This window comes from Poecilia latipinna, unplaced genomic scaffold (genome assembly GCF_001443285.1).
Source record: "Poecilia latipinna isolate Pla-1442-1.1 unplaced genomic scaffold, P_latipinna-1.0 Scaffold651, whole genome shotgun sequence".
NCBI classification, from domain to species: Eukaryota; Metazoa; Chordata; class Actinopteri; order Cyprinodontiformes; family Poeciliidae; genus Poecilia; species Poecilia latipinna.
In genome coordinates, this window is record NW_015113267.1 from 1 (window position 1) to 63,009 (window position 63,009).

At 40.9% G+C, this 63,009-nt stretch overlaps 1 protein-coding gene across 1 annotated transcript; it reads left to right on the forward strand.

Annotated features, from left to right (window-relative positions):
* The first annotated feature begins 19,542 nt into the window (after window positions 1-19,542).
* Window positions 19,543-45,064, forward strand: LOC106954382 (leucine-rich repeat and fibronectin type-III domain-containing protein 4-like). The gene is made up of 7 exons (XM_015043851.1): window positions 19,543-19,698; window positions 19,980-20,594; window positions 20,691-20,853; window positions 24,419-24,589; window positions 25,705-25,866; window positions 26,805-27,539; window positions 42,469-45,064. The coding sequence occupies exons 2-7, from the start codon at window positions 20,006-20,008 to the stop codon at window positions 43,766-43,768; spliced, it is 3,120 nt and encodes a 1,039-aa protein (XP_014899337.1). The 5' UTR covers window positions 19,543-19,698; window positions 19,980-20,005; the 3' UTR covers window positions 43,769-45,064.
* The last annotated feature ends 17,945 nt before the right edge of the window (window positions 45,065-63,009 follow it).

A 63,009-nucleotide genomic window follows, 5' to 3' on the forward strand; every position in this document is an offset into this window, starting at 1 on the left:
AACCAACAACAGTTAGAAACCAATGACAACAGTTAGAAACCAACAACAGTTAGAAACCAATGACAACAGTTAGAAACCAACAACAGTTAGAAACCAAACAGTTAGAAACCAACAACAGTTAGAAACCAACAACAACAGTTAGAAACCAACAACAACAGTTAGAAACCAACAACAGTCTCAGGTTATTAGGAACCAACAGTATGCGGCAGAGAACGTCTGAGCGTCAACTGATAGAAACTGTCTGGAAGGACGGATTGGTGGATGGATGGACGGTCGAATGGATGGATGGATGATAAATGAATGGATGGATGGATGGATGGATGGATGGATGTATGATAAATGGATGGACAGATGGAGGAATGGATGGATGGATGGCAGGACGGATGGATGGACGGTAGGACAGCTTGATGGACGGTAGGACAGCTTGATGGACGGTAGGACAGCTTGATGGATGGCCATTACAAAAATCAAAAGACAGATGAATACAGGATGAAGGGCAGCAGGATGGATGGAGTTTTCTTTCTCATATTTGTCCAGACCTGGTAAATACGCTCCATCTTTCTCCATCTTTCTCCTCGCTTAGAAACCCAGAACCATTCACTCCATCTGACTCTTGCTTCAAACCCGAGTCTCTGCAGAAGGACTAGCTGAATCTTTTGAAGTGTGGCAAAGAGGCCCCTTTGATTTCCGTTTACCCAAATCATAATCTTAAAACTGCTCTGTGCTCCTGTGCTAATGAGAGCAGCAAGAAAAGAGAGCAGCAGAGAGACTCCTCTGGTTCAAACAGTGAAATAAAAGCTCCATAAAAGAACCATTCCCTCAATTATGTTGCAGATACACCGTGTGGCTCGTTGTTACCAGGGGTGCCCGCCTTTCATGGGCTACAGTTGGGGGAGAGCAGCAGATGGGGTGCACACTGTGCAAAGCAGGAGGCCTGCCAACAGGAACAGACTGGAAAGTAAAAGGGGAGATGGGCGAAGAAGCAGACCTTATGGGGATAGACAGGATCTGCTGGAGAAAAGACTAAGACGAAACCTGCAATTTCTTTTAGCCTGCAAAGTAAAAAGTTTGGGTCCCTGCCACAGGAAATTGAGGCCAATATTCTGCAGACTCATAAACCCCTCTAGCTCAGAACGCTTCCCACTCTCATGCACAATGCTTCACAGCACATTAGGAAGCCTAATTATTGTTAATTTATGACTAAAAAGCGAAAAAGAAAGGAGGGACAGTCTGATTAAGCGATCAAAAAAGTGTGGCTGAGCACGATGGCAGCGGACATTCGTGGATAATTACACAAAACCGACTATGGCAGACGGGTGATTAGATGTCGGGGATGATGGACGAGGGTTGTGAAGTGTCAGACACCTTCATGAGTTAAGCAGCTTTCAATCAAGGAGGGAAATGGAGGATATTTGAAGCAATGATATGGGGATGCCTGGCTGGAAGCAAATGGTGGGATGAGAAGGAGCTGGACTCTTGATGGCCGCATTTAAAGACAACAAGAAGAGGAAACAAAGGATGGGAAAGGTCAAAAGAAAAAGACAAGACTGGAGATGACACCTTCGTGGAGGAATGACAGATGGAAGTAAGGGAACAGAGGAAGTGTACTGATAGTACAGCAAATGAGAGAAGATGGCGACATGGATCAATGTTAAATGATGAGTTGAACCTTAAAATCCATCTGGAATGAGTGAAGGCATAGCAGAAAACAAAGGACAAGGCCAAAGATTAAAGGAACTGGAAGGGGCAACCAGGAAGCTCCCTGTAAACGGCAGGAAGCAACTAGGATGTGTGTTATCAGAAAGCAAGGGAAAAAAGGATGAAAGGATGAGTAATTAAACTGTTGACAGACTGTTTATGCACAGCGGGCGCTTGATGAGCAGAACAAACCGTAACTACGCAACCGCTGGAGACAGACGGCAGATTGGTTTTAGGGCGGAAGGAGACGAAGAGAAATGGGAGGAGAGCCAAGTGTGAAAGTGAGAGCGAAGCAGCAGGGGGTGTTAGAGGAAGGAAGAGTGGCACAAGAGGAGACAATGGGATGGAGGACAACAGGGGGCGGAAAAAAAAAAATCTGTTATATCTGGAGATTTCTGAAAAGTCCAGATTAGCAAGAGAATCCCTCCTACATGGCTGACCAGAATGCAGGTCAGTTAAAATCTTAAAATAAGAGAAAACTTGAGTGACTTCATTCAGTCTTCTTCAGAATGAAAAACTGAGCTGAATGACTTCAAAAACTCAAGAGAGACTTGATTCTTTTGATGACCTGTTCTCTAAAAGCTCGTGAAATGATGAGGTCTTCTCCTCTAAGGATGTAAAACTTGAATTTGATTTGTCCTCTGAAAGATCAGAAACTTGGCTCTTCAAAGACTAGATTCCTAATTCAGGCATTTAAGGTCTATAAAATAAACTTTATGCTACTTTTAAATACTCAAAACCTGGATCTGTCTCAATGTTGAGACAATAAAATTTACTTGACCCCCCAAGAGAAACTCCAGACACTTTAAGACTTGAACTTGATTCAGACTCGTCTGTTAAAGCTAAAATCTTGACTTGGACTCACCCTTTGAATGGGGAGTCTGACTCAAGTTTTTAAACTTTAGAAACTGGAAACTTGACTCCAACTTGATCTTTAAAAGATCTGGAGAAACATGAGCTCAATACTTGGATCAATGTCAACATTTAAAGACTCCAAACACATTTGACTCAAAGAAAGGTCTAAAACTTGATTCAGACTCAGGTTTTAAAGACAAAGCGTGACTCAGACTCGCCCTTTAATGACTAGTATATCGACTAAGACTCGCCCTTTAAAAAACTTGAGTGAGACTTGACAGACGTGACTTTTAAAGGCAAAACTTGACTCAGGCTCACATGAAACACCCAAGAGACGCGACAAGATGTCCCAGATAATTGGCAGCACAAAAACTGAGACCTAAACAAAGGAGGGGAGAGTTAATAGCCAAGCGTAAGGAGCCAAATGTGAAGTCATATGCATGTAAATCCTGCACCATACGTCTGGAAGCACATGTGTTCTCCTGCATTATCAGCGTCAACAGATGTGGGCTGAAGATGCTCGAGTGAATCACGGCGCTGAATGCAGCGTGGGTGACGACTGTCGGAGCAAACCAGCTTGTACTTCGTTTGCCACACTTACAGTCTGAGTCTCCGTGTTTTCTGCTTGCATCAGCAATGCTCAGCATTTGCATTTTGACGTGCAAAAGTCAACAAGCCCACGGGAAGCAAACAACACCGCGGGCTGGATGAACCGCCGCATTGTTTCGCTGTTATTATTGTCACAAATCAAGGAGAGAGCAGCAAGAAAGCGCTTTGTGTCGAGTTGCAGTAAAACTTGTGATTCATTACGGTGGAGGACGGAACTCCGATCAAACGCGCCCGACGCTAACAAGCCTCAGCCGAGAAATCATTTAGCATGTTCTCGATACAGGCGCCACAGGCATCCATTTTCCTCAAAGGATGTTTGTGTTATTCCCAGCTCTTATCTCTGATGTTCTGTGTCTCTATACACCCCTTTGTTTCACAGGGGGATGAAAGCAAATGGATGAGAGCAATATAGGGGGAAAAAAGCAAGAAAAAAGAAGAAAACATTAATGAAAGGAGGTATATGTGCACAAGTGTTGTTTGCCCATCTGTAGCATCAATCAATACATCCATCACTATGATTCAAAGGCCTGGCTGGTATGTCATTGACCTACTGTGCTAGATGCAGACTGCTGATTGGGTGTTTGTTCTCATGCTCAGGACTTCCCCTCAGAAAGCCAGGATCCCTGCTGAATCATCAACCTGCGCCTACATACACAAGCGAGGCTGTTGTCAAACGGCGTCCTATTGCGTAAGCCAATCAGGGTCCAATATGATGGGCGCCGCAGGGTTTCTGAACAGGAGGAAAATGTTGCGCAGAGGTGGCCAGTTTGAGTGTTGCCTCTCGACTCGTGTTTGTTGTTTTTGTCCTCGCCTTGGCCAATGCAAACATTCACAGGTGCACACGAGAAACACATCAACAATCACCCGCTGAAAAGGTGGCAGCAAAAGCTGTTAGGAAAGAGTGAGAAGTGACTAGATAGATTTCAGCGCTAAGATAAAGAAGAGAAAACTGAAAATGAAGAAAGAAATTAGAAAAAGTACCAGATTATTTTCCAGTAACGTTTTCTGCTTTGCGTCTCGTCCACTAATGCAGACTGAAAACATTTCCCAAAGTTGTGCATCTTATTAGTTTCCACTGGTTTTGCAACTTTCATTTTCCTCAAAATGCCACTAAAAGCTCCAGTATTGACAGATGTTAAAACAAATCTACAGTTGTTTGCTCGGTTTTGGCAATGTGAACATTATCACTTAGAAAATGGGATTTATGCAGAATTACCATCTGGATAGATGAGTTTTCATCCCAATCAGAGAAAAACACCAAGCTAGTGTAGACGAGGCCTTCATGTTTGTGCTGCAGAGATACAGCAGAAGAAAGTGTATTTAAAGTTGGTCTATGTGCAGATTTTAATACTTTTGAACTCTCAGGAGCTTCTTTGGTTACATCTGGTATGTGGAAGGAGCAAACAACCTCAGGAAGACATCAGAAAAAAGACTGAAGGATTGATTCACTGTTGTAATCAGATCCAACTGAGCACCATTGTCTTTTTTTCCCCCAGATATGGCTGCATGTCAGACAGAAAAATCCTCATTAAAATTAAACGGTCTTTAAGTCTGATGTATTTTCTTTATCTTGAGGAATTCCTTTGCAAACACATAAGAATCATCTTAGGATAAAATGTATTAAATACATTCTTTGTAGTTTTATGCAGGTAATATTCAATTACACTTTAACTGCAGCTCAAACAACGCTGATCTTCAATGGAAAGAGGCTTTTGAGCACCAATATTCACAATGAAGCAAAAACAAAGAAAAACCTCGCTGATAATCACAGCTCTGAACTTCTAGGGATGCCACAGATTTGAAAATATCCGATAATGCCCTGTCAGTTCGGTGTGCACATGTACCGGACAAATACAGCCTTGTTTTATACCTGAACAAATTAAATATCCAGTCCGTTAAATAGTGGTAAATTTGTTTCGCTTGATTGGAAAAAAACTAAAACTGGGATTTTCATGTACCCGCACATCTACACAACACAGTAAATCCACTGCTGCGGATATTAATGTTGCACCACTACTGAATCAAATAATCATTTGTCTACAATTTCCTTGCTGTGCAATCTTTGAACTGCAGTAAAAATGCAGGTTTGAGCTGATTTGAATGGAGAAAAACACCCTCCTCTGATGGCTCGAGCGGCTGTTCAACCATCATCCTAATTGTAGCACACAATGAGTGAGACTACTTGAAATCTGAAAAAGTGAACATTCATCTGTAATAAACTACATATTTCAAACTAATGGCTGACTCATGTTCACTCGAAGCCCTAGAAAATGCCACAAGTATGCAGATGGCAATTCTGAACAGCATTCAATCAACTTGTTCCATACAGTTTTAGCTGATAACGGCTTTATTCTGGGGAGTTAAAGTAAATTTATCTGGATCTCGGCTGCATCAGCTCAGATGTTAAAGTCTAAGGCAAAAATATATGTAAATGACAGCAGTAACGGCAAAAAAAATAGTTTAACAAAATAAGGCTTACACACATCGAAATGACAATCTCTGCAGACACACGATGCAAATTCAAAATTAATCCCCCCCCCTCTATCCATTTCACGAAATACGGCGTCTTCATTAAGAGATGAGCATGTGGCAATAACGAAGACTGTCAGCAATTAATTACAGCCTTTTATTGGCTCCCATCTTAAACCACTGTGCAATTTAATCAGATACAACTATGAGAATGCCATCTGGAGTGAGGAATAAACAAAGCCCAACATTGCTGAGAAGCCTCTCAATTTGACAGCCATCAACCAATGAAAAATGACTCCACTACAAGGAGAAAAGGAGGAATCCAGGGTGCAGCAGTGTGACTGAGCCATTTAACACTCTGGTCTGCCATTTTCTCTCCTGAATGGAGGGGAAAGCTGCATATACTGGTCAAACTTTACTCCATTATGTGCTGTAGTATCACATTCATTAGTAATTTCTGTTACAGATCAACACAAAGGATGATGCATGGTTTCAGTATGAATGATTAGCTGCGTTTCCATTGCAAATGTGCACAAATCTTAGTCGATATTTTACTAATGTCGAAAAAACACAATTTTGCAATTGCAGTGTTTCCATTAAAGAAGAAATGAATTGATTGCATGACTTCTGTGATGTGAAAAACGTGTTTCCATTGCAGTTTTGCTAAACGCATCTATTTTGATATGGCCAAAAAGCCTCCTCATCCTAGATTAATAAATGATCAAAATACAAGTTTATTTGAAGTTGCCATGTTTGCATTCTGCAAATTTTATTTTGTAGTTTCAATTTCAGCAGAGTGGTGCGTTTTGGACACATTTCTACCAGTTTCCTGGTAGAAATGCCAACTATCCTTTGTAAAATATTTCAAGCTCAGTCAGATTGGACGGAAAGCTTCTAACACTAAAATTCTCAATCGTATTCTGACCTGGACTTTGACTGGACCAGTTTGCTTTAAACTACTGTGGCTCTGGCTGCATGTTTAGGGTCGACGTTCTGGTTTAGTTTAAACTAATAAGTCTCTAACATGTCTCCGTTCAGGATTGTCCTCCATTTTCCGTAAAGACAAAAAAAAAAAAAACATTCCAATCAGTCTTTCGCTCCCACTCGGTTTTCCCCCGTGTTACTAAAAAAAGACAGTCACAGTCACCACAGCTGCCAATTCAATTTACCTCCCGGAAAATAGGATCCCCAAAGCTTTGCAGCTTGTGTTCGCTCTCTTCCAACGGGGGGGAAATTACAGCGACTCATGAAGGGCGGAGTATTGGCTGCCACCCTCATGGAGGTGTTAATAACGTTAATAACAGTGTTCAGGAGCTGATTTACCTTAGACTGCGACGAGGTGAACCGTGAAGACGACGCAAACTTTAAATGCATTTCGCAACTTGATTGGGGGGGAAGCGCCTGAAACGCGGAGCCACTTGAGGGGTTTAAGCTGCTTACCAGCAGACTGATGAATGCCTGGAGCATTCGAACTAACAAATATGAAGCAGCGAGGGAAATCCATCTGAGCTTTTATTATTTTGCTGCAGCTAATTGCTTTGTTGTAGCTGCTAAAGATACCAATTGTAGGAAAATTAGATCTTGATTTGCCTTTTGTTTACATTAACAAGACTTGCTGAATCATTTGAGATGATGTGGAATCAAGAAAGGGCAAAGATGTGTTTTGATTTCAAGTACAAATTTCTACACAGCGCATAGAGGGGGAAGAAAAAAAAAAAGACACACATGGCTGAGTGCTCAGGAATGTCTTCAGTTTTTCCCTCATGGTTCACAGATTCTCGGATAAATCGGAGAACAGGGGTCAACGCTGCCTTCTGCTTTCCAGTCCAACGTTTCATACAGATATAAAAGAGCTGATGTACTCTCGCCCAGGAAAAAAGAAACTTCAGGTAGAAACCAACTTTCATGACTTCACAGTTTGTAACACAGCGTTCCAGGTTAATTAAAGACTGCCTTTCTTATCTACGCAAACCTTAAAAAGGGAAGCAAACTTCAAAGCCTCCACCGGTATTAGGTTTTTACTCCAAACGCAGTATGAAGAGGAAACAAGCTCTTCTTTTAAGAGTTGCCAAGTTCACAGATTTAAGTCAGAACTTCACTTTAGATAAAGCGCCAGAGACAGAAGTGCCCTAATATCCCACAAACCGACTGATGAAACGCTCTTGTCCTCTCATTTTATGCACATCAGTGGCAAATAGTTTCTTCCAGCTGAAGGAAAATCAGCCAAAAACAAAGCTGTCATGGTTTTTAAGTGGAGAGGGGGAAAAATGAGCAGCAGCTTCAGAAAATTAGGTCTTTCTGAGCCTTTTTAATGTCTGAAGTGAATCAGGGCTGGAAGAAGCAAGAAAAACAAAAACAGTTTAATAATCTGACTGTGCCATGCTCCAAGAATAGAGACAATTATCGAAATCTTCCAAGTAGGATGGGCTCCAACAGGATTTAGTGAGACAGATTCACACTTGCTCATCGTACACAAACAGAAACAAGCTGGTTGTTGTTTTTGTCTCTTTCTCCTCTCATAAACGGCGAGGGAGGAATTAGCCGAGGATATCAGAATAAAACTGTTTTTGTGGAGTCCAGCTGTGGTGACACAGCAGTTTTCACATTCACAAATCAAAGTTTCTTTCCCCCCTCAATGACCGACTTTGTCCATTTTTGTGAAAGATGTCAAGGTACAGGCAAGTGAGACAAACAGGAAGGCAATTACATTCTCTGCAGCTGTCAAAAAAAAACTAAATAAACGCTGCACTCATGCTGTATGACTGTTTACGACTGCATCCAGTAATAACTTATGTTTCCTCCCCTCCTTGAGCTACATTCCCCAGAAACCAAGCATAATTCATTTTCGATGCAGAAATCTGAAGTCATGAATTTGTTATGGTTTATACATAATCAGGAGGAAGACAGACAGCGACACGATAAAACGGTCAAACATATTCACATATTCATTAGGAATGGACGACACACCTGGATTCAAATCGTCATTCTTTAACTATTTACCCCATAAAGTTAAAAAAATTAAAATTAAAAAGCCGAGGTCTATTTTCATGTTGTTGCAGTTTGTTTGTGTATCAGGAGGGAAAATGGCTGGTCATGTGCTATCAGTTTAGATATCTGACGATCAGGAATGGACGGTTGTTTTTTTAGTGCTCAAAGGGAAGGAAGTATAAAATATTGGACCAAATTTTCACATTTGTGCTTCCCCAATATTAATGGAAAATAATCAAGTTGAAGGAAAAAAGTATCATAAGGAGTGAGGTCCACTTTTTTTAAACCTTCATCTTCACATGTACCTCTGGAAAAAAATCAAGACACCACTGCAAAATGATCAGGTTCTTTGATTTTACTCTTTATAGGTAAATTTGAGTGAAATGAACATTGTTTTATTCAATGAATTACTGACAACATGTCTCTGAAATTACAAGCAAAAATTTAGTATTTGCAGAAAATGAGAAACGGTCAAAATAACAGAAAAGATGCAGAAGTTTCAGACCTAAAATAATGCAAAGAAAATAAGTTTATATTCATTTAGAAACAACAATATTAATGTTTTAACTCAGGAAGAGTTCAGAATCAATATTTAGTGGAATAACCAGGTGGTTTTCAATGGGGTTCTGCGCAGTGGGCTCTTCATTATATTAGAAATCACCAAAATAACCAAGCAGGTTGTGTAGTTTTCTGAATAAATAATCCCATCCCTCAGTATCAAAGGCTATCAGGGTATTCTAGGCATAGATCTGCTGTGAGAAAGGTCAACAATCAGACAGAAAACCCAGAAAGATTTTCCTCAGAGATCTAAATCTCCCAAACAAACGATTGGCATGTTTCCAGGCTTTCGGTGAGGTAAAGCCGGGGCTACAAAGACCTTCAGAATAATTAGACGGATAAGTTGAGCAGAGATCCGTCACCCAGGGGAGCGAGCATCAACTCCCGTCATCACTGACCTATTTTAAGTCAGGTGGAAACAAAACCAGATGCAGCCTTGCTTCTCCACCAGGAGAGTTTGGTTCAAAAGGCCAAAAACTTGAAAGAGGACCTTATTTTCCTGCCTCCCTCTTATTTTCCTCCATCAGGATGGCAACACCTCACAAAGTCATTTTTTAACACAGCGCTAATCAAATCCACTCTTCCCTCTCACATCCCTCTCTCCCTGACAGTGACGGATGGCGGCCTTCACCCGTTTATCGCCTTTACATATTTCTCTGCCCATCCGCTTAACGACACACATTCATACCTGCTGACTCTTCATCCCTCACTCCTTCCCCGTCTTCCTCAGACTCCTGCATTTCACTCTTCCTCTGCTCTTTACACTAATGTTTTTTTATTTTCCTCCATCTTATGCAATCCCCCACCATTTTCTTTGTGTCCCCCTACTCCTTCTCTCCATTTCACGCCGCTAAGCTCTCCTGCGCTCGCGCTGCGCTTCTATATGAAATTTTTACCCCTTCCTGCTCCTGATACACTCCAGCTGACTAAAGAGGACAATACGGCTAAAGAGCAATAGTATCAAAAGGATGAGTGGGCTTACAGTACACACGACAGCTGCAAGAAGAGGCTGCGTGGGCGTTCTTTTGTTTCTTGCCTGCAGGGAAGTGTGTGTGTGTGTCTATGCATTGGCCTCCCTATAATTACGATTGTGTGGGAAGACTGTTTTGGTATGCTCCTGGTTGTTTCAGTATGCAAGTGCTCACCTTATATCCAGGCCCTGCAATATGAGTGTTTCTAGAAACCTTGGTGCAGCTGAAACGCTGCCTCAGTACTCAGACTGTATCTGTGCAAGCGGAGCGTTTTATTTCAGAATAAAACAACCTGACGCTTAAACACATCTCAGCTGAAACACAAAACGGTTTTGCTTCGTCGTAACTTTCTAAAAGTAGTTGGATCAGTTCTTTGTGGTTTCTGGAAGGTATTTCAAAGTTTTATGTTTGACTTTGGACATTTCCTTGGATAAATCTTTTGTCATCCATCAAAAGGACAAAACAATAACTGTTAGGCATGACAGGCCAATCATGCAGCAGCAAGTTGGTGTGTGACTGAAGACATCTTGCTAAAGTTTTAACATCAAAACAAGAAATTAACTTTAAACATTGCGTTTATGTACAACATGCTGGTCTGAGTGTTTCAAAAACTGCTGATCATCTGGGACTCTGCAAAAAATAGAAACTATCCAGCGAGCAGCAGTTTTGCAGACATCAGAAGAGAACAGGCAGGCGGCTAATTTGAGAGGATGAAATGTAACAGTGGCTCAAATAACCACTTGTTTCCACCAAGGTGTGAGGAACACAATCTGAACACAATGACATTTGAAGACGATGAGCCGCAGCTAGACCAGACCACTTACCACTTTCCTCTGCTACAGACCACTAACTGAGGCTGAAATTCACACAAGGTCACCAGGTCACAGCGAAAATGTTGCGATATTCAGACAGCAGGGTCAGAGTTTGCAATAAACCGCATTAAAAGCATAGATGCACTGGGAAATGTTTCCTTTCATTGTGGTTGGTTTATGATGGGCATGCTCCCATATTCTGGTTATTATGCACCATGTCACAAACTCGAATCATCTCACAGTTCAGCAAATAAATGTGTTTTAAGGAAACTATTCAAATCAGAAAAAGAAGAAGTCTCCCTGACAGGCAAGGGCAAATCATTCCACAACTTCGACACGAGTACAGTCCGATCTCCAAGTTTCTGTTTGGATTTACTTACATTAGGAGTCTGCTGGTTGCAGATCAAGCTGCAGTCTACACAAATCGCTCCTCCAGACTAGCGGCAGCAGCAATTAGCAAACAGCTGGTGGAACTGCGAGTCTGCTGAGCTCGTCATACTAACTACTTCTCAGTCTGATGCTCCTAAGAACGGCATAAACAGAGTAGCATCGTTCTGGTGACGTGCTGAAGGCAGAGAGTTAGGAAGAGCAGGAACTTCTTATATAGACAGAAGCTCATATCAAGACGCAAAACTGCTAAATTATGTGTATTTCTCTAGTGGTAAATACTGACCTGTCTATTCTGTTTTATAGTTACATAAAAATACAATATTTTGGTTGCCCTAATCTTGCCTGATGCATTAAAAAAATGTTAATATCTTGAGATTAGGAACCTTTTATGATGATTCATCCAAATTCTGATGAAAATCTTTAAACATCCAGAGTCCAAACAAAAACGTTGATTCAGAAAGCCAAGAGAAAATGAGACTTCTTTAAAATGTTGCATGAAAATCTATAAGCACAAGGGATGATTTCAGATTTCCGTGCAGTACTTTATGAAATTGAATTGACCAAAACGCAGTGAAAGATTAACTTATTCAGGATGTTTTGACGTCGGGTGTTTCGCTGGTTTCTTGCGGTGCAGCAACCCACAGCCCAATCAGATCTGTGGATTACTGTGCTCATGATAAGTGGGTTTTGAGAGCTAATACAAATCCCCTTGTTTATAAACACCACAACATTCACTAAGTCGATTTAAGTCGATTACGGGCTAATGGCATTTGCGGATGGGAGAGTAACTGCACACACAAGCACACATGCAGTTTATTAGCGTCATTAATTGTGCTCAGCATATTTTGAGGGACTGACATTTATAATGTTCCACGGAGAATTAAAGGCCAACAAGGAAATTAAAGCTACATTAGGCCTTAAATGTGAAATCCAATGAAACTTTCAGGCAATTTAGAGCTTTTAAGTCATGCACGAAGCATCTCTTAATTGCTCCGGTTTGGAATGAGCGTGAAAGAATCCCTGAAAAACACACAGTGGACATTTATCTTTCTGAACCTATTAGCTGCTACATATTTAGCTGGATTTGGCTTCACAATCAGAGGCCACGCCTTCCAAACGTTACCCAAACCCAACGTTTCAGTAACGTTAGGCGGAGTTGTGCTCCAAATCCTGGGGGGCAGTGAAGAGGGCTTTTTTTTTTTCCTTTCTCTCCTCCAAACCCTTTTACAGCACATATTTTTACATCAGGCACCCCTCTCTGCTCTCCATTCGTCTGTTTCTGGCTCTCTGGAGGCTCAAAGCCTCATGCCTGGTGGAGTACCAAGAGATTTCTAAAAATAGAAGAGCAAAAAGGAAAAAAAAACTGAGGTAGATACAGATGTATTGCACAGCTTGAGGAGGTCAAAGCAACTCAGAACGCAACAGAAATTCCCCTTTTTATGGTCGTCTTTGTTCCATTTCTGCTCTCTAACTTCTGATGTGCATCTTAGTCTTACATTAGTTGTTTCATTTTAATCTTTTTCTGTGAAAATTGAGTTTCTAGATTTTCTCTAGAGGGCTTCTTGAGAGCAAGACTGATAATTTCTCTAACATCTAGGTGTTTGAAGATCATTGCAAATTCCTCAAAACACACAGAGGAATTTTACTTTCTTAATGATGGATTCATTCAGGAAAAAATAACTGTTCAGACTAGTAGCAAATTGGTTAGTCAACTAACCAACTGGATTAATGCTCCAGATGCTGTTCTGGCAAATTTTCGCAGCTGTGCGCTCACAGAAACACGGATCCCTGCATCTCCATGCAGTACAGTGTGTAAGATGAGATTTTATTGATCTCAAGAGGGGAAATTCTTACTGCTGCAGCAGAACAACGGACACAGAGGCAGCCGAAGATAAGGGAGAAAAGAAAAGATAAAATCGGAATTAAAAGTTTTATATAACAACCAAGAGCAGCACAGAGGATAGAAAACTGCCAGGAGGAAAAAGGATTTTCAGTGATGTTTCAGATGTGCTGGAAAACTGAGACAGATAACCCCAGATTTGCAGAAGTGTTCAGACAGTGATAAGTTGGAGTCAGTTTATGTGAAATCTGATAGCAGGGTTCCAAAATGATGAATGTAGAGAACTACAAGTCTTTGAAAAGTTGCTATAAAATTAAATTATCATGCTTGCATAATAAGTTGGGTGAAATTTTAAAGTTCTTTGGCAATTGTTTAAACTGTGATCTTATTTAACTTGGATTAAATTTACTGTTACATTTAGATTTAACAGAATAAACGTTAGCATTTTCGCAAAATTGCAACAGCATAGTTCAGTGTAATTTACTGGAGTTGTATGTGACTTTGTGTTTACTACAACACAAAGTAGTAAACAGAAAATGATTCAAATCACGTATTTCCACAGCAGAATGCTGTCACCACCAAGTGTTACCATGGTTACGGTGTGTTCAGGGTGCAGAGCGCATAGCATTTTGCATGTCGCTCATGAATTAAACTTTGATCTCATACGTTTGTTGTGTCCCCTGCATTGCTTAAAATATCTCAAACTATAAACTAAAATGATTTTATTGCCAAACAGAAACTAAATTAAGAACTTACAATAGATGCAATATCGGTAATCAGTATGACAGATATCGAGCATCACATTGGAATAACATCTCTGCTAGCAGGCGGACTGAGTTATGCATATTAAGCCTATTTTTTGCTATGTGTAGAATATGCATCAACCAGCTTTAGTGGCGTAAACACTTCATGTAGCTCCATTACAGCTAAAAGCGCTAATTTTGTGACTGTAGTTGAACTTAGGATGCATCTACACACTCCTTCATAAAAATCATGTTTGCAGTTGCATAGTTGTCCTGGGAACTCATTGTACCTGAGCTGTGGATTTCTGCAGCTCCTCCAGATATCATGATAGCTTCTCTGATTAATGCTCTAAGTGCTTCCCCAGTCGGTTTAGATGGTAGGTTTGGAGCTGTGCCATTCTGCTTATATAGGGATGTTGTTTTAACTTCATCCCTGATTTATCTGCTGTTCCTTAATGATGCTGTTTTTTGGTTCCCTAACAAACCTCTGAGGCCTTCATAGAAAAGCTGGATTTATACTAAGGTTCAGTTTCACACAGGAGGAATCTATTTACTAATTAAGTCCTCTGAAGGCAACTCTCGGATGCATCCCTGGTCCAACACACCTGACTCAAATTTAGTAATTTGACTCAGGTGTGTCAAATTTGTTATGCAGTCGGGGACTACAGAATCCTTCTAATGATCCGATTATTTGATTCAGTTGTGTTGAAGGAAAACTTTGCAGGACACTGACCCTTGAGAAACAAATAAGGATCATCATAATTCAGAGAAACATTGACCCTCCAAACAGTTTATACAACAGAAAAGATCAATTGCAACAACAGTTATGAAGAAAATATAAGATAAAGCGGAGTGAGAACAAAGCGAAGTGAGAATGAAAGGGAAAGAAAGATCAAATGAAATGAATTGGACAGGTTGTGATCCATCTCTTAGGGTCACATCGATCAGCGAGTGAAGGGATCCCTTACATCCAACTTTGAGTGCACACCCATCAGAAAGCCTCAACGCTGCACTCCCGGGCTGCAAATGAGATCCGAGAGCAATATACGAAGGAGGGAGAGAGATGCAGAGGTGCAAAATGAAACAAAAAAAAGTCTGCAGGGGTGGAGAAGAGATAAGGGAGAAAAATGACTGTACAGGATAATCAAGTGATGAGGCAGATGGGGAGAGGAAGTAGATAAATGAAAGGGGAAGTGAGAAAGGATCGCAGGCACGGCGCAGAAGGGAATACAACAAGAACCTGAGGTGGTGCAAGAAGTCGTGCGAGCGCACATCGACTAAAAAGTAGGTGCAAGACTCGGCAAGGAGACGTGGAGGTCAGCAGCCGAGTCAGCAAGCGACACAGAGACAAAAAGACGAGGGGTGGAGGAGGAAGAAGAGGTGGGAAAAGATGGCGAGGAAGAGCTGTGACTGATAACATTGTCGTATTCAGGTTGCCTCAAGGGCAGACACGAGTGAGGAAAAGAAAAAGGGATGAGACAAAGAAATGAAAAAGTGGAAATTTACAGAGGAGCCAGGGGCGGAAACGGTTCTGAGATGGAAGGTGAATAAGGATGAAGAGACAGGTGAAAGGAACTGCAGGTAGATGGAGGGAAGGGAAGGAAACGATCCACGGCTGTACACTAATGGAGTCGGAGAGGTATGGAGGTTAAAGCCGGGCATGCCCGGGGCAGATGGATGAGAGGGCTTCCACAAGGAGGCAGAAATTACAGACACTATGGATGAATGTACAGCAGGAAGGTTTCTATACGAGTGATGGGAAAGTGGAGACATGACTTGATCTCCCCAGTACTGAAAACACTTCTGATGGAGCTTTTCAGGGACAAGCATCAACCTGACGTGATCTCATTTATCCACGTTACAACATGTTGCATAATTCTTAGTAGATTCTTTGAGAGCCACTTCTACTACAGCTATTTGGAGTACGTCTCCACCGGTTTAGCACACCTAAAGACAAAGCTTTACCCGTTTTTCTTTGTAACTTTGCTCAGTCTTACCCAGACGAGATGGAGAGTGAAGCGTAATTTTAAGCTTTGTGTTGCTTTTCAGTTGGTTTTATGTTCCTTTACCAGCTTGAAGATGACGGCCTGCCTCAACCTAGCTGTTTTTATGACCGTCTCTGTTTCTCCTCCGGAGTTTATTTTGGCCTCCTGCATACTTCTCTGATTTTTACTACACTTCCCTGGACTCTCAACCAAGGGAACGGCCTCATCTCGTTAGGTCAACATGACACTTTTTGGTCACTTTGACCATTAAACAGTCCCTCCATGATTTTGCAAATACTATATATTTGTTTGCAATCAAAATCCCTGATTTTGTGATGCAATTTTGCAAGGAATTCCTCATCAAATCCTTTTAAAATCTATGTGTTTATATAAAAAGGCGAAAAAAAGAAAAAGCGGAAAATCAGACAAACATTATTATTCTTTAAAGAAGTAAAATATATCTATTTTGTTACTTGCAATATCACGATGGGTGTTAGTCACTCAAACCCAATGGTTTTGACCATTTTTGCAGAAAATCTGCAATAAATTCACAATTATGCAATACTGCAAAAACAATGCAGGGATCTATTGATTTTGTGCAGATTTCTGGAATTGCAGAAAACTTAAGGTACTGAAGTGTTTTCTAACAAATGTCTGAGGCTTTCACACACACGCTGTGTTTAATCTGTGAATTAATTACAGTCAGACGGACTCTTTTCAAAGTAATTTCAAAATAGTCATTTCTTAGAGGTATCAAATTAAAGCGGCCCAAATTTGTACATATTACATGCTTCTTGTGTTTTTACTTCTTAAAATATTATGAAACCTTATTTCCTGCCAAAATTATAATTTTTTGTGTGTTGGTCTTTCACATAAAATTTCAATGAAACCATTTAATGTTTGTTTAATGTGACAAAATAAGAAATTTAAAAAACTACGTGCACACATGAATAACACATTTCTGTTTGAGTCCAACATGGACTGCCCACAGGACCAGCTGTCACTGCAGGCATTCGTAACTTTGTCCCACGCACACGTCCCCACTGTCTCCTGCTGCAGGCGTTTCCTTCCCCTCCTAAAAGACTAATGTCACCAAGCATAAGGAAATGACTGTTGCCCTAAAAACCTTACACACTTCTTGGCATTCTGTACAGTTTCCAGGAATACAAGAGACACTAAATCTTTTAGAGCCAACTAGTGAAAAGCAAAAAGAGCCACGCGTTGTCACACACTTGAGTCAGCGAGCCATTCATGTTCTGCTCAGCGGATATAAACAGAGCTCTTTAACGACTACAATCAAGCCAGAATCCATTTTTTTACTCCTCAGTAACTAATGTCCCAGCGGTTAGAAGTTCTGCTGAAATGTTCTGTTTCAAAGGGAAACGCATCCCCATTAGCAGGACTATTCATGATCGCTCAAATTAATGGAATCTATTCCCATCACCACACTGCAGCAATGCTTGCTTTTATTCGCTCACTCTGCTTTAAGTGAGAACATTTAAGAGCGTGAGATAAAATTTATAATCGTTTCCGGCAGAGAGCGTCTTATCACTTTCTTCCTCTTATCTCATTATGAGACGAGTCCAAAAATGGGACGGCTTTATACGGAGCTCACATTTGGAGAACAGAGCGAAGCATGGGAAGCATGTGGAGTGGGGGTGGAGACTTTCACAGCGGCACCGCCTTGCTATCAGAGATGGATTGTAAACCCGCATAGCTTCACATGGATAGAGCAAAGCTTTGGAAACTATTAAGTAGCAATTTGCGTCAGCCTGTAACAGTCAGGATGATGCATGGCTCAGCCTGGTCGTTGCTCAAAGTCTCAGAGCTTGCATGTATTATACTGTACATCAATATGTAATCGCCAAGGTCTACGCTGCGTGCAGCACCACCCCGGAGACGCGCCATCCTTCTCCAGAGAAACCTCTTTGTCTTTCCTACTCGAAAATGTCATCCCCTCTTTCACCAGAAGTGAGACTGTTACTGTCAACCACTGTCAAACTCTCTGTATCTAGGTTACAGTTGCTATAACAACTGTTGTGCATGCCAATGAGTTTCAGTGAGTCACTCTTGTACCTTATCAAAGCCACAAAACGTGTGTTTACGGGCAGGTTTTCCACAAGTCTTGCATGTACAACAGGGGTTCTTTGTGTTGGTTTTTACAGCGTCGCCCCTTACAGAAACCTACAGTGTGACCTGATTCAGCTGTCAGGCCCACGGTTTTGAGAGAGAGTGGCTTCCAATCCCTTCTTGAAAATTTCTCTGAGCTGAATGACCATTTTTTCAGTCTTCTGGGGGGTTTACGTTCAGCCACAAAGGCTGTGTTCACTCACACACTCTCTCAGGAGATCTACACAACAGGTGTTTTTGTATTTTGAACAGTACTGGAGTGCTTCATAATCATGTGTCAAGTATCCTCAGTTTTGTGTCTAAATTAGCACCAGCAGGATACACAGGAAAGCAGGCCTAAATTGGATGAGATAGACAGCATGATTTTGTTATTTTTGGCTAACAACAATTTAATTACCATATCTCATCTTCAAAACCTTCTTGTGGGAGCAAATCTACATTTAACCAATAAACATTTTCACTGAAGAGGATAAATTTACATGCATAGACTACTACGTCATTGCAATAACACCAACTTAAATCATTATTTAAAAAATCAGATTCTTTGTAGGATAGGGTAGTTTTTAGATGTAGCCTGTCACAATAAATAATTCATAGAGAAACCATTCGAAATTCTGCTTAAATATATCTTCAACATGTTTATTATTCTGACTAAACATTGATTTTAACCTTTTTAGCCAATATAAATAAGCCATTTCAGGTCTCCAGATAAACTGGCAGCTAAACTGTGTAGATGTTTAAGAAATTCCACTTCAGCAATATTTAGTGAAAGCTATTTTCAGCTATTTTAAAGTAATGATGGAGACTCAAAGATGAAAGTCTGATTTTCTAAATTTCCATTTGAAAATACAACAAGCACGCCTAAAGTAAGAATTTATGAGCAGCAGTATTTTCTGTTTCTTCATGTTGACACACTAATATTAGCAAAAGTCCGGACATTTTAGGTGTTTTCTTGCTATGTATTTGACATTAGCATGCTAAAAGCTGGCTCAGCCTGGTCGTTGCGAGCCTGGTGTGATATAGTCGGCTCAGGCAGCAGAGGTATGTAACAGGGTTTTATTTTAATATTACAGATGTGAAGTTTGTCAAAATTTATTTACTCTTTGACTTTATTTTGTTAGTTAACAAGATGTTTCTCCAGACTTTTGTTGGGCGTATTAAGTTCTGTTATGCTGCTCCTGGCAGTTGGTGGTTGCCGTAGTAACCAGTAAGCGACAGCTCCTCCCCCTTTTTCTGTTGCCGTCGGTAACTGTGGCACAGAAGCTTCTGGACTAAAGTTGACCATCTTATTTTCCTCTTTTGTTGGGATAAATACAGTGAACCTGAGTGTGTCTGTCGTGAAGTCAACCTGCTGGACCTGAGACGATCATAGAAGGGCTACATATATAGAGTTTTACCTTAGCAGGGTACAAAAAATGTAATCACTGCCTAGCGGACTACGTAGCGACTGGTATGTAATGTGAACATGCAGTTTGAAAACGACGCATGCCTTCAAGTACACAATTTACAGCAATCATTGTAGTACCATTTGAAAATATGGGATATTTCTGCTACTCCGTGAGGAACAAAGTGGATACAACTTCAGAGTGGCAATTACAACAGCATGTAAATATGCAAAACAAGCCTTCTTTCCAGTCCTGTTGAGTCAGAGTAAGTGGAAGAAAGCAATCCAGAATAGAAAACTTGGCGAATGTATGAAATGTGTGGGAAAATATGTCAACATGATGGTACGGCTTTCTCTGATTATTATCTTGTGAAACAAAAATCATTTATGCTTATGTGCATTTTAAAAGGATAAATAATAATAAGAAAAAAAGCACTGAACAAATGCTAATATTTTGTCATAAAATCACATTTAAGAGTTATTAAAAAAAAATCAACGTGATCCTAAAATGTATGTCTCCTTTCTCTGCTCTTCTCCGTTTCTGCAGGTCTGTGGAAAGCCAGGCGATCTACCATGCTTGTCCCCCCACCCCTCCATCCATGCAGACAATTGCACCTGCCCCGCACACAACTCCACCCAAAACAAAAAGCAGAGGGATCAACACTTCCCTCTCTGTTCCCTTCATCCATCCTCTCCCTCTCATTTCTCCCCCCTCTATTCATCTCATCACTGTCCTCCTCATCCCACCTCCTCCACTGTGCCTGCCCCAGGACTTCTACCAAGCGAACCCTTCCAGAATCCGTCACTTTCCCGGTGTTTCACTGGCTCACGCTGGTCACATGCTGCCTGCTGCCCTCTCTGATCGGAGCAGGGGAGACGTGGGGCGTCGTTTCGGCCTGCCCGTTCCACTGTGTGTGTCGAAACTTATCGGAATCGCTCAGCACGCTCTGCGCCGATAAGGGCCTGCTCTTCGTGCCGCCGCATGTCGACCGGCGAACGGTGGAGCTGCGGCTCGCAGACAACTTTATAACAGAGGTGGGCGGGAATGACTTTGTCAACATGACCGGACTGGTTGATCTGACACTGTCGAGGAACACGATACACCTGATTCGACCTATGGCCTTTGCTGACCTGGAAAGTCTGCGCTCTTTGCACCTGGATGGTAAGCCATGATCAGTTTTCCCCCCAAGTTCTCCAGTAAAGAATATTAATTTAGTACGTTTTTACAGGAGAACTATTCTGGCATTGTGTTATTTAGGTAACCGCTTGACAACGATTGGACCCAAGGACCTTGCAGGTTTGACTAACCTGCAACACCTGATAGTCAACAACAACCAGCTGGTGAAAGTCTCCGTCGAGGCTTTTGATGACTTCCTGCTCACTCTAGAGGACCTCGACATGTCCTACAATAATCTTCGGAGGCAAGTTTTTCTTTTTTTTTATTAATCAAAATATATTCCCTAACATCAGGCTTGTCGATAGTTGGCTCTTTCCAGAAATACTCATGCTACATCTGATAACACCATCTAAACTAAGACAGATTTCACCTTCCACACACAAGAACTTCTTTCCTTAAGCTTACTCTCTTAAAATGGCCTTGATCTCGTCTAACTTCTTATGCCTTAGTCTCTAAAATGTGTCATGGACAAAACAAATTTGTTGCTTGTCGATGTGTGGCAAAGTTCACTTCATGAATTATCCTGTTCAAGCTTTTGAAATAACCCATAAAGTAAAACTTTAAGATGTTAAACTCTGATTAATGAATAGAATGATTAGACATTTGAAAACTTTAAAGAAATGTCAGCTTCAACCATGAAATGGTTTTACCTGCAAAGACTGATATTTTTAACAAAATCTCATTTGAGTTTCTTTTTTGTTCTCTTCTATGTCAGAAGTAAATAAACATGTTTGTCATTGATGGTAAATAAATCTTTGATTAATTTACTTGCTTCTCTACATGTGGAATGTAATCCCCTCAAAGGTAAAGAGAATTTAAGCTTTAGCTGATAAAGCTTATTAATGCACATTAGTTTGATGTAACACAGTCTGTCAATGTTACACAATCGACAGGACTAACAATATCTTTTTTCCTCAACTGGGTCTCAATATGGATCCAAACTAACAATAAAAAAGGTTCCAGAATCCAAAGGCACAATAGCAACAGCCAGTAACATCTGAGTCAGTGAAGACTGTTATGAACGCAACGTTAAAACTGCTGAGGCCAGAAGATGACTGAGAGCTCAGAAAACTAAATCAATTTTGATGAGGTTATAATTTTCTTTCACTTCGATTCAGTTATGGCTCCAATGAAGGCATTGTGAAGCTCACTCCTCTGAATGACTATACATTACTATGGATACTGTATACGGTTCATACTTGAGTGCACAATGTAATACTTTGCTAAGGTCATTATAGAACAATGGATGATTTTTACAGCTTCGCTATTCTTCTGGGCTAAATAGTTTGGCTGAATAATCACAGTCCTCTCCTCTTTCCAAAAGCAGCACACAATGCAGATCATTTTAGCAGCAGTCGGCTGTCGGTCGTCATTAAAATGTTTCAATTGTCTCTCCAAGATGAGCACTGCAGCCTTTCTGAGGCCTCTACCAAACCTTGAAAGTGCAGAGTTGCAGTTCTGAACAGAAAAGCAGCTGCTGCTTGAATCACTCGGTGGCTATTAAGGAGTCTATTCTGAGCGTTGAAGAATCCGTGTCACACTCTCCCACAATGGGTAAAAATACTCTGGAAACGGGTTAAGTCACGCAAGAAACTCTTCAGATCCGACTTATCAAGGTAGAAGTTTCACCCTGTGACCCTATTACGCGCAAACTGAATTTTCATGTTCTTGATGAATTCACTTTCAAATGAACAAGCCTTGTAAAAAAAAAAAAAAAAAAAAAAAATCCATTGACAATTTACAGCTTGGGTTTATATGATGGTAATTTGCAATGATATTAGGTTGCTACGTGATGGAAATGACTGCAAAAAGTTGATAAAAACCAACTCATCTGCACTGCGTTTCTGCACTACTCCAAAATGAACTACAAGCATCAATTCAGTGATCTTATTGTTAGCTCAGAGGAAAGTGCTAATGAGGAGAGAGCAGCTGATATCACTCTGTCATTCTGATTGAATTAGAAGAGCAGAATAGTGGCTGTAAAAGGAAGCAGTGGAAGAAAACATGTTTGCATTTGCGTTAAAACTGCTTCACTGGGAGTAGCACTGCTGCTAATAATATGAGCGCCTATTAAACACTCAGAAATGCAAAAGAGAAAGGTGCAGTTGGTTTAAAGAAAGGAAGGCAGCGGCTTTTAGATGCTAGCTAGGTGTCAAAAAAGAAGCCAAATCTGTCCAAGAAAATCATCAAGTGAATGGAGTACAGAGGACTGAAGCGAGGTTATTTTTTTTCTTTTAACGCCCCTCCAATTTGTTTGGGACATCTGGAAAGTGATTTTCTCAGAGGAGAGAAGGCGAACACCGCTATTAGTCGTTTGTAGTGGTGACACTGAAGCATCTATAGACGTTGCTACGAAAAGAAAAAAACTGGGATCAAAAAATTCCTCTAGAGAAATTGGATTCATTCCCTTGATATAAATTGCAGCTCTGATATCCAAGGTGAACTGCCAAAGTCTTAAAAAAGATTGGTAAAATGTACTCTTTGAATAAACTATATGTACACTCACTTGACAGTTTATCAAGTATACATTTGTAGGACTGGGTTTGACAGACTTACAACTTCAGAAATTATACTTTGTTAAAAACATTTCTCAGTAATTTTAGTCCATTTTGAAAAGATGATGCAATTGAAGCAGATTTGTCGCCTGCACATCCATAATAATCACCTGGAAGTGCTCAACTGGACTGAGATCAGGTGACCATAGAGGATTAGAGTGATTAGCATGAACTCACTCAAGATGGCTACACCAAAGGGTCCCAATGCGGTGGACATGAAGGACAACCACTCACAAAAGGAAGCTCTGCTCGAGTGTGATAAACAAGCAGTTTCTGAAATACTCAGACCAATTCCTCTGGCACAAACAAGTAGATCATGTTAAAAGTCACTTAAATTTCCACTCTGATGTTTAGATTGAAGTTTATCAGGTCATTTTCATCAAGTCCATATGTCTAAATGCATGAAGTTGGGTCCATGAGACTGGCTATTTGTACTCTGACGTAATTGATCAAGAGCATCTCTCACAAAGTATTTGATACCAGTTATGTTTTATTTCAAAAGCAGAACAGCTTTACAGTCTCAAAGGTTGTACTGACAAATGTATGATCGGCTAAATTTAACAAGATCAAAAGGTTTTGGGAGAAAAATACCAGAGCTAATGGATTCCTGAACTCGAAGCTAAAAGCACAATGCACACTTTTCTCCAAGCTACCCGTTGCCTCTCGTATGTGAACAATGTGGAAACATTCACAACTGCAGAACGATGGTGATGATATGCTGGAGACACGGAGTTAGTGAAAACAACCAAAACTGGCTTTGGTCTTTGCCAAAAGCAGTCCTGTTCATTATCCTTTAACTTTACCATTCTTTGTCATCAAATGATGCCCAGCTGAACAAAAACAGTTACAGAAAAAACTCTGAGAAAGGAGCAAAATGTGACACCAACACGCCACGAACAGCTACCTTCATGTTTTGCTGTCTGATTTCTCAGTTGTAAGTTGAAAACATTGAACAGTGCTAAATAACTGTAATAAAAGTTGTGCTGTGAATTGAAATCTGAACATCTCATAAAAATTTTGCAGTTTTTGCCACTTCTCTGAACCACAGCTGATTTAATCACAATCCTTTTAAAGAAATTACCATCTTACATTGTGTTAATCCGCCCACGAGGGAGAGGAAACCATCAAGGAGACCAGTTTTAGTTTCAGATAATCTTTCATTTTTTCCCTCTCAGATGAGCATCCATCATGGCAAAGTTTACTTTTTGAAAAAGTCTCTCTGGAATCCCTCTAAATATCATCTTATTCCTACAGGGTGCCATGGGAGTCTATTCAAAACATGGCCAGTCTCCACACTCTGAACCTGGACCATAACCTAATAGACCACATAGCAGAAGGAGTCTTTGGAGAGCTTTATAAGCTGGCGCGGCTGGATATGACCTCCAACCGGCTCAGGACTCTGCCACCTGATCCATTCTTTGCAAGGTACATCTTAAGATTTCTCCTTTCAGTTCTGTAAGGAAAAGGCTTCTGTGGGAAAACACTGAATGTAGTTTTTGAATGTGTTTGCTATGGTGACATCCTACATTGACTTGCAAAGCAAAAACCTGATGAGTTTTAATATTTTAGCTTAAAATAAACTATACCATGCCCAGCTGCTTCAAAAGCTTAGATCAGTGTTTTTCAACCACTGTGATGCGGCATACTAGTGCACCGTGAGCGAGGTGTTCAAAAAATTTGAAGGTACGGTTTGTAGTATGGGGCGCTCATAGTCCGGAAAATACGGTAATTGGTCTTAAAAGATTTTTGAAAACGAATTAATTATCTCCAAATAACGCCATCTTTGAGTGTTTTTGCTGTAGTAGTGACTAGTGGCGTAATCATGTAATTTTATTATCACTAGATGGCAGTAGGTACAGAGCATTTTACATTAAAACAAGAGAATTAGTGATCACACACCACAGTGTTGTGGCACTGTTCAGGTGTTCAGGTGTATTTTTGAAGTGGACATGTTAAGTGCAATTTGAAATAAGAAATGTAAAATATGATAAAAATAAATTTGTGTGTTTATTTGATTCCTATTCAAGACACTTTGATAAGAATGACTATATATGTAATATAGGCGGCTACAGAGTATCTTTGTTTTCGTTTTTGGTTGGTGATGTGCCTCGTGATTTTTTTCAATTAAAACAATGTACCTTGGCTTAGATTGTACATTAGCCAACAAATTTTCCATCACTTTGGTCTTGGTCCAACTGAGCAGCACGTACTTTTAAAAAAACATTTGAGAATGTAGTCACTGAAAGCAACATCTCATTTGCTGCTGAAGGTTTAATCTATATGCTGCCTAATGCACCCATTTCTTGCTTTAATCCAATTATAATTAATATGGCACTTTTAATGAGTGCTTAATTAAAAAAAATAAGGTAAATATGTAATTTGATGTAATTTTTTCATCTGCCTCTTTGGAAACCGTAAGAAAGGAACTTTAAGTCATAATTTTCTCAGTATTTGCCAAACATCCAAATCACCTGGGGACTAGAATATAGTAAGTTAAATAAGAAATACAAACAATTTTCACACATTTTACTTCCCACCAGATCACAGACGGGAGCGATTAGTCCAACTCCCTACAATGCTGTCATAAGCCTGAATTTTGGAGGGAACCCACTCCACTGTAACTGTGAGCTGCTGTGGCTGAGGAGGCTAATCAGAGGGGACGACATGGAGACATGCGCCACTCCGACACACCTGGCTGGAAGGTAGGAGTTAAACACGCCGATGGATCAGTCATGCTGGTTCTAGAACAAAAAACATTTCTGAGTTAGCCTGGGTTGGGTTTTCTGGAGCCTGAGTAGTATGTACATGGTACTTTCATGGACTTTTTATGACTAATTGAATCAGATAGTACTTCCCCTGAACTTACCAGCTACTTTCCTAAAACTTTCTCAGGATCTTAGAAGAAATTTTCCAAAGACTCTCTCTAGAACTTAGCATGTACTTTCCAAGGACTCTCTCAAGAACTTAGGTATTTTTTAAGGACTCAAGAACTTAGCAGGTACTTTAATAAGACTTTCTCTAGAAGTTAACAGACACTTTCCTAAAACTTTCTTTGGAACTTAGCAGGTACTTTCCTAAGACTTTCTCTAGAAGTTAAGAGGTACTTTAATAATACTTTCTCTAGAAGTTAACAGATGTATTCTTAGAACTTTCAAGAAACTGAAACTTTTTTGGGAACTTACCCTGCATATTCCTAGGACTTTTCCATGAACTTACCAGGTACTTTCCTAGAAGTTTCCCATGAATTTATGAGGGGTTTCCTAGTTCTTTATCTGATCTTATTGGGTACATTTCCAAGGACTTTCTCTGAACTTAAAATATTATTTCAGCAAATTAACTGCTAAGGTCTAGGAAAGTATCTGCTTTGCCCATGAAATGTAACCTCCATGTTCCAGGTTGTAGACTGTAACCTAAAAGTCCACCATGACCTTTTAGAAAACATAACTTTGCGGTGTGAGCAGAGAAAATGAACCTCTGTTACAGTCATCTGTCCTTAATTAGTGTTTGCTAAGTGTAGCATTACATGTTCATACAGCTGAATATTCCTTGACCCTCAATATATTAACTTTAAAGACTATTCCATGAGTCTGCTGAAACTTTCTCTGAGGTAATAATTCTCCTTCTTCCTTTGGTCTTCTAGATATTTCTGGTCAATCCCAGAGGAGGAGTTTACGTGCGAACCACCTCTCATCACCCGTCACACCCACAAGCTGTGGGTGCTGGAGGGACAGCGTGCCACTTTAAAATGCCGTGCCATTGGAGACCCTGAGCCAATAGTCCACTGGGTTTCTCCAGACGATCGCATCGTTGCCAACTCTTCCCGGACCAGCTCCTTTAGCAACGGGACTCTGGATATCTTGGTGACGGTGGCCCGGGATGATGGAGCGTACACATGTATTGCGATAAATGCAGCAGGTGAAGCTACCGCCACGGTGGATTTGAAAATAATTCCCCTGCCTCACCGAGGCGGGGTCAGTGGAAACACTGGGGTAAACGCCGTTAACGGAAAAAACAACAGGAGTACGACCAATGGGATTTTACGGACAGATCCAGGTTCGTCGGATATCAGCACAGGGAAAAACGGAGGGATTAACAATGGCGCGGGACGCGGAGCAGAGTCCGACAACGGGAGTTTAGGAGACGGAGAGGCCAACGAAGGAGAGAGCGGAAAATCCTCTGAGGGAGAGAGGGCAGATGGAGGAAGCATGGAGGATGACGAGGGGGGCGAGGAGGAGGGCAGGATGGTTGGAGTACAGGGAGTGACCTCCACCTCGGCTCAGGTGCGGTGGGATTTGGGACGTTTGTCCGAAGCGTACGTTGTGTGGATGTATCAGATACAGTACAACTGCACTGCCGACGAGACCCTCATCTACAGGTAAGTTGGTCTTTATATTCAACAGCAATCAGAGCCTTTCTTCTGGTTTCAGTTTTGATATTTTATGTTCAAGTCAACTCTTGCCAGCCTATCCATAAAAAACATGAAGCCTGTTTACCTTCAAAGATCCTTAAATATTTATCCCTTACATTGAAACTGTTCATTTTCTGCACTGACAAGCAGACAGCTCAAGGGACGGATGAATGTGAGCTCAAATGAGGAAATGGAGGCGCAAAGGTAGTAAATAATTTATGCCCATCACTGTGTGACACCAAAACCCTACAGGTGAATAGTTACAGGACATAAATGAGCAAAGAAAGGGATTTACAAGGGGATGAATAATTTAAGAAGGGTGTTTTAAGGTAGGAGAGCGCGCTATGAAGCGTGTTCTGCAACATGAAAGCCTGCAGATGCAACCACAGTGCAGAAGTCTTAATATCCACAAATTTCCTATTTAGTCTCATCATTTTGTTGGATTGTTGATAGATCAATATAATATGATATATTTTGAAGTGGTGATGGTTTTTGTTTTGTCAGATGGGACCAAAATCTTTTTTGGCACCCCACATTTTAATCAATAATTTGACTAATAGACTAAAATTTCAGTAACTTGATGAAGTAAAGATGAACTACAAATGCACTGAAAGGTGGTTCTGTAATGCACCGAAGGTCTGAGAAAAAATGCAAGCAACACTAACTTCCTTTTCAGTTTGTCACACTAAATTGTGACAAAATGTAAAAACTTTCAGAATTGAAATGTGTTCAAAACTAACTGGATGCCAGTCTTTTTATTATTATTTAAAAACTAAATATATTTAGTTTAAAAATTGCCAACCTTGCAATCCAAAATCTAGAGCTAAACAGAAAGACAGAAACAAGACCTGACTCAGGAGGGAGAAGGAAACAAGCACCTAGATTTATAGAGTGGCTTCTAGCTATTTGGTGTACTTACATGTTCAATACCACTTCCAAGTTCATGAATTATGTCTGTGCTTCGAGTTTACTGCCTCTGAATTTACAAGCAGAGCCTGATGAAACTTTAAAATGATGGAACCGTTGTTAGTGGGAAACAGCAGCTGAGGCAGCGAGGAGGGGCGAGACCAACAGCATTCGTTTTCTGGATTTCAACTGGCACCATTAGAGGCATTCGCTGTCGCTCCCCTTAGGTGTTATAAAGAAGGCATTAAGCAGCAAGGAGGACTGAGAAAGGGGCAAGAGGTGGTAACTGCATGACTGGAGGAGGCAGAGAACACAGTGAATTGATTGGGAATATAAAAATAAATGGAAGAGCTATAATTAGAGTCAGGAGGGACAGTCAGGTGAATATGAGGTAAAAATGAAGGCTGTGAGATCTCAGGGGGAGTAGAAGAGAGACTGAGGGAGTGAGGGAAGATAGATGACAGGCTGCGCTCAAATCACCTTAGGAGAGTCTGAGATAAGGAAGGGATGGGTGACAGAAGACAAACTGACAGGGACTGAGGGGAAAGAGAGAGGAGGTGGACCCAAAATGCTCCTTCAGGACAAACCAAGAAAATGAAGATAGAAAAAGGGAGATTTAAATGCAACCTCCTAAAATAGACTCAGAAAAAGAAAAGGTGTGAACAGATGACAAAAAAAAAACCAAGGTGAAGAAGTAGGGTTTGAACTGGAAATGAAATATGCCAGAAGATGTGAAGCATCTTTAAAGACTACAAGTCCATTATCTCAAAAAATACTATTTTAAAGGATAAACATGGAAAAAGAACCAATATTCAGCCCTAAAAAGCCAAAAATGCCTCAGATGGGCTGAACTAAACGAAAAACAAAGTACAAAGAAATCGTTAAATTTTGGGGGTTTTATTTATGGAGACAAAATAAAAGTGATCAGGACTTCTCCAGTTTCTAAAATTATTTAAAATTTAACTTGCTGGGGTGAAAAAAAACAGACTCCATGTCATTTATTAAACAGCAACCACGCTTAGGAGTAAGAATAGCAGCCTGTGTGAAAGTCTGAAAAATACAGGTGTGTGCTAACAACGCCAAGGTGGACGAAGGTCAACCATCACCTTCCAGAAGCAATTTCTGCTGCTTAATAAATCAGTGAAGAATTATAAGTCCATTTTGAAACCATTCAAAGTCCATTGTTTTACAGTGAGAGATTATTAACAAGTTGAGCACATTTATGACAGCTTCCAGTCTCCCTGAAGCAATTTTCTTAGATTGTATGGCTCAGAGGAGTTACAAAACACCCCAAGAGCTCCATCCCCGACTCTGCAGGCTTCAGTTTGCCTTTTAGATGTTAAAGTTTTTGACAGAGCAATTAGTGAAACACTCAACAAGTATAGCTTGTTACAGCTGACAGGAGAAAGCCTCGTCTCTTGAAAAAGAAAATAGCACCACGATTTAGTTTTTGAGACGTTGCTTCAAACTGAACTGCAGCACTTCTAAAACATTGTCATCTGGACAGACCAAATCATTGACGTTTGGACCAATCCGTGATTGGAGGAAATCTCACAGCGCACTGGCACAGAAACGTTATTCTACCTGGTCACGCACGGTGGAGGAGGAGTGATTACATGGGTTTGTTTAGCAGCTATAGAGAGCTGCAGTTTATTGCTGCTAAATGCGGTTCCAAATCGTTGGGATATATTGATGGAGACGTCACACGCAGCGTCTTCAACAATTCTGTTGTAAACTCGTTTGATTAAAACAACTACACAACCTGGTAAAGACCCGAATTTTTACTATTTTCTGAAAAGTAAAAGCTCAGCATGAACACAAAAGGTGTATATCAGTTTTATCATGACTGTAGTTAATCAGAAATTCTAAAATTTAATGACTCTTTACAAGCTCCCAGTAGGTCATTAGCGAGCTGCTTAGGTTACATCAAAGCAATGCAAATTAAAGGACAACATATGGAAATAATGAGCAAACATTTTACTAAATTGCAAACAAAGGCTATAACATTGATTGTGAAACATGACCTTGAAAAATGCTCATGAATTCTGATAATTAGCAAACAACCTCCACATTTGCAAACCCTTTTTCATTAAAGTCTCACGCCTGCAATTTGTTTCCTCGGTTCTCTCACAAGCTTTTAACTTTCAGGTTTGGCAAAAGCTAAAAATCCACAAAAGATGTGTGTTGAGCAGGTATTTGTTGAATTGCGTCTCCCCAGGCTGAGTTTACCTCTTAAAGACAAAGACGTGTCAAGTAAAGACTTTAAAGGAGCCAGCTTTGGGCTTTATGTGAAGTGATGCCTCAAACATACAGTCTGAAGAGAAAGAAAACCAAGATGGCCAAGAAGGGATAAACATGGCGAGCCAAGACAATTCAAACAGAGCAGATATTTAAGTTTAGTAAAGGGGGTATCTGAGGTTTAACTAGAAAAAAAACAGAGTTTTCAAAGTAGCAGGATAAAGGCTATGTTTTATGCGGAAAGCTGCAAGTGCTATAGTATATGATGACACATTTATCTTGTCTTAGAGCCCACCAAACAACTGCTCTCGTTACAGAGGAAGGGATGGATGAGTGTTAAGCTCTGTGTCCATGTTGACTGTTTGTCTCCAAATTGCTTTGTCAGAGGCAGTTTGAAAGACATCATGCATGAAGTCGTAGCACACAGATTAACGTTGAGGGTCAAATTTGACCACAGCACAGGCTACCTCAGAGGTTTTATCCACTTCTGCTTTTCTAAGTGTGCACAACGATTACTTTAGGGTGAGTGCATTGCAAATTAAAGGGTCTAAAAGACTTGAATGTGCTGGTAATAACATTAGCATGCTACCAGTAGCATAATAGTGGGAGAGACAACATTAGCAAACTAATTTAATAAATATTAGTGTGTTCTAATTAGCAATGTGCTAGCAAGATTGTGCTAGCATTAGCATAAACCTGTTGTCCATACTTATACTTGTACAGTTTTAAATACAAGTGTATTAAAAGCTTAAGGCAGTTGATGTGTAAGGTTTTTGTTATTTGCATAGACATTTTTGAATATAATTTTTGTAAAAAAAAAAAAAATATTACAAGACTGAGCTCCATTTTTACCAGCTGGTGTTCAGCACTAACTGTTGCTAGGCAACGGAGCGCATACACCGAGGTAAGGGATAACTCTGAAGGCTAGCTCATCCAGTTTCATAACCGCTCACCTCCGGTCTTAGGCTGGGTTCTTTAGTCGCTGAAGAACCAAACCTACGTTGACCAGATTGGTTGGATCCTTCAAAAGATCCAGACCTTGAATTTGAACATCCTCCATTTGCAGTCACGTTAAAAACAGAGTGCTGGGGCGGTTGTGGCGCCTGTTGTAGAGAATGTGAACCATAGAGACCTCAGACAGGTTTGAGTCCCGGACCGTTGACCTTTCCTGCATGTGTGCCGGTGCTTGTAGCACAAGGGTGCTAGCATTATCGATAGCGTGGTCCATCTGCTCAGAAAGTCGTCTGGTCTGTTATTGGTTCTTAAACAACATAAATTTACTGTGCACTTAAAAGGGCAATAGAAAAACTGCTAGCTTGCTGAACAGAGCACTATATGGTGAACGATTGGATGAAAACAGCTGACATATTAATTCTGCACACAACACTGCAGCTACTAAAACAAAAATCAGCTCTATAATGGGAGGATATGTGCTGAACGGTCTTAAATGATGTTTATTTGGTTTCTGTTGTGCACTAAGGCATAAAACAAGAGGTGAAGTTTTAAATCGGAACAAGCAGGAAGACATGTATGGCGTTCGGCAAGCATCCAAAAACACCTGGCTTCAAATACAAAATATATGACCCCTGCTAAAGCTTTACAACATTATGTTATAGGACCATTTCACAGGAAACAGATCAAACAGTAGCTGCCACCAACAAGACAGACAGAAGACGGGGTGACGGGTGTATAAAGACACAAACTTCAGAAATGAATCGAAAATACAGCTCAACTTTTAAACTGGGGATTAGACAAAGGGATTGACAAAGCAGAAGAAAATAGGAAAATCAGTCTGAACAGATAAAGAGGAAATCAAAGTGGGGACCATTAAAACGAAACCAAGCCCACTACAATGCCGGAGGGGATTTACAGTATAGATTTATCTCCCGTCATCGACGTGGAAGAGCCAACTGCAGCATTACACAACAGCTGGTAAACCAGGAAAAACAGAAGTCGATGAAAGGAAGACTGGCTTATGAATTGAAATGGAAAGAATAGGACTGAAAGCTTTCTGAAACAGATTTATACAGATATTGCTGTGTTTCTGCTTTAGAATGTGGCAAAAGAAACTCAACCCATCTGAATTGAGCAACGGATGCCCGAGGCACAGAGAGAAAGTGGAGAAAACAGAGGGTTTCATAACGGAAAGCAAGGAACAAAAGCGAGTGGCAAGACAGTTTGAGCAAAACGAGAACACTAAGAGTTACGCAGACTGCAGAGCATAGCAGAGCACGCTGTGAGTGGCAGATTTAATCACTTTTAAAGGTCAGCCTCTTTCCACACGACTCCAGCCTTCGTTTTAGCCTGGATTCTGTAATTCTGATGGCATCTGTGACAGTGCCAGGTGCCACACACCTGCTGGACGCCGTTCACCCCGTCATCCCACCACCCTCAATGATGGCACCTGAGCTTCCCCTCCTGGAGCTCTGTCACAATGTTACAGCACCACGCCTTGGTGGTCCTTGGTCAGCAAGAGAACAGATGGCAATCCCCTGGTTAAATGGAAATCTGTTTAAATGTCCCTCAGTTAATCTATACAGATGATTAAAACAGTGGAGGGAGGCAGAGCTAGCTGGTTTTGAAGGCTTCAGTGCTTCATAGCTGTGGGATATGTTTTCCAAGTTACACGGTGCATGAGAACCAAGGGGGTTAAAAGCAAAATGTGTTCAAATTGCAAGAAGCTTAATCTGTCATTGCATTAAAGTCCTTGATATTTTATAAATGCTTCAGCAGGTGATCGATGTTATTTATTATAATCTATCTCTACTAAATAGATACAAGGCACAGGACAAAGGTTTATCCCTTCAAGACCAAACTTGTCAGCCAGATTTGCTTTACCGTATTTCTGCCACACGTTGCGCTATCTGAAAAATCCCAACGGTTTCTGAAAGGGGAGACGTTGCGCTTTCCAGCCAATATCAGGTTATTACGGTAATTTCACCCCCGCCATAATCACAGAGTGGTTACAACAGGTGGTAAATTGCGAAAAGAACTTGCTAGATGTTGAAAGTTCCAGTTTTTAAGGATAAATGGGCAAATATATTTTTACTCGCAGGACATTTAAAGAACTGTGTGCAATTAAGAAAAGCAAAAATATCCAGGCGGTGATTTGAAACTTAGGACTCAAAGATTTTACTTTTAGATCAGGACAATAGCAATGAAGAGCTGCTTAGAGTTCATCCAAAACAGGCATATTCCTCCACTTCATACCAATATTGTGCTGCAAAGCAACATTCTGGGAAACGCATTTAAGGTTACTGTATGTGCCACCGTCTCCAACCCCTTTGTGTATAATATCCCATATATGCACTCTGTTGCTTTCTATTGTACTCATGTTTTTTAAGTATGGATATTCTCCTCCAAGCACCCTTTGGGAAATAAGATCTGAACCAATTTATATGAACAATCCGCCAATAAGAGCAGTTCAAGGCTGGAAAGTCAAATTTTGACTTGGCTTTAAAACCCACTTCCATCCAGTTCCTCCCAGGTCTCAACGGGGATCAACCTTCCTGTGGAGAACTCAAAAGTGCCGAGTTCAGGACACAATTTAACGGCAACGGGAACGATCACAGCGCCGACGAGAAAGGGGAAGTTGGAGGAGAAATCATGCAGAGTTTATGAAATAATGAGCACATTGGTTCAGACTTAAAATAAAGAGGGACGCACAATTAAAAAGAGCAGGTAGAAAGTTTGACATGCACAGAAAAGGAGCATGCTGAGAGCTAGACGGTGGAGAACAGGGCTAATGAGTCACAGGAGGGGAGGGCATTGAAGGAAATAGAACCTGAAAATTACATGAAATGCAATGCACTCATTTTCTGCTGCTAATTATACAACAGCGAACTAATATTTGGCACTCAGAGTAATGCGTGAGGTTATTAATGTACTAAAAATGCACATATTTGCAAAGCGTCTTGGCATGTTCAAGTTTCCCCTCATTGCTGCAGCCTTCTGTTTCGTCTCCTGTGACATACAACACCCTATGGCGTCCAATGTAATACCACTGGGGATTCGGATACGAGCGTCCCTATTTAGCCGGGCATGAGCCTGGAAACAAGAACAAGAAATTATGCAGGAAACACGATAAGTGCATCTGCCGAGGCACGGATTGACGGAGATGTGTCGGAGAGATAAAACGGTGGGGGGGAGAGCCGAGGCATGCAGTGACGATGATGCAAAAGGGAAAGGAAGCAGAAAAACAACTGGAGGAAATGAGTGCAGGGAAGGGGTCCAAGCTGTGGTGAGACGGATCCTATAGGTAGATGTAATTAAGTGTTAAATTACTTTATGAATAATTGTGTCGACTCAAATCAAAAGCTTAAGATGACAGGGAAATGGAGACAGCCAGTTCTCATCTACATGTCAGGTTGCATTAAAATGTAAAATCAGAAAGGAGAAGAGGGATGGTTTAATTTTAAAGAAACATTAAAGATCAGGGATAATAAGGCTCAGGAAAAGATGAGAATCAAGAACTAAATCAGGCCTTGAGTGGTGACACCGAAATTAATCAGGATTAGCGATGAGCCGGTTTACTCAGAGTAAAAAGATGTTTTTTTAGCTGTATTTGCACAAAAGTCTAAGAAAAAAGTAGAACACCACCAATCAGGCATACCATTACGACAGAAAGTGAATAACACAGATTATCGCCTCAGTGTGGGACGTGCTAGTGGGTGGCAAAAAAATGGGCACGCATAAGGATTTGAGTGAGTTTAATGAAGACCAAATTTTATCTGCTGCTACTCTGGTCCAAAGCATTTCCAAAACTGCAGATATGTGGAGTTTTCCTGGTCAGAATCTGTCAGAAAGAGTCCAAAGTGAGAAAAAGTGGTAGACTGGTGACGGGTGGTGGCGGACTCACCAGTGCGAGTAGATTACCTGGTTTGACCATTGTTCTGCAGGAAAACTGTGGCTGATGCGATACATAGGCATTGTTGGGAAAAATGCCTATGAAGAACAACCTGTGTCGTCTTGCAGGTGGACAATGTGCAAAAAATGTTCCTGAAGGTGTAAAGTTGGAGGTGTAAAGCCGTCCTCTAAACTCCTCAAATGTGGGCATTTAAGGTCCAAATCATGGAGGCCAGGTTCCGTGTTAACTCACCCCTTCCCCAACACATTGTCAAAATGTTAAACCATTTTGTGTCCATGTATTTAAGTTGTACCATGGTGTTTTTGGAGGCAAGTATTTTGATGATTTATTGAGAAAAATGGTCGTCTAATTTGATTCAACTGTATATCATCAAAACGTCACTCTTGTTGCATTTGTTTTGGGGATAATTGGACCTGTTGACTCAAGAAAACATGACACCTACTCAACCCAAAATAAGCTACAACATGGATACTTATTGGATTGACTAGACCACATTTTCGTGCAGCAGATTGACTGCAGTCATTTTAAATGTTTGGTTTTCAAAGCAGATTCCAAATGTACCTCAGGCAGGTACAGACTCATGTGGAGCTGTTTCAAACCTGAATACTTTGGGGACTAAGCAGGCAACACTTAAGGTATGAAAGATTTAAATGATCTGCTGTGAATCTGCCTGGTTGGTGTATAACTGGAATAACCAATCAATTGATTTTGTTTGTGTTGTATAAGAGGGAGAAGTGAAGAAGCTTTCTGCTTACCGACAGAGCAGAGCAACAAGTAGAGGAGGGGCAAAGTTACTCTGATTTATACAGCCGAGTAAAAACAAAACAGTCACCACAGCACTTTCTCTGGCATCTCCTTAAAAAATAGACTTTAAAGCAAAGGAACTTTTCACAATATCGATCTTCCCCAAGAGTGGAAAACAGCCAGAGTGCACATTGGATCAGAAAGAACTGAAAAGACGGGGGAAAACTAAAAGACCTCCCAAAATGAGGTATAAAAGACTGACGTCTGGACAGATGAAGAAAAACAGAAGGTCTCTACAGACTAAATCAAGGAAGACAGCCAATGAAACATTTAGCAGTTCAACAAATCAAGACCCCAAAAAGAGAGGAAAGGGTAAACGGACAAAGGAAGTGACATGAGGAAAAGGAAACGGGAGCGGTATAGATGTCAGCCAGACGAGGAGATAATTGCTTTGTTGTTCCTCCTAGACTTGCTCTCTCTCCCCTCTCCTCTGTGGCCCGGTCCTGTCAGGTGTCAGACCACCAGACTCGGCTCCGATAGTGAGGAGAATACCGGAGGAAGAGAAAGACGAGCCAAAACATCCCCCCTTCATTTCCTTGGCTTTAACTCTCTTCCTCTTCTTCCTGGATTCAGATAATCACTCACCATCTTCAACAACAAAACAGACTCTTCCATGGTGCATGCCTTTTTTTTGTCTGCTTTAACCAAACAACAATTTGAAACGCAGCATCAGACCTGCACTCTGTGTAGGTTAAGAGAACAATAAAATCTGCCACAAACATTGAAATAAATTGCTTAATCTGATTTCCAACAAAAGGTGACATTACCACAACGTGCTCTCAGGATTTAGTCGAGTATCATTTCCTTTTGTCCAGGGTGTGTATGCACACAACATGGCTGCACCAAAACAAATCGGCTCATCAAAGATGCATGACTTTCATGTATATTTCAATGGAAATCCCTACATTTGTCATTGCCAGTATACAGGTTAACAAAACATTAGCAGGGGAGTGATTCACAATCTCATAAAAGAAGAAGACGATGTGAAATATGTGGCGACGATGGAGGGAGGATGCAAAGCAAACAGAAGACAAGGCGATAAGATAAAGCGAAGGATGAGAAAGGACTGGGGACACTTAGAGGAACTGATATAGAAGAGCAGAGGGAAGACAAACAGAGCCAGAGTGACCTTGGATGCTGAATCACGCACCATGGCTGCTGCTCAGGCTAATAGAGATATAGCACAGTGACTAAAACGAAGAGAAGCTTGGAGGTCAGGAAGAGACCAGTGAGAATTGCCAGAGCATTTAGAACAAGCAGAAATCGAGTCTTTCAAGAGAGAGAGAGAGAGAGAGAGAGAGAGAGAGAGAGAGAGAGAGAGAGGAACAAGATGTCAAGGATATGTAGTCTGAGATGCTATATGTTGGATTACAAAAGGATAAAAAAAATCTGATTAATAAAAGATAAATAAGGGTGAAAATGTTAGGAATTACAATCCACTCTTAATTTATTGGTAACCTGGGTGCTGCTGTTTTTGTAGCAGTTGTCTGAAACTTTCATTGTTGTTTTGACTGAATGTTGGGGCAAACTTAGGAAATTCAGGTAGGAGGCATCAAACCACAGCAAGATTTTAAAACATTGCAGTTTGCCAAACAAATATTTAAAGCGGCACTGTTCCTATGGCTTAAACTCTTGTCAATGAGATCCTGAGAAACCAGACTTGTCTTAGGGTGAATTCACACCAGCCCTGTTTAGTCCGCTTTAACCAAACTCTAGTCCATCTGTCCAGAAAGTCCACTTCGCTCGGGGAGATGTGAATGCGTAATCGAACTGTCATGCGGATCAAAAAAGTGAACTCGGACAATAGTGTAGGGCATTCTGAGTAAATAAAAATTTACAAATCTAGCGTTCGCGGGAGAAATAGCTTGTAGTAAAAGGGAAATCCTACAGCTACTAAAATCTGATGCCAGTCCATTTTTGTCTATATTTTGTGAAGAACATTGCGCTCAGTGTCTTTATTGGTTTACGTGTCGCTACATTTACATGGTGCAGCCGATTTTTCCTTGATCGATATGTAAAATCAGAGATGCACCAATCCGAATTTTGAGGTTGTTTTCCAATCACTGGCATCTGTAAATCTTTCATTTATATTTTACCCATTTTCTAGAACCAAAGGATGGATAATTTTTGTTTTACTCAAGCCTTCCTGTTATGTGCTGAAAATGATGTGCTCTTGAAGTCTGGAAAACCTGCAGACAGGTCCTGCTGTGGCAATCAGATGTGGTCAAATGCTTCATTGCATAAAAGGCGATAAATCTGCAATAGGTTTTGGTGAATTCGACTCTTCTAACTCTACCAAGGAATATGCAGCATTATTTTTTTTCCCCTTAAGGTCGATGTTTGTTATTGTCTGTGGAAAGATGATTGGAATCAGTCAAAACCCGAACTGGCAGCTTGGGCCTCAAAGAAAACCATAAATCTATTCTGGCCAGTAAAGCCTCGATTGGTGCAACTTTACGCTAAAAGCTTTGCCCTTTCAGCCCATCACACCTGTCAGTGATCAAATAAGGGAGGGTCAAGTGTCATGGGTCAGTTACACTCGCATAAAGGTTCTGGATGAACCGACACCACTGATGTTTTAGAATAAACAGAGGCAGCAGCACTCTCACTTCGGACTCTTCGTGCTGGAAAACCCACCACTCCCCACCACTGGGCTTTACAGTGGAAACTCAATCCTCTAGACCAACTGATTGCCCTAAAGTCTCTCAGTTTGAGTTTTCCCAACCATGACACATGAGACGGTACCTCCATGACTTGACAACTTCTAAAAGCATAACTGAGTCTGTGCTCTATTTTCCCTGCTAATATTAGTTACTCCTCTGATGTTTTGGGCTTCCCAGTGTAATTGGTGTCCGTTTTCCACAGAACTGCCACACAATTTGAAGAACAAAAGGTCTTTGTGTAGAGGCAGAGTTGAGGGAACTAATTAATCTAAGAAAATGGAACAAGAGCCACTTTTACCAGTGCTGTTTTGACAAACCAGCAACTGGATTTCCTCATTTAAAACACGCACATCTTTTCAAAGGCGTCGTCTTGTCTTCATGTTTAGTTTTAAATGTCTGCTTTGATCCGGGAAGCTGATTTTCAGGTCAGTGTTTCCTCTTTGAAAGAAAAACGTGTCTCATCTTCTGAGGATTTGGTGTTTAGAGACTGGAGGTAGATATGCTTTCAGGGAAATTAGTACACTGCAAAACCAAATAATGAGCTTTCACCAAGTGGTTGAGTAAATGTGTGGCTCTACAAAGAGGGAATCTATGGCAACATAAGAAATGTTGGTTTCTTTGCATTCTTAAAATCAGTCTTTATTTCACACAGACAAATCAAATAGTTTAGAGATTAGCAGGAGTTTGTAAAACCTGACAACATTCAGTAAATTGTTTTCAGGTGTGTTGGTCTGGAGATATCTAAATGTTTAACCCTTCCAGACCGAACGCATCAGCCAAATTTGCAGTACCGTAAATTCGCCACACGTTGCGCTATCTGAAAAATTCAAACGGTTTCTGAAAGAGGAGACGTTGCACTTTGCAGCCAATATCAGGTTATTACGGTAATTTCTCCCCCACCGTGGAAGGTAGTGAAATTAATCTGAAGATCATTATTTTAAGAGACGGTAAATTGCGAAAATAACTGTGCACTTAATGGCTAGATATTGAAAGTTTCAGTTGTTTGGATAAATGGGCAAATATATTTACTCAAGACATTTAAAACACAATTAAAATAAGCAAAAATATCCAGGCGGAGATTTGAAACTGATATCATAAATAGTTAAAAGACACTGGAGAAGTGGAGTTTGATACCAACGCTTTTGGACGATGGTGTCTGGTTGAAGTCTGAAAATACAAATATTCCCTTTAATTTTATTTTCTCATACTGATCTAGAACTATAAGTCCAGATTGATTAGAAACCCTGCAGGTCATGCTGTCCATTAAACTCTTAAAACAACATTGCAGTTTTAGTTTAATCTTTTATCAGTGTCATCTGTTTTTAGACAGCAGCCATTTCAGACTTTCTGGAAAAACTATTTGAACGTGACGTAGATAGTTTCTACCCTTTGTACCAGCTTAAGACATTTTCAGGTTTGAAGCCGCAGAAGAGATCGATATTCGTTCCAGAGCCTGAAATCCATGCATCTGCCCTGCAGCGTGCCTGAAAGTAGGCGCCTCTGATTTCCCAGCTACACTGCATTATTAAACATCAAATCCCATCATCCCATCAAGACCAACATAAATATGTATGAGAAGCGTCAATCAGACCGGTTTCATTTGTAAAACTTGATTACGTGAAGGTAATTACACCCAATTTAAAAGCGAAGGAAATCTGCTGCTGTCCTCTGTCTTTATTTTTGAATGCATTTTAAATAGAGTTAGGCTGGGGGTATTAAAGGAGAAGCTCCCTGAGCGTCAGTCATCCAAAATGGCATTTACGGGATGTAACTCCAAGTCTGAGGAGAGACTTAATGGCTAGAAACACATTATACAAAATAAGCTCTTTGATGTGGCAGGAGAAAGCCAAGAAAAATGGAGACAAAAGCAGAGGAGGAGGAAAAAAAACAAACAAAAAAAAAAACACTTTTCCCACACAAGAGGGTTAAAGCTGCAGAGGACAAACTCAAACCAGCAACAATGTGCTTGAGGTGGGCTTCAGTCTCCCACACATACTCATCAAAAAAACACATGCTTGTTCTGCTCTTCTAAATACAAACAATGGACCAATTCCCGTCCTGAAGCAAGCTAAATACAAATTATGCAAAGCGAGGGCCCTCAGTTCTTCATCCATTCAGCTCACCTCTCCTCCACTCGTTCGCTCCAGCACTTAAAATGAGGACAGGGTCAAACTCCTCTCTCTCTGTAACCCCTCCACGCTCCAACTCACGCAGACAAAATCTGCATCGATCGCAGAGGAAGCTCTGCTTTTGGACATAACATTAGCAGCACAGTGTGGACACTTAACTTACAGACATATTCACCAATAATCTATCCTGCACAGTTTGAGCCCCGTGTTTTTCATCTGGCCTTTTTTGAGGGATTCGGACATTTGGGTTTCTGTTTGATCACTTTAGGATATTCTACTTGATTTTTCAATCTTTTTGGATCTAAACATCACCCAACTGCTCAGCTGTCTCTATATGGAGAAGTAATGTTACAATGTTTAAGTGCAGAGTTAAAAGCAATTCAGCTAACCTCTCTCTAAAATACAAATCTTTTACTTAACTTCGTCTGTTGTCTTATCTTAATTTCATTTTTATTTAATTTAAATTTAAATCAGTATAATATTTGCAATTTTTCTTCTTTATTCGTCTATTCCTTTCAATGCACTTTTTTAAATCTAGAATTACATCTTGTCTTTTATTTCTCATCCTGTCCACTATTTCCTAATATTTGTTTAAATTGCATCTAATCTTCAATTAATGGCAATATTAGTTGAATTTTCACATTTAATCCTTCCCATGCTTCTCTCTTTAAATTGTTTAAATTCATTTTTTCATTACTTTTTAGTTCTATTATTTCTTTATTAGTTGTAATATTTTCTCAATGGTTACTTGCGGTAATATTTATTGTTTTAGTCATACTGTAATATATTAATCATATTTCTTGTAATATTCTATTTCAGTTTTGTTATGAAACATATTTCAGCTGTGTTAATTATTTTATCCAATTAAAAACAGTATGGGGATCATTATGCATGTCTTGTGAATTTTTTTTTTTAAATGTATTTTGTAGTTTAATATGCATCAATATGTTCTCGCTCTTGAAAATCAGATGATAAAAACATAAATAGCTACTTGCACATTACGGCTCCATCACATGCCTTAATATCGATTTCACACAGAGTTTTTAATACGATTGCCAACACATATGGGCATCAACTACCCTACAAATGAGCAGTTTTTTTCCCTTTATATCCCCTTGTGTATTCACCAAGAAAAGCCTCATTTTCTGTTCTATTGCTAATAACAGAACCAATCTTTTGCTGTTTTTACACTGTCTTCTACTTTGTTGCTCTAATATTCAGCCTTATTCCATCTGAAGTAAGTATATGTGTGAAGTAACAAAGCTTTTCTCTCTGAAATCTCTCCGCAGGATCCTCCCATCCACCAGCGACCGCTTCCTGCTGAAGAACCTGGTTTCTGGCGTGGACTACAACCTGTGTGTGCTGGCCATTTTTGACGACACAATCACCTCACTGGCTGCAACGAAAGTCCTGGGCTGCACCTCCTTCTCCACCAAGGACGTGTACCCGGCGTGCCGCTCGCTCCAAGCCCACTTCTTGGGCGGGACGCTCACCATACTGGTGGGCGGCGTCGTGGTGGTCACCCTGCTCGTGTTTACCGTGGCGCTCATGGTCCGCCATCGGGTTTGCAACCACGGCGACCACATGTTCTGTCAAAACGGCAACACGGAGGCCGGAGGCGGGGCCTGCTGCCAGGGCGGAGGGGTCGGATGTGGGGACAAGGGGGGGAACGGGGGCGGGTGTTACCAGTCCAACGGCTCTGGAGACGTGATGATGGTGGTCCTTCCCAACGGCCTGCCCTCCAAGAGAGGAGGCGAGGCGGAGAAAGACAAGGACAAGGAGAAAGACGGAGCCGATTCCGCTTCCCCTCTGCCTCCCAAACTGCCCCCAAAGCCCCGGCCGAAGCCCAGAGTCAACCTGGAGCAGTTCCTGTCAGCCGGAGGGGTGGTTTCCACGACGACGGGGGCGGGCAGCGAGATGGCCTTGGTGGTGAGGCAGAGGAAGGCACTGCTGCACAACCTAGAAAGTGACAGAACTCCCCTCTACTACTCCCCCTCCCCTTCGTCCACGCTGCCCCGGCAGTCTCGTTCCAGGGACCGCCCAAATCCGCGGCTGGAGCGAGAACTGACGAACCGAGCCAGCTTCTCCCTGGCTGCCCCCCTGAGGGACTCGGAGCTGCTGGACTGGAGAATCACACCCAGAGGCAGGGACAAATGGAACTCCTCGCAGGCTTATCAGAGCCCCGTCTCCCCTCTGAGCCCCGCCGGTGGGACTGTTGGCAAGCGGCGACACTCGCTCGACATGGGCTCCTCTGTTGCCTTAGCAACCGATGCGGCCGCAACTGTTGCCAGGCGCTACGGCGCCGTGAGCTGTGCCAAGCGGCTGAGCGTGATCTGGACGAGACGGAGTCAGTCCCTGCACGGGATGCTGGTGCAGTGCGCGTCGACGACGAGTGCCGCCTCGTCGACGACCAGCGACGAGGGCGAGAGCATCGGGGGCCTCGGGGGCCCCGACTTCAAACGGGGGTACATCCACGCCTATAACACCACCAACTCAAACTCAAACACGGGGACGAGCGGTGGGAAAGCAAAAGAGAGGAGCAAGGAGAAGGAGGAAGGTGGTGAAGACCTGGAGGAAAGCGTGGTATAGTCTGGATAAGGCAGAGCAGGAAAACGTTACAGACGGATAAAGGCTTGAGGACAGGACGGTGATTCAGGACGGTGATTCAGGACGGTGATTAGAGGTGAAATTAGGGGAGCGGAAAATAAGAGAGGTGGGATCAGAATGAAGGAGAGGAGTCAGACTGAGTCACAGCCAATTTATTTGCCCAGCAAGAAGTCCAGGAAATTACATAGAAGATGGGAAGGAAAATGTTTAATTAAATACTTTGGGTAAGATGAAAAGAGGAATAATCAAAAATCTAGACAAAAAGAGGGGCAAACAATATGAGAAGTATGCAGCCGCAAAGAAATCTAATCAAGAATCATAAAAAAAGCATCAGAATAAAGGTGATGTGGCGGAGTCAGGGTGAGCGAAAGCAACAAAGCTGCGGTTCTCCAGAGTCCACCCATCCACCAACTCAACAAGCACCATCCAGTGGATTTAAACTGGATCAGAAACAATACAGCTGCGTCTGAAGGCCGCTGCCTTACTCTGGCTCTCACTTCCGACACAGATCACCTTTCTGAGACGCCTTTTCCCAAAATAAAAATAAAAAAACAGTAACTAAAAGAAGCAGCGAGTGTGAAAGATGTGTCCGGCTGAGGAGCATTAGGCCGTGTGCGCCTCTGGATTACAGGAGTATAAATACAGAGCCTGGTGCAGCGGACATGATCAATCGATACGGGCGTGGAAAAGCGAGGCAGTGGGACCGCAGATGTTAAAAGAAAAATATCGAGATCACAAGTCAATATGGATTACAAAATGGAGGAGACGCAGGCCTGATGGAACATGTGAGTGTCCATTTCTAAAAGAAGATCATGCTGCATGTCGGGTAATGGAAAGAAAGGAATCGTGGTAATGGCCACATCAGTGTTGGTGGAGCAGAGACTGGATGTGTATTTGCAGACAGGGTCAATCCAGTAACACACCATCAGTTTATAAAAAACAGAAGAAAAAAAGAAGAACACCACATTTAGTGCTTTCTGGGCATGCTGGAGAAAGCAGGAATTTGCACAATTATGATAAGAGGTGTCCTATCCAAACTGAAATGCAACGTTTAGAGATCAAATGGATACTTTCAGCACCGTAGCATCGTCGGAGAGCACAAACTGGTGGAAAAAAAATCTAATTTTCAAACTCATTTTGTGTGACTTTTAGACTTATTTGTGCCACATGGGTTCAAAGTTTAAAACCAAACTTATGAATGTTGATAAAAATAATTACAAAATCACTAACATTCACTCAAAGACTCACTTAAGAGACTCTTAATGCTTTCAAAAATAATAAAAAAGAGAAAACATGAAAGTACAAAATATATATATATGGCATATATATATAAAAATGTTACTTGTTGCACCATGTGTTTCTGTTTTTCTGAGGAATGATGTTAGGAGCAGAATTTGAAGTGTGTGGTTTCTTTTTGTTCCTTTTAACATCAATAATTCATGGCTAGAACAAAAAGCGTTAATACTTGACGAACAGTAAAGCTCAAGAGGACAATAATAAATAAGCACACAGAACAAAAACTGGAAAACGCCTACATCCCAGTACACGGCCTCAAACTGATGCCTATAAAAACAGAGCCAGTTAGATTTATAACGTTGACTTTTACTCAACAATGTTGGTTTTTTTCTGTTTTATTATTTCATTTTTGCCAAAGTCAATATTGTTCTCTGGACTTGATATAAATAAAAATTACATGTATGGAAAAGATGCGAGTAAATTTCTACTTTCTACACAGAATGTGCTTTTTTTAAATCAGATGTAACATTGTGTAATATTTCCTGTTGTGTCACAGAAAGACGATATTAAGCTCTCGTATTAGGTTACACAACTCAAGTGGCTTCAGTGCTGAAGCACTGGAAGGTGCTTGCAACTGTTCCCACGCCGTTACATCTGTAGAAAAGGCCAATATTTGATCCATTCTTTCTTAGATAACCGAGTATCATCATTGATAATTCAGATAAGCTATTTTTAAAAGCTGTTTCAAAGCAGCAATGTTTGTGAACAAAGCAAATAGTACATATGCACACAGACTGGATTCATTTATAGCATCTACTGACATAAAAACGGTTATGAACAGAAAAAACCAAACAGCATTTGCAAATTCGGCAGTAAAATAACATCTAGAGCAATAATATAGGTAGAAGTTTACAAATCTCGAACAAACTTAGAAAGTACCGTCTGCTTAACAATCCTGATCAAACATGGAGAACCAACATTTTGCTTTACATTGTGGAAATCTGGGAGTCAACCCAGAACAACTGGGACCAACATTTGGTTGTGAATCCAAATGAAACTGTTGACGTTCCTGGACAAAGTGGAAACCAGCTGAACCGTCTTTCCTCCATCATTTGCTGTGATTCAGGGCCGATCCACTGCTTTCTGATGCGTGGACAACAGGCTGCTGACGACCATGTTACGACTGCAGGGGAAGGGGATTTGTTTACATTTATGAGAAGCAAACGCCAAATGTGACGGCTTCTCCTGCCCCTCCTCTCCAAACCAGGGAAGCCAAAACCACTAACAGATCTTGTTGTTCCCTATTCGTTGCTTTGGCAGGCCCCAATAATGCTCAACATCAGCTGAACTGAAACATGAGTAGTAAAAGCCAACAGATTAGCCGATTGTGACTCTGGTGCTCAGTTATTTCAAAGCACATCTGCTGGTTTCAGAAAGTGACATGATTTGTTAGGAGATCCTTTGTTACCTGCAGCTGAATTTAACGCTGATCTAGGGAGAAAGCAAGACACGAGCTCGGAGCAATCTGCAACTGAGCGACGCTAATTTAACTTCAAAACATGTAATTTAGCATGACAACACCAGCAATTAGGAGAAAACAAAAATAATTATCTGCCTAATCTATCTAGATGTGAGTTTTTGGAGGAGTAGCACTGCGGCAGGCTGCAACATCTTAGCGGGTTTGGGACTTTCCAGAACCACAACTGAAATATTATCCAACCTCACCGAGTTCAGGCGGGACGATGCAGGAATATTTCTGCCACAAGCTGCACGGGACTCTCCTGCGCCGATGTGCTTCGTGTCAAACTCCAAACTACACTTAGTTTGGCTGATATGGCATTTTATGCCACAAAACCTTCTGAAAAAGAGCCAAAATATTTGTTGTTTACTGGAGGCATTGCTGGCAAAGGGCAATCTATTTGCAGCTGAACTCAAATACTTATTCAAGCATGGAGTTGACCGTGAAACCTTTAAGCCATTTATGTGGGAGCATTTCAGAAAAAGAAACGCTGACGGAGTCACAAAATGCAAAAAAAACAAAACAATAGAAGACATATCTACAAGGTACTGATGTTAAAGCTGGTCTCTGATTAATAGATGACCATTTACAGTTTTTAAAACGCTAATACTCCTTGAAATAATGTATTAGGGTTGTGAGCGTAATGCTCAATCTACAGGACGTGATACTGGGTTAACAGAACAATATTTTATTAACATTTGGGGGAAATTAAGAATTTTAGGTGCAGGATTTTTATATGGCAACAGTACTGATAAATATCGTCAGTCATTTTCCTTGATGCTGATTGGCTTAACACTGAAGAGTGGAAAGAAGGAAGACGTAGATGTTAGCGTCTGTAGTAGCGCTAAGATGCATTTTGATACACATTAAAGGATCTTTGGTGTCTGAACTGCTAAACTAAGCAGCTCTAGGTGTTTTTAGAAAGGAGTATCTGGGGATTTTAGCTAATCTCATAATGCTTTGTTCTTGTCAACCCAACATCATGTCATCAAAAGTTAAACTACAGCAGCGCTCCATCTATTCAGCCCAAAAGCAACACAGCAGCTCAGGCAGGATTTCCTGCTCCTCTTTTCCCGTTGTGTTAAATATCCGACCAAACTTAGCAGTGAGGTTTCTCACTGATCTCCAAATCCAATATGGCGGCATCACAGAAAAACGTTCACACCCATCCGTCACTGGTACTTGTACTGCTGATGTTGTCCATTGACAATCAACAAATTCAAGTAGTTTTCCATTTTGTGAAGATCTATTGTTTGAGGTGAACGTGACATAAAGAGTGACGGTGGAAACACATCAGATTGTTGACGCATCTCAAGACAGAACAAAAAAAAAGAGGGAAACTGAAGCGTCGTCCTTGTGTTCAGCTTTAATAACGGTAGCTGTACACTGGCCACCATTTCTCTGATGATCAAACTGACCACCAAGGACTCAGATGAGACGGATAAGAGTGTGTGTGTTTGAGGAGTGGAGGATAATGTGTGAAATATTTCCAATTACCCTTGAGCTTTAGAGCCGCAGCACCACCCGAGTGGTAGACAGCTCTCTAAATGTGAGACCATCAGCAGTGACAGGGGAAATAAAGGAGAAAGAAGGAGCAGTCCACAGCGAGTGTGTGCGTGCATACGAGTGTGTGTCCTGACATCAGGTTAGAGGGCAATTTGATTTCAAACTCATAAGTGGCCCTATTAAAAGCAAGTCTGAGTGTGCGCTGCAGCCACCTTTGAGAGGGAGCCTGTGTGTGTTGCTCTTGTCTGTATCAGTGCCCTTCTGCGTGTGACCGGCAGGAACAACACAGAGCTCAGCTGCCTCCCATCCGCCCCCCCTTCCTCCAGGCCAAACCCTGCCCTAATTTCTGTAATTAAAAAAACTGCTGAGTAACGTGCAACCGCTCAGCAGCTCGTGTGTGCATGTTTTCGTCTGCGTGCGTCTCTGGAGGCCGAGCCCGCCTGCAGCCAAACTCTCAGACAAGCAGTTATGACCGAGGTATGATGCATTTCCCCACAGTGAGCAGAGCAACTGCTGAATCAAGACATTGATTGTGTAGGGGTGGTTTTAGCTCACGATGCGGGTTGCCTAGTCTTTTATAAAGGAGAACGAGGTCGCCGCTTCAGTTCGCAGAGTAAATGTTGATGTGCAAGTGTTCAAGATGTCAAATCCCTCCACCGCTGCGCAGGGATTTTTCTGCAGTTTTTATAGGACAATGAATATTTCAGTGCAAAACATTCATCTACTACGTCCTTAAATCACCAAACAACAACCAAAGTATTTCTGTGAAGGGAATCTCTGGCAGCCAGGACGTTTTAAAGTGATTTCATAAACGCCAGACGTTTAGATTCCCAAAGTAGATTTTGAAGCTGTTTTGAGGAATACAGGTCCAGTAGAGAAGCTGTTCGTCCTCTAAACTGTTCAGTTTGAGATGTTTTAGACAAAATGTGGGTTAACCATTTGTACTTAACTATTAAACTCCATGTTCTGTTGGTTTTGTCTCTGTCATTTGACACTGAACCACAGCAACTCACCATTACATGCAGCTCTGGAAAAAACCAAGAACCTCATTGAAAACCTCCTGGTTATTCCACCAAATATCCTGAGTTAAAACATTAGTATTGTTGTTTCTAAATGAATGTAAATTTGCTTTCTTTGCATCGTTTGAGGTCTGAGAGCTCTGCATCTTCTTCCTTATTTGGACCATTTCTCATTTCTGCAAATAAATACTAAATTTTTGTTTGGGATTTCGGAGGCATGTCAGTAGTTCATAGAATAAAAGAACAATGTTCATTTTATTCAAACATAAACCTATAAAAAGTAAAATCAGAGAACTGGTCATTTGAAGTGGTGTCTTAATATATTCCAGAGCTGTATATATTTTATGAAATGGCAGAGGTCTCCTGGATGCAGAACCAAACTGGAGTGAAGTTGCACTCTCTTTTCTTTTTTCCATTTTTTTGTCGTTTCCACCAGTGGCTCTTGGTGCAGCGCCACCACAGGTGAGGAGGGGAACAGGTTTTTCAAAGAGTTTGGTTTGTTTAGGTATAGTGAAATTAAACCGCAGTAGCTGAAAAATGTTGCAACTTTTGTTGCCAATCAAACCAAATCGAACTACGCATTTACATTTTTCACTCTTAAATTATATGTAAGGAGTAAGGGTGCATGTAGCTTTTCAAACACCGACTTAATTTTCACGTTGTGGTTTGTCGTTTTTGCACAAGTCAGAGAATCAAGTAAATTTTTACAAATGTTTAGAGTGTACTTTCTTTTCAACCTTGTCTGCATGCTTTTCTTAATACAAATATGAAACTAATTTATCCAAGAAAACATCAGCCGTTCATCAAGATCTGAACAAATCAGTTTGTCAGAACTGGAACCTAGACATTAATCAGCATGTTACGAGTTTCTTTTTTATTCTCTTCACAATTATAGTTAACAAGGCTGCAGAAAAACAAGTCCTGAAATGATAAATACAGACTGTCAGCAGATGGAGGTTGATGGCCATTAACATTACCTTACATTCAGGTCTGCGGAGGCTATGAAAGGATGTTAATGCACTAATTCAGAGTATTCACAACCTATTACCTGCATGTATCAGAACTGTGGAAGAAAAGGCACAAAAGAGGTTGTTTTTAACGTAATTATAAATGATATGCTGTGGGCATTGCCTAATAACACTGTCAGTGAACTTCTGACAAAGAGGACTGGAAGTTTAGAGGACAGAAGCAAAAAAAAATCATGTTTCCTAATAAGAACCAATAAAAAGTGAGCTTGTGCTGAATTTTGATAAATATCAGGAGCGTGGACTTGAAACAGCCCGACGCACTCGGCTGCTGGGAGTTTCATTACAGCAAAGCAGCGTGGGTAATTTGACTATGACATGCACCTTTAAAGGAAGCAGTGAGCTGCAATTAAAGAGGCAGACGGCGGGCGAGACGGCGAGGAAAGAAAACGGGGGTGGAGGAAATCTGTGTCCAAACTATAAAGGTGTTGGAATGATATAAGGCTGAGCTTCCTGCAAGGCGTTACCTTCATGCATCGCTTGTTTGCTCTCCCTCGCTCCTTTCCTGCGCGCACTAATTTAGCCTTCTAATTTTCTCTGCTTCACCTTCAACAACTTCTGATTCAGTCTTTTGTTCGCTGAATTTGTTCCTCATCTTGGCTACTTTCTGACCTCTTTGCTCTCTTGCTTTGGATCTTTTGTTTCGCTGCTTCTTTTAGACTTTCAGTTTTGCTCTCCAGACCGAAAAAAATTCTTCAAACCTCTCTCATCCAGTCCCAGTGTTCAAATTTTAATCATCTCGGTGTCAAGCCTTCAAACTGCAAGAACCGGCTCAGTGCTGCACTGCCGCCTCAAAAACTTTCATATCAACTCATTCCTTATGCACCACATCAAGCTCTAATATACCAGTGAAATTCATATTCACTTTTTTACAGTCAATTTTCCCTCATTTTTTCATGATTTATTGAAATTTTCTTTTTATTTCCACACCAAAAGACACTGCATTTGAAGAACAGCTGTTTAAATCTCCACCATTGGCTATAAAACCCTCTTAATAAGCAAAGAGCCTTGAAACCTGCAAAAAACTGAAATTTGGCCGACATGGATAGATAAGAAGGAACATTTTAAATACAAAACCCCCCACTGTAAAACACAGTGGTGGCAGAATCATGCTGCAGGAATAATTTTCTTCTGCAATGGCAGGGTAGCTGGTCAGAGTTGAAAGGGAGATTTATAGTTAAATAGATATAGAGTCAAAGTCAAAGTGATTTAGATGAAAACCAGATGTATTTATTTGTTACAGTCAATGAAAATAAGCTTCATAGTTTATATGTCAGAACAAGCAGCAAGGTTTCCTCCAGTTCCTGTCTTTTCTCTGGTCAATGGAAGTTTAGTGATGCACTGATCAATCGGCCAATAATTGAAATCAACCAATTTCCCATCGATTGGCAAGTCAAATAGTGGAAAATGGAACAAACCCACCAAACTCAAACATGCACGTTTTAGCGGTGGTGGGAACATTTCCACTAACCTGCTAATAGTGAAGCTAATTTTTCGTTTAGCGCTTGAGTCAATTTTGAAAACGTTTAGCACCCAAGTTATTTTTTCCCCAACAACATGATGTTGCACTATTTTATATGATTGGTAACTCTGTACTAGTTTTTAGATGTACCGTTAAAAAAGCCTTTCCAGGGACAAATGCTGCCAATTAGCTTTTGCTATAAGCGCTTTGATGCAAACATGGGACTGCGGTTCTGTCCAGTTTGTCCACGTCGACGTCCCAATCAACATAGACAAATCCCTATCAAATAAACTTAGATTAAATTAAATTTAGCAGTAGCATCACTACTATTTATGGTTAGCACTTTAGCATTAGCCTCACAACTATTTACCATTAGCGCTTTAGCATGAGCCTAACTACCATTTACCATTAGCGCTTTAGCATTAGCCTAACTACTATTTAGTTAGCGCTTTAGCATTAGCCTAACTACTATTTACAGATAGCGCTTTAGCATTAGCTCAACTTGAACGTTTTAGATCACGCTGCAGTTTGCAAAAATCTGACAAAAAAAAATCTAAGGGCCGTATTATTTTATTCATAACTAAGTAATAACCAATTCTTTTACCATCTGTTGGATTCAGTACTGCCATCTTCATCAGGAACCGTGTAGCTTTTATTGATGATTCTTGGCAAATTAATTTATTTAAATAAAACAAGAAACCTGGATGAGTAAAATAAGTTACTGCAGTTGGAAATAAAAACAGAATCAGGAGGTCAAAACTGGAAATCGGCAGTCCGGCCTGATCGGTGCATCTAAAGGATTAACCGCAGGGCATCTGAGCGTTCAGGAGAATTAGATGAATTATTTGAGCTCTAAACAACAAAGCTGACACTTCAGGTTGGTCTGAGAGCTCATGAGCAGGACACTGTTTGAGCTGAAATCCTATATTCTCTCCTCTCTGGACCAAACAAAGCAGAAAAAAACGAGGATCTGTCTGCAGAGCATCAACTCAGACCATTTCCTCTCCATGACTACGAGGCAAAACACTATAGGGATTCATCGCCCTTTTCCTCTCGATGCACAGACACTGAATCAGTACATTATCCTGCACAGAGGGGATGAGTCTGGCTACAATGGAGCCACCTCAGACAGTTTGCTGCAGAATTTATTGGCTTTTTAGACCCTGTAAGCACCTTCTTCTCCAGAAAGCGCCGTTTAGTGAAAAATGTAGCAGCTTTAGGCTCACTGTCCTTACAGCAGGGACGGCAGCGGAAGAGCTTGTGCTGATGCTTTACCTTTACTATACAGACACTTTAAACGCCATGTGTTTGTGTGAAATGAGTAAGAAGTTGTTCTAACCCCATGTAATAATGTGAAGTCAAACGTAAAAACTATCTGAAAGATATTTACTTTAGAAATGTGTTAAAATCTGTTGGTATCACCAAGTTCTCTTCCATCCTTCATCTGTAAAATCTTTTGTTTGTGTCGTTCAACCTTCCTAATCCGGTTACCAGAAGGACACAGTGGCTGTTTTCCAAAACAAACCCCACAAGGTGAAGGACCAAACCTGAGCGAATACGAATCGGATCCGGACTGGAGGCGCCTCAGAACCTTTAGGTCTCATTCATTAAACACTGATACATGCCGAGTGAATCCTTCATTAATGTCGACGCTCAAACTGATGCTGATCCCATTAAAGTGACTCCGACACGATGAAACGAGCTGAAACGCCGAGACGCCGTTGCTGCAGTGAATGCATGAGGAGTCTCTCTGCCGACGTCTGCGTTCATCTGGAGTTTGAGAAACTCAAGATGAAGGTCTTTCCCGGCGCAACTTCAGCCTGATCAGACGACTAACAACGAAAAACGTGCTCATATTAAACGTGTGCACAAACTGCAAACAAAAGGTATAAAATCCATAAAATGTTGACGTTTAAATTCCCAAGAATATTTATTGGAAATATTTTGTTTTGCCACAGCAAAGTCCAGGAAGTTCAGGAGCATTTCTCTGTTATAAAGCCGCAGAAAAGGATCAGAACCTCTGAGGAATAATTCTCAGAATTAAAGTCTTCAGTATTTTAGGGTTACCCTAATTTCTTGTTCGGTTTATCCAGCGCTAAAATTTAATTGCATTCTAATTGATCCTAGTTATTTAACAGCAGTTAATTAGTCTAATTAATTTAAGATGTTTTCATTGCCTAGTCGCTCCCTGGCCTAGAATACAGACCGATTTCTTGGTGAAAAAATTCAAAATTCTGACTTTAACTCTAAAGGAGTAAAGTCTTTTTAATCTTTTTCTTAGATTCCTGAGAAAATACTCAAAATACTCGGATTAAAGTCAGAGTTCTGGGATTAACGTGTCTCTGATCTCATTCTGTACCAAACAGCAACTCTCTTCTATAATAATAAAAAAACTCGTCTGCTAGCTTGGTGAAAACTGCTTCACATCTGCTTTTGTACGGAGCCAATATAAATACGTCATGAAACTGTAAAATTTACTTTCACTTAAACATGAACTTTTTCCAAACTGACAGATGAAACCTGTGGATTGGGTTGAGTTTTACCACGCAGGCCGGACAGGAGCCGACGTCCAAGTCCCGTCATTATGAATTCAGTCACTTATGACCCTCACAGACGTAATCACAGACCTTTGTCTTTATTTAATCAAGTCACAATTTGACCAACTGACATTTAAAGGAAAAAAAAAAGATTGGAGTTTCATCATAGAGGAAACTGAGGTTTAAAACTGGGGCTAATTATAAACACAGTCCAACATGTTGAATTTTAAATGAAAATGTCACTTCCAACAAGTAAAACAAGAAAAAGCATGAAGCCTAACAGCTTTTGTGGGATTTTGGCAACAATAAAATACGGTTTGAACAAAAGTAGATAAGCAAGGAAAGGCTATGTAGCGACTCAAAACTTAAAACTCAAGGAATCGCCTTGATACACCCAGTAAAAACCCAAAAGCTCATTATTTATCTCAGAAAGTGTCAATTATTTTACAGAAAAGAAAACCTGGTCACTTAGCGAGCGAATAACACTGAGCTGCAGCTTTAATGCAAAACTACTAAACCTTAACCAATAACTCAAAAGTAATTTGAGATCATCACCTTCTCCTCATTTGCATCACAAAAAATCACTCAGATGTAACAAAAATAAACTAAATATGCCTAAAACCTGCACCTGGTGGATTATCTGCAGTAGAAACACACCGTTTCTCTCTAGCAGTGGATGTCCAAGCAAATTAACTGAGAAACAAAGAGAAATCCCAGCTCCAGCCCAGGACACACAATTGACACAAGAAACCAAAGTGACAATGTGTGGTCACAATGCAGGGAGCTATATTTGGTGAAAACAGCACATCAGCACAAACACCTCACACTGGCTGCCAACAACGGAGCGAGAGGTCAGATGATGAGGGGTTTTCTGCAGCAGCAGCAGCAGCACGTGGCAGCAAATTAATTCACTGTGGACCCGACGATATAATGAAGTTTCACCAGTCGAACTAGATCAAAATGCTCAGCAAACCTAAAGCAGAAACAATAAAGAGAGCGATGTGGCAATGGCGATACCCAATATGGTGAACTACAATAGAGGATTAGCCTTGAAACGCATTAAACCAGGCGCCTGCTACTCCATTCCTGCAACTTTTATCATGTTCCTCCTCCAGAGGTGATTAAATATCAAACGTTGTGGTGCCAAGATTGAAAAAGTACCAAAAAAATATACCCCAGTACATACGTTTAATAAAATGCTAATAATTTAAGCATGCAGCATTTTAGCAAAACAACAAAAGTAGCTATTTTTGAATCCAAAGCAATAAAAAGGGTTTTAGTTGGTGCACCTTATTAAAACAAAATCACATTATCTCAATTCATTTTAGAGGCAAAAAAAACCTCAGCAACAAGAACACAATTTGAAACAAGATTTTAGTTGCATTTGCAGGATGAATTTGTGGTCCAATTAGGTCCCCAGTGCTTCATTAAGCTCTGCAGAGGCGTCATAATCAAACACTGGATTCAGGTGTGTTGAACTAGAGGACCTTTGAAAACATGGACGCCCAAGTCCAGACATCCAGAACGGCTCGTTACCAGACCTCTGCAGAGCTGAATGTCTGCAGGTGAAGAGATCCAGCTATTTTACTCAGGCGTGTTGCAGCAGGGAAGCGTGTACAAGCAGCAGGATGGTCGCTCTGCAGGACTGGAAATGGGCGACCCCGCTCTAAAACATGCCGGTCTCTGGCCTGCATGTCAAAATCGTATCAGAAACATGGAAAATATTAAAGTTTGCCTCCAGGACAACAAACTGGCACAATTTTAATGTTAGTTGCAGCCAAGAAAATGCAAAAATAATATTTTAAAAGGATACCAATGGACCCAGGAGTGATAAATCTGTGTGTGACCCAGTTAGAAATAATTTCTGAAAGAAAGGAAGTACAACTAACCAACTTTTTAACTTCTGGTTTTAAATTAAATTAACTGTAAGCGTTCCGCGTCCCAGAGCCTTTCAACTCTGCAGCTCCAGCTTTATTTATTTCTCAGTAATAAACACTGCAGTTTGTCAATGCAGTTTTAATTTGTGTTCTGCTTTCAAGGCTGCAGCGCTGGAACGTGTTCACATCTGAGGAAGGGAAACGTTCAAGAGGGAAACGTTTTGTTTCTATGCCAGGTTTTTTTAACTAATAACTGGGGGAAACACGAGGCAGAGTTTGACTTCCAGTTCATTTCCAACGTGAAGCAGGAAGAAGATCAGAAAATTTGACCCGGTTCTTGTTTTTAAATTATCCTTGTTTAGTTTTAGCTGTTTGCATTCCCTTCCTTATAGTTTATATATTTCCTCATTTAAACAGGAACTCAGAGGGAAGTGTCACTTAAAGTTTGCATCTCTGCTTCCTAAAATCGTCTCTCCTGCTGACCTTTGCTCCTTTCCCTTCACTGCATTGCGATGAGTCTAATCCTGACACCTCTCTTCCTTTTTGTCCCAAATATGATTTTTTTTTGCTCTCACCACAGGACGGCTGTTGCCTCCCTCAACGTCCTACCCTGTGCCCACCTCACCTTCACAACCCAGAATGAATCTGGAGATTTCCTGCCCTCTTTTCATCATTTTCAACTCCTCTGTGTTTTTGTCCTCCATGTGGCAAAGCTACCACCCACTCCTCCCCCTCATCATCCCCCCCAGGCTCCCATTAAGACTCGTGATCAGACGGAGCCAGCCAAATCTTGTAGCTCTTCTCATCTCGAGATGATCCGGGGTTTCTTTTCTGAGACACCGACAGTGGGAAATCTGTGCGTGTCTCTCAGAGGCAGCGACAGATTGAGAGGGAAGCGATACAGCAGGATCTTAGCTTTTCCTTTTTCTGTTCTTTGAGAGGAAAAATAAAAGGCGCCAGTGGAAGCAAAATACTGAGCAGGAAAGGTAGAACAGAAAAGAACAGAGTATAAAATCCCTCTGATTGCACCGGAGGAATGAATATGTCAATGTTTAAAAAGAGGCTGAATCGTTAACTTTACGGTGCTTTAAAACATAATATTCTCATGTTAAAAATCACAAATCTGATGCATAAGACATCTGCAACAGCAATAAGCAATAGAATTAACTGGAGGTTAATTTTTGCTTCAGTAAAATGATTTGATGAGACTCTGGAAAAGATTATTGTGTGCAAAAAGTAGTTAGCCTATCGGTGAAGCTAAATGGCCGTTTCAACGCTGAACAAAATCCAGCATCCAAAGTTTTGCTTAAAAATAAGTTACATGAAGAATTTGTTTCCATTTATTCAAGAAAACATTTCAGTTTCTACAAAACGGACCAAACTTAGATATTTTCTCCTTGTAGACTCCCTTATTCCGATGTTTTAACTCCCCCAAAACATCCAAACTGAGTCACTTTCAGAAGTTTCATGTCTGAACGGTCAGCATGACCGTTGAGCCCCACGCAGCAAATCCTGACGTAAACAGTGGCTGAAATTTATGGTTATTAAAACTTCCCAGTTTGCAACACAGGTGGAAAGATGTGAAGCCGATTAATACACTAAGGTGCTGTAGATATAAACATTTATAGATAATTAGGCCATTTGCTGTCTAAACTTTGCAAACCAATGACAAAGAAGCGATGTACAGAATGAAAATGGCTGGAGGTCCAGCGGTTTTATAGCCACCGGGAATCATAACTGAGCCATAATTGAGGCTAACAGCTTCGAAAGGATCCTTTGGCTGTGCAGCAGACAACGTTAAACCAGGAAGCAATTTAGCCCTGTTCCTTATCTGCTCATGCCTGCAAGAGAAAAACTGCAGGATATCATTACTTTAAAATATTCTGTGGTTAACAGCCGGTGGATTTAATCAGACCTCGACGCATCGCCTGTTGAAACTCAGGTTAAAGCTGGAAGCAAATGGAACAGCAGCAGCAGCAGCAGCTAGGGAGACACCGAGGGAATGTGTTTGTTTTCCGTTTATAGAGTGAAGTGCTGCGTTTATGACCCATACAGGTGCAGGTTTATTACTCAGAATATGATGGATGGCAGAGGAAGCAGGTGGACAGCCTTCATAGGTTCGGATAAATTCTGCTGCATTATTATTTTGCTTTAGGAAAAACAGGTTTAAGTGCGGTAAAAGCCAAAGCGCAGTTATTTTACTCGCAGTCAAAGATTTTATTGCCTCCTGAACAACAGGCTGTCACGTCTCCAGATGTGGGCTGTATTTACAGCACATCTAGGCTGCTTTTTGTCATTTGTTGCATTTTAATTCTCAGCTTAGCTTTTGGTTGCCGAGGAGCCGTCAAACATCAGGAACAAAAGGAGGGAAGCTTTTGCAACGTCTCGCCGTTCATCGACCCCAAAGCCAACGATACGGCAGCAAATATCTCACCGCAATGAAAACGCAGCACTGACCTACATGCAGAAACAAAGCAGGAAGTGTTTTTCTTCTCTGATCCGGTAAACTGGTTCAGGTTCTCTTTGAGACTCAGAGGGAAGACGTAGTGACTGAAGAGCGTCCAAAAAACATGTGTACCAACACAAAACCTATAAAAATTACATGGACAGAAAAGTTAAACACCTGAAGAGGAAGAAAATGTTTCATGCTGTTTCTCCTTACCAGGAAAGCTGCGATTTTTAACTGAAAACAAGGATTTCCCTCCAGCAGCCGTACATAAAAAACAGTTATTTGTCATTTTAGCATCCAAACTCCAGTGTTTTGTTGTTTTTTAGGGAGAAGATGACGCAGGCCTGCAGCTACTGTTTGTGAATGATTACTCAGCCCAAGCCAGTGGGCAGAAAAACAATCTAATGCCTGCGAAGTCAAATCAGAAACAGAGAGAAAATAAAGTAACAATAAGGAGAAAAAAAGGACAAGAAACAAATAAGAGATGCTCGGGCTGTAAATAACAGAACAAACATGGTGGAACAAGGACTGTTTTATACGGACAATGACGAAAGAATCAGACAAGGTTTGGCGTCACTTTGGAGCAGAGATCTGCTCTCGTGGTGGACCAGAGCAGAGACGGAAACAACCAGAGACGCAGCCGGTAAGACAGAGACCGAATCGGACCGCTAGTCTGCCGACAGCCTGGATTAGCGTTAGCCTAGCCACCGGCTCGTTAGCGCATGAGTTTACGGCAATATCTGAACTTAAACATGATAAAGTGACGTTGTAAAGTCAGTCGTGTTCATTGGTGATTTTGATGGTCGTAATGTGTTTCTATCAGTTTAAATCATTTAAACTAGGTAATAAAATAACTTGAATATCAATTTGAAATGTTGCACTTTAAAGTTAAAGAACTTAAATTAGTTATTTTATTTAACTTGAATCGTTTTGTAGTTGATTCACAGTGATTTGCTTATTTACATAGTTTGCTCAGTATTTTCTTTGCAGTTTGAGTGAAATTAATTTATGTAAATTTAAATATAGATTAGTCATATGTATTATTTTTTTCTTTTTGGGGGTCGTTTAAAGTTTTTTTTTTAACAGCTTCTGGAAATGTCCTGACACACTGATAAATAAATTAATGAAGAAAACTGCTTGGTGTTTTGAGTGAAATCCAAGTGGGGAAGCTGCACAAACTAAAGGAGAACTTAAAGAAATGCTTAACGAGTTTGTGAATAAAGAGGTAAAAATACTGGCTGTGAAATAATAAAAAATCTGGGTTTTATTCTGATGCAACAGTAACAGCTCATACGGCTAATTGAATGGTAACGGTCTTAATATTTCCCTCCAAACTCAGCAAACTTCATGTTACAAGTTTTAATTTATTTACATAAAGCTTTCCAAAAAACTTACCGTTTCTGAATTTTAAAGATAAATTATAATTAAAACATTTTTACAAGTAAAACAGCAAAATACCCCCTTCGCATGTCACGTTCTGCCAGTCGTACTGTAATTAATAGTACAATGCTTAATCTGCAGCGAACTGCAGGTTATGTTTCTGAGGGATGTTTCAACAAGTTCCACACAGTCCTCGCCTCAAAAACACTGCAAACGCCGTTTTACACCCACGGAGCCGTTGACCCCGTCCCTCCTGTGCACTCCGAGTTCGCTCCTGCAGGCTTTCATTATCAACTCTTACAAAACATAATGGATCCTTCACACCACACACAGAAGCTGCATATATGTGCAAACGAAGATTTAATCTCAGCAGCCACGCATAAAGGAAAGCCAAACTTCATCACCCACACAAAGACGGCAACCAAGCAGCAAATCAAGTTGGAGATTATAGCACTAAACCAAACACAAAAAAACAGAAAACAAAAAAACAGCAAAGACAGACGAGTGAAGGGCAGGATAATAAAAACAGGGCATGAAAAGAACAGAACAGCAGGGAAACAGTTTAATTACGGTTTTAAAACAACCTTAAAGAAAACACTTTTTTTAAAGACCAGACTCCAGAAGTTGCTGATAAAGTGCTGCACAGCATTTCAGATCAGTTTGACAAATTAAAAAAAGCTCTTTGTGTACATCATTAAGTAACATGACAGCAACCATGATGAACTTTAACAGCCAATGGATCGTCCAGGGAGCAGCATTCAGGTAAACATAAAATCTGATGTTTCCTATCATTTTTGTTCCATCTTTCCTAAAGAAGTTACAGAGCAGCGTCTCTGAACGCACAACAAGTCCAGGCGGCTGGGCTACAGCAGCAGGAGACCACACCAGGCGCCACTGCTGTCGGCTAAGAACAGGAAACAGAGGCTCCAGTTATTACAGGCTGACCAGAACTGGACAGTAGGAGACTGGAAAACCATTGAATCTGCTGAGTCTCGATTTCTGCTGCGACGTTCGGATGGTCGGGTCAGAGTTTGGCGACAACAACATGAAAGCTTGGATCCATCCTGCCTTGCATCAGCGGTCCAGACTGGTGGTGGTGCAGTGGTGTGGGGATATTTCCCTGGCACACTTTGGGTCCATTGGTACCAACTGATCATCGTGTCAACGCCACAGTAATGTTGCTGACCATGTCCATCCCTTTATGACCACAGAGTACCATCTTCTGACGGCCATGTCATAAACACTTTTTCCTGTTCCTGTGCTCGTTAAAGACAACAGCAGCTTCTGCGTAAATGCACTGGAATGTGTCAGAACTAGACATTATAATGCTTGTTGTGATAAAATATTTGAGAAAAATCTCGACTTCCTTTGCTGGTTTCTTGAACTCGACTGGCCTCCACAGTCACCAGATCTCAGTCCAATAGAGATCTGGTGATGGACGTTCAGCCGACAAATCTGCAGCGACTGCATGATGCCATCGTGTTAATATGGACCAGAATCTCTCAGGAATGTTACCTTGTTGAATCTCTGCCACGCAGGATTTAGGCAAAAGGAAGTCCGGCCCTTGTACCTAATAAAGTGGCCGGTGAGTGTAAAGTTGAAAAGTTTGTTGGTTGAAAGTGTGTAAAGTTTAATGGTTGAAAGACAGAAAAATGTCTGTTTGTTCGGAGGTGAGCCCCGAGTTGGGAGCAGGCGCTTTATTCCCGTTTTAATTGTCAATTAATGGAAACAGACAGCGGCTGATCGGAGCACCTGGCTGAGGGCGAGCCATAATTAAACTCATTAGAATTAGAAAGGAGACTTTTGTTCTCGATCAGCCATTAAAGCAGCCAAAACACAAGGCGCTACGCCAAAGTAGTTTGTCTCTCTGCTTCATCCCTCCTCCGCCTCCTGCAGCGCTTTCAATCCTTCACCAACTTTATTAACAGAACAATCACTTCTGCACCTTGGCCCTGCGCTCACTGCAAATACTTCAATTTTCTTACTCGTTGCATTTTCTCATTTTCTCCCGATTACTGCCAAAACTTGTTTGTGCAAGTAGTTTATGCCACTAACTTGTTTTCCCGAACAAAACAACAGCTTTTTAACTTTTTGGACGGCGTCACGGCTCCAACTGTTTGCCGTTTTACGGTCCCCGGGCCAATCCGAATACTCTGCTCCAGCAGATTGTGTTTTCCGAGTGCTCTGGTTCGTCTCCAGGAGCAAGATGGTGAGCATCTCACAGTTTCTATTAGTTCATCTGGGTGGAAATGAATGGAGTGATTTGATGAAATATTAAACAGCACATGTCAAACCCAATCAACAGATTGCACTTTTTTTCCTCAAGAGCAAAGAAATCTTTAATCATACATGCAGGGACAGTTGGTTTCTTCAGATGTATATTCTAATTGGATAAGAGGGTGTTTGTTTCTGAAACTGTGTTATAGTGGAAAGAGGGGATTCATAGAAATCCACTGAGGTTTCTTTGATTCGCTTATCAAAGCTCAACCCTCAAGGAAAAGCTAAAATTAGCACAAAGAGGTACAAAAAAAGTGTTTTATTTTCAGATTTACTCACAACAGATTGACACCACATACAGACTCCTGGATCTTAAAAGAACTGCATTATATTAAGACTAATTTGTAAAACCTCATTGTGCTGCTGCGAGTTTTTCTAAGCTGCTTTCTAAACCATGCTAATCATTTCCCACCCAAAAATATAAAGCAGGTTTCTGCACCTCCACCATCAGTTTCAGTCTATCTGCAGATCGGTTAATTGCTTTTTAACAAGTCAGATCTAAAGGAGGAACGAATATTAAAGTTTCCAAATGCGTCTCATTCAAATTAATATTTATCCAGGGAATAATTTCCATATTTTTGAAGGTTAATGGTCTTTATGAGCTTTAAATGGGATTTAGAAACCATATTTATGAATGAATGAACACAAAGGTGTTTAGAAAGTGTTGCCAATCTGCCAAACCAAAGATATTGGCTCTGACCTGAACCTTCAGAGATGCATAAAGACGGTTACAAAGTCGGCCTTCTATCACTTAAAGAACATTTCCAGGATTGAAGGACTAATGTCTCGTCAAGATCTGGAGAAACTCATCCATGTGTTTATCTTTAGTCGCATTGATTACTGCAACAGTGTCCTCACAGGTTTAGCTAAAAAAAAAAAAAAAAAAAAGCCGGAGGCTAATCCAGAACGCGCCTGTGGGGTTCTTACCAAAAACCG

Bases quoted from the DNA above. Each gene is read 5' to 3' on its own strand.
- LOC106954382 (XM_015043851.1), top strand. From the start codon at position 20,006: ATGCTTGTCCCCCCACCCCTCCATCCATGCAGACAATTGCACCTGCCC. The intron at 20,854-24,418 runs GCAAGTTTTTCT...TTATTCCTACAG, and splicing joins TCCTACAATAATCTTCGGAG to GGTGCCATGGGAGTCTATTC. The intron at 25,867-26,804 runs GTAGGAGTTAAA...TTGGTCTTCTAG, and splicing joins CCGACACACCTGGCTGGAAG to ATATTTCTGGTCAATCCCAG.